Source organism: Tachyglossus aculeatus (assembly GCF_015852505.1).
Source record: "Tachyglossus aculeatus isolate mTacAcu1 chromosome 12 unlocalized genomic scaffold, mTacAcu1.pri SUPER_6_unloc_2, whole genome shotgun sequence".
In the NCBI taxonomy this organism is placed as follows: Eukaryota; Metazoa; Chordata; class Mammalia; order Monotremata; family Tachyglossidae; genus Tachyglossus; species Tachyglossus aculeatus.
In genome coordinates this window covers 8,639,517-8,711,605 of record NW_024044829.1, presented here as the reverse complement: position 1 = coordinate 8,711,605, position 72,089 = coordinate 8,639,517, and the positions used below count along the sequence as shown (strand labels likewise).

The 72,089-nt window shown below is 43.3% G+C and overlaps 1 protein-coding gene, 1 non-coding gene and 1 pseudogene across 2 annotated transcripts; 1 reads left to right on the top strand and 2 right to left on the bottom strand.

Moving 5' to 3' along the window:
* Positions 1–7,930: 7,930 nt before the first annotated feature.
* Positions 7,931–8,067, bottom strand: LOC119921477. The gene has a single exon (XR_005448515.1). It is a non-coding gene; the product is annotated as a small nucleolar RNA SNORA7 (small nucleolar RNA).
* Positions 8,068–35,290: 27,223 nt separating this feature from the next.
* On the top strand, positions 35,291–41,303 carry LOC119921337 (annotated as a pseudogene).
* Positions 41,304–56,550: 15,247 nt separating this feature from the next.
* On the bottom strand, positions 56,551–70,646 carry LOC119921336 (olfactory receptor 10A2-like). Its single transcript, XM_038741613.1, has 2 exons — positions 69,741–70,646; positions 56,551–56,889 (listed from the first exon to the last, which is right to left on the bottom strand). Exons 1-2 carry the CDS (start codon positions 70,644–70,646, stop codon positions 56,551–56,553), a joined length of 1,245 nt encoding a protein of 414 aa, XP_038597541.1.
* Between the last annotated feature and the right edge of the window lie 1,443 nt (positions 70,647–72,089).

Here is a 72,089-nt window from a genome sequence, read left to right as displayed (position 1 = left end):
ACCCAATAAAGAGGCAGAACTGATCACTCTGGCTCGATGTCTGGTCTTTGGCTCATCGTTGCCCAATCTAAAGAACCCAGAGCCTCCCTCTGGTCGGTGACCCCAGTTGACATGGGGGGCATCTTACCACAAGCTCTTTCTATGTGCAGAGCACTACACGGAATTTTTGAACGGACACTAGAGTTAGTAGACATGATCCCTGCCCTCAAGGAGCTTATAATCCAGTGGGAGAGACAGACATTAATATAAATTAAAGATAAGGAGAAAGTAATAAAGTGAAAGATATGCAACATCGCCTGGAACTGACACCTCTAGAGATATATCACTAATTCACATCTTGAAGTTATAATTCTTCAAAAGTTCTGAAAAGAAAATCCATGATGATAAAAATCTCCAGAGCTTTGAGAGGTCACCCCATCTCAATAGCAACTATCATCCCCATGATGATGTACCCTGACTAGGAATGTCTCTTAGAGTCAGAAGTCTGTCCTGTATATATGTGTGTCTGCGTGTATGTGTGTCAGTTGGTTGGAGAGTTCTCTGCAGTACTCTGTGGAATTCTCCTTTATTGGCTATAATCAAGAGCGTGGGTAAGGAGCTACAAAATAATTCATATTTGGGGATTGTGGGATTCATTTTCATACCTTCATTTTCCTGTCATTCTCCCTGCCCACAATGTCATTTATGACTCTTCTGATTTGTACCTCTCACATACAGTTCATCTTTAAATCCTGTTGTTTTTTCCTCTGCAGTTTTCTAGATCCATCCCTTCCTCTCCTTATTATTTTTATTATTCTTCACTCTCTTATGCCCACCATCCTGATCGATATTTCCCCTCTCCTCCCCTCTTCATCTTTCTAAGTTTTTGAAGTTACTCAATAGTATTATTTATTAAGCACCTCCTATTTGCAAAGCCCTGAATTAAGCAATAAGAAAAAATACATGGTGAGGCATTAGATATGGCCCATTAATCTTGCGCTGTCATGCCATCGAGTCGTCTCTGACCCATAGCGACACCATGGACACATCTTTTCCAAACTGCCCCACCTCCATCTGGAATCGTTCTGATAGTGGATCCACAGAGTGTTCTTGGTAAAAATATAGACGTGATTTGCCATTGCGTCCTTCCACACAGTCAACTTGAATCTCTGCTCTCGCCTATCTCCCATGCTGCTGCTGCCCAGAACAATTTAGATTTGACTTGCAGCTGATGGCCTTCCACTTTCTAGCCCCTGCCCAAGCTAGGAATGGAATGGGCATGCTTCTGCTTGACTCTCTCTCTCCTATAGTCGAGACTGGTAGAGTACTGGAAATTCTCTGTGTGCGACCCTGAGTGAGGGGTCCATTAATACAGTAATATAAATAAATAAATTATGGATAATAAGTGCTTTGGGACTGATGGGGTTAGTATAGGATGAAAATCCTAGTGCAAGGGTGATGTAGAAGGGAGTGGAAGAAGAAGAAATGAGGGCCTAGTTCGAATAGTACGCTTGATGTAAGATGATTACCTTCTCTAGTCTTCAGTACGTGGAAAAATGTTTATGATTACATTGCAATAAACACCTTTACCTCCAAGACAAAAAAGAGTAGCTGGTGTTTTCACTACTACAAAGAGCCTTGTGATTTCATTATATTAATTATCCTCAGTTACTGCTGAGACTTAATCTCTTGAGTATCAGAATATACTCAAGAGATTGTCTCAGCAGTAATTGAAAAAAGTTAATGCAAGGGAATATAGCAACAATAACATCAACTGTTGCCAGAATTATGGTCTTATGCAACCAGGTTACTGAATGTTTACTCCAATACCTTTCCCCAAATTGCCTTTCTTTTATTTAAATGTTTCCAACAAGCCAAGATTTATCCATGCCCCATCAAATCTAATAGACAACACCCTTTACTATTGAGATGTCACCCCAAATATAAGGAACATAAACATTCTTTACAGATATCTTCTACTGGAATGTAAGCCCACTTCCATCATCCTCTTTTGCTCATTAGATACAGCAGGAATAATTGAATATATAAAATGTAAGTCAAGGAAGTAAGAATATATGTGTAACTTATTGGTTTTAAATATACTCATTGCAGTTCCATTAAGAGCTGATAATAAATTATGAATAAAGACAAATATTTGATTAGTAGGGATAAATTATGTATGACACAGAAGAGTGGCATTAAAATATCCATCAAGACATCCTGGGCTCAGTTTTATAATAGCTGTTAGGACCTTGCTGAGTTTAGGACATTTTCCAGGCTGCCCAGTGAAAGGTCAGATTTGTTCAGCCAATGGGATGTCAGGAATTTCGTTCTCCTATAACCCACTTAGAGAAATTATTAGCACACTTCACACCATAATCCACATTATCGTAGAATCAATGTAATACTAAATATTTAATCTCTACAGACTAAATCTCACCAGGACATTCTACTTGATACAGCTCAGATTCAACCTATGCTTTCCACCCAAATAACCACCACCCTGGCTCAAGATCTTGTCATCTCTGGTTAGATTACTGTATCAGCCTCTTCAATGACTTCCCTTCTTCCAAATTCTTTCCACTTCAGGTTAAAATTCACTCCGTAGCCCGCATCAACTTCTAAAATGTCGTTCCACTAACAACTCTCTCCACTTCAAAAATCATCAACGGCTATTTCCTTCTGTATAATGCAAATCTCCAGATGACTGGCTCTAAGACTCAGCTTGAAATCTCTCCTTGTACTTACCTGCCCTCGTCACACACTAAGCCTCAGCCTGCAGTCTGTGCTAGTGCAAGTCAGTTAGTCATTAGATTATATTTATTGTGCATTTACTGTGTGCAGAGCATTGTACCATTCATTCATTCATTCATTCAATCATATTTATTGAGCACTTACTGTGTGCAGAGCACTGTACTAAGTACTTGGGAAGTACAAGTCGACAACATATATAGACAGTCCCTACCCAACAACGAGCTTACAGTCTAGAAGGGGGAGACAGACAACAAAACAAAACATATAGAAGGTGTCAAAACAGCCAGAACAAATAAAATTATAGCTATGTGCACATCATTAACAAAATAAATAGAGTAGTAAATATGTCCAAGTAAAATATATAGAATAATAAATCTGTACAAATATATACAAGTGTTGTGGGGAGGGGAAGGAGGTAGGGCAGATGGGGAGGAGGAGAGGAAAAAGGGGGCTCAGTCTGTGAAGGCCTCCTGGAGGAGATGAGCTCTCAGTAGTGTTTTGAAGGGAGGAAGAGAGCTAGCTTGGTGAATGTGTGGAGGGAGGGCATTCCAGGCCAGCGGAAGGATGTGGACTGGGGGTCGATGGTGAGACAGGTGAGAAAGAGGCACAGTGAGGAGGTTAGCGGAAGAGGAGCAGAGGATGAAGGCTGGGCTGTAGACGGAGAGAAGGGAGGTGAGGTAGGAGGGGGTGAGGTGATGGAGAGCCTTGAAGGTGAGAGTGAGGAGTTTTTGCTTGATTCTTAGGTTAACAGACAACCACTGGAGATTTTTGAGGAAGGGAGTGACATGACCAGAGCGTTTATGTACAAAGATAATCTGGGCAGCAGACTGAAGTATAGACTGAAGTGGGGAGAGACAAGAGAATGGTAGATCAGAGAGGAGGCTGATGCAGTAATCCAGTAGGGATAGGATGAGAGATTGAACCAGCAAGGTAGTGGTTTGGATGGAGAGGAAAGGGCAGATCTTGGCGATGTTGTGGAGGTGAGACCGGCAGATTTGGTGCTGGATTGGATGTGTGGGGCGAATGAGAGAGCCAATTCGAGGATGACACCAAGGTTGCGGTCTTGCAAGACAGGAAGGATGGTAGTGCTGTCTACAGTGACTGGAAAATCAGGAAGAGAACAGTGTTTGGGAGGGAAGATAAGGATTTCAGTCTTGGACATGTTGAGTTTCAGATGGCGGGCAGACATCCAAATGGAGATGTCCTAAAGTCAGGATGAGATATGAGCCTGGAGGAAGGGAGAGAGAGCAGGGGTAAAGATGTAGATTTGGGTGTAATCAGCGTAGAGATGATAGTTGAAGCCGTGCGAATGAATGAGTTCACCAAGGGAGTGAGTGTAGTTAGAGAACAGAAGGGGATCAAGAACTGACCCTTGAGGAACCCCTACAGTAAGGGGATAGGAGGGGAGGAGGTGCCCGCAAAGGAGACTGAGAATGAATGGCTGGAGAGTTAAGAGGAGAACCAGGAGAGGACAGAGTATGTGAAGCCAAAGTTGGATAGCATGTTGAGGAGAAGGGGATGATCCATAGCGTCGAAGGCAGCTGAAACATCGAGGAGCCATTGGATTTGATAAGAAAGAGGTCATTGGTGACCTTTGAGAGGGCAGTTTAGGTGGAGTGTAGGGGATAGAAGCCAGAGTGGAGGGGTCAAGGAGAGAGTTGGCATTGAGGAATTCGAGGCAGCGAGTGTAGACAACTCGTTCTAGGAATTTGGAAAGGAAGGGTAGGAGAGAGATAGGGAGATAACTAGAAGAGGAGGTGGGGTCAAGAGGGATTTTTTAGGATGGGGGAGACTTGGGCATGTTTGAAGGCAGAGGGGAAGGAACCAGTGGAGAGTGAGCAGTTGAAGATGGAAGTTAAGGAGGGGAGGAGAGAAGGGGGCGAGTGCTTTCATAAAATGAGAGGGAATGGGGTCCGAAGCACAGGTGGATGGAGTAGCACTTGAGAGGAGGGAGGAGAGCTTATCTGAAGATATTGCTGCAAGCCCAGATACCAAGCCCAGGTACAGCCCAGATACTAAGCACTTGTACAGTCACATTTCCTGCCCACAATGAACTGTCAATCTAAAGAATGAGACAGGCATTAATATGAATAAATAAAATTACAAGTGAACCTTCTCCTTGCCCATGCAGTATGGCATAGTGGAAAGAGCCCGGGCCCAGGAGCCAAAGGTCCTCGGTTCTAATTCTGGTTCTACCAATTTCCAGCCATGTGACGTTGGGCAAGTCACTGAACTTATCTGTGTCTCAATTTCCTCAACTGTAAAATGGAGATTAAAATGGGGATTAAATCTTTGCCCCTCCAATTTAGACCGTGAGCCCTAAGTGTGACAGGAACTGTTTCCAACCTGATTGACTTGAATCTACCCCAGAACTTGGAACCGTGCTAAACAAATATAATAATAATAATAATGACAATTATTATATTAATAAAAATAATTGTGGTATTTATTAAGCAGTTACTATGCATCAGACACTGGAATGGATTAAAGCTAATCGTGTTGGACATAGTCCCTGGTTCCAAGTGGGGCTCACAGTCTCGTTCCCCCTTTTAAAGATGAGGGAACTGAGGCACAGAGAAGTGAAGTGACTTGCCTAAGGTCACCCAGCAGACAAGTGGTGGAGTGGGGATTAGAACGCATGACCTTCTGACTCTCAGGCCTGTGCTCTATCCACTGTGCTATGATAATGACATTAGGAAGGCACTGAGCTTGCATTTCCTGACTTGTGACTAGGTGGTATACTTGCACTGCTTTGGCTCAAATAAAGTAAGTATAATGATTGCACAATAGAATAAAGTGTCATACTCAGTTCTTCCAAAACGTATACTTACACTAAGCATTTTGGATGAACACCGTTAGGAAATTAATGAATGTGTTTTACAACACTCATCTATTTCAATAGAACACAATCTGGTGTTGGAAGAAACTTGTACTGCATTGGCCAAGTGATGCATAAGAGAAGTAGCATGGCCTAGTGAACAGAGCACAAGCCTGGGTATCAGAAGGACCTGGGTTCTAATCCCACTCCTCCACTTATCCATTGTGTGACCTTCAACAAGTCACTTTATCTCCCTGTGCCTCAGTTACCTGATCTGTAAAATTCATTCATTCATTTAATCATATTTATTGAGCACTTACTGTGTGCAGAATACTGTACAAAGCGCTTGGGAAGTACAAGTTGGCAACATATAGAGACAGTCCCTACCCAACAGTGGGCTCACAGTCTAGAAGGAAAATGGGGATTAAGACTGTGAGCCACACTTAGGACAGGGATGTTCAACAAAATTAGCTGGCATTTTTTACCCCATTTCTTAGTACAGTGACTGGCACCTAGTAAGTGTTTAACAAATATCACAATTATTACAATAAAATTACAAGACAGGTTAGTGTACAACTACTGAGAAGCAGTGGTGATTAGTGGGAAAAAATATGGCATTTGTTAAGTGCCTGTCACTGTTCTAAGATCTAGAATAGATTCAAGATAATCGTGTCAAACACAGTCCCTGTCCCGCATAGGGCTCACTGGCTTAATCCTCATGTTACAAATGAGGGAACTGAGGCCTAAAGAAGTTAAGTGACTTGCCCAACGTCACACCGCAGAAATGTGGCAGAGTTGGAATTAGAACCCATGACCTTCTGACTCCCAGGCCAGTGCTCTATCTAGTAAGACCCTAAACCCAGTTCCACTTTTTACCTTCTGTGTGATCTTGAGCAAGTCACTTGAATTCTCTGTGCCTCAATTTCCTCATCTATAGGATCAGTCGATCAACTCATGTTATCTATTGAGCACTTACTGTGTGCAGAGTACTATATTAAGCAGTTGGGATAATATAATGAATGGGGATGAAATACCTGTTCTCTCACCCGCTTTAGACCAGGAGTCACAGCTGGTACAGAGACAGAGTCTGATCTATTTGTATTTTATCTATCCCAGCACTTAGTACAGTGCTTGGAACAAAGGACTTAGCAAATACCACTTTTTACAATAACAATTGTTTTTATTATCATTTTGACATTGTGGCATTAATGTAATATGAGCAGCAATAACATTTACAAATAATTTGGCTGGCACTTTAGTAAAGTTAACAAACCACGGGTATTTACTGAGAATCTACTGTGTGTGCTGATCTAAGCTCTTGGGAGACAACTGTAGTAATATAAAGAAATTGAAGGAGTATCAGAGTGCTATTAGTACAAATGAAGAATTATCTTCATCTTACTTCAGTCAACCAGTGGAATTTTTTTAGCATTTACTGCATTCAGAGTACTGTGCTAAGTGCTTGAATACAACACAACAGAGTTGGTAGGCATGTTTCGTGCCTACACACTGGTCCTCTGCATTCACATTTGTATGAGATTCATCCTCTCCTTCCCTCTTTTTCCCCTACCACCCTATTCATCAAACCCTCACCATCAAGGGAATTCAGATTATCCAATCCCAGCTCGGTAGTAATCTAGTGAAGAAATCAGGTTCATTTTAATGCGAAGAGTCCTTGCACAACAATTCTCTACATTCATTCATTCATCCATTCAATCGTATTTACTGAGCACCTACTGTGTGCAAAGCCCTGTACTAAGTGCTTGGCAGAATACACTATAACAACCAATAGACAAATTCCCTGCCTACAACGAGCTGCAGTCTAGATGGGGACTATACATACCAAGCATACATACATACATCTACTATATATATATATATATATATATATATATACATATATATATATATACATATATTCTATTCAGTCTCACTAAACTATGATTTGGATCAATAAATGAAAATAATCTTTCTAGGTCAAATTTAAAAAACAATTCAACATCCTATATTTGGGGTGAAAAGTTGAATCCCTTGAGAAATCATTACTTGACCAACTATCTCCAGTAGAATAATAAGGATAACGTGGCATAAAATAATTCAATAGGTAAATAGGGGAATTTGTCGAATTCAACTTGATTTTGCTAAGGAGTTGGTGTTGTTGTCTTACGCTGTCGATTCGTCTCCGACCCATAGAGACACCATAGAAACATCTCTCGAAGAATTCCTCACTTCCATCTGCAATTGTTCTGGTAGTGTATCCAGAGAGTTTTCTTGGCAAAAATACGGAAGTGGTTTACCACTGCCTCCTTCCAAGCAGTAAATGAGTCTCTGCCCTAGACCCTCTCCCATGCCTTTGCTGCCCAGCACAGGTGAGTTTTGACTTGTAGCAGATTGCCTTCTACTCACTAGCCACTGCCCAAGCTAGGAATGGAATGGGTATGCCTCTGCTTGACTCTCCTTTCTGTAGTCCAGATTGGAAGAGTACCAGAAACTCTCCATATACGACCCTGAAAGATATGCTAAGGATTGATTGATTTGATTTGAAAGGGTATTAATATTACTAGTATAAATAAATTTTATATGGCATTCATAAAAATGGGGTGAATTAGAGCAATATTACTCATAAGGAATAAAGCCTCTCGAAATGAATTTTCTACATACTATCATAAAACAGACTTGAGAGCATTTGCATGGGCTAAGACTCTTACCATGCCAAAATGAGAGAATATACATACAATTATATCTAGTGCAGTCACCTTCATGCAATGTGAGAGAGTGGATGCAAGGAGTTTGAAGAGTGGCTTGATACAAATCTAAAGGACTTGTTGATTCAAGTATATTTTCTGCCTTTTGTGTGTACTGAGTCAATCATTGGAATACTAATTAATCTGGTAATTATATACAAATAACACCCAGACTAAACCTGTGATTCACTACAAGAAGCTCTCAGGGAATTTTTAAAAATTTATAACTCATTTACATTCTTTGGATTTCTGTCCTAATTTTGTTTCCCAAGAAATATTACTCATTGCTCAGATACAAGTATTACTTTGGATAATGTAGTTAATGAACACAATTAATAATAATGATCATAATAATAATGGTACTTATTAAGCACTTCCTAAGTGGCAAGCAATGTTCAAAGCACAGGGCTAATACAAGGCAGTCAGGATGGACACAGTCCCTGTGCCACATAGGGCTCACACTACTAATCCCCATTTCAAAGATGAGGTAACTGAGGCCCAGAGAAGTGAAATGCCTTGCCCAAGGTCACACAGTTGACATATGGTGGAGCCAGGATTACAATCCATGATTGTCTGACTCTTCAGCCCTTGTTCTATTCACTAAGTCATGCTGCTAGATCATATTAAGAAACAATTCCAAGTATGTGACTAGGCTAAATTGGAAGCATTTCATTCATTCATTCAGTCATATTTATTGAGTGCTTACTGTGTGCAGAGCACTGTACCAAGCGCTTGGGAAGTACAAGTTGGCAACATGTAGAGACGGTCCCTACTCAACAGTGGGCTCACAGTCTAGAAGGGGGAGACAGAGAACAAAACAAAACATATTAACAAACTAAAATAAATAGAATAAATATGTAGAAATAAAATAAATAAAGTAATAAATTCGTACAAACATATACATATATACAGGTGCTGTGAGGAGGGGAAGGAGGTAAGGCAATGGGGAGGGGGAGGAGGGGGAGAGAAAGGAGAGGGCTCAGTCTGGGAAGGCCTCCTGGAGGAGGTGAGCTCTCAGTAGGGCTTTGAACAGAGGAAGAGAGCTAGCTTGGCAGATGTGCCAAGGGAGGGCATTCCAGGCCAGACTTGGGCCGGGGGTCGATGGTGGGACAGGCGAGAACGAGGCACAGTGAGGAGATTAGCGGCAGAGAAGCAGAGGGTGCGGGCTGGGCTGTGGAAGAAGAGAAGGGAGGTGAGGTAGGAGGGTGCGAGGTGATGGAGTGCCTTGAAGCCGGGTGTGAGAAGCAAGGATTACAGGAGCTGAAAAGTCATCTTTTTTAATACTCAGCATTGGTGAAACCTGCAAGTATTTTGTCTTGGTTACTCATCTTTAAATGGGATATGGAGAAGCTGGAGAGGATCCAGGCAAAAAGCAGGTAGGACAGAGCAAATAGAGCCTTTAAGAAGTAGCGTGGCTTACCTGCAAGCACATGAGCCTGGGATTCAGAGGACCTGGGTTCTAAGTGGCTCTGCCACTTTCATTCACTCATTCATTCATTCAATAGTATTTATTGAGTGCTTATTGTGTGCAGAGCACCGCACTAAAGGCTTTAGAAGTACAATTCAGCAACAGATAGAGACAGCCCCTACCCAACAATGGGCTCACAGTCTAGAAGGGGGACAGACACAACAAAACAAGTAGACAGGTGACAAAAAAGTAGACCTTGGGCCAGTCACTTAACTGCTCTGTGCCTCAGTCACCTCATCTGTAAAATGAGAATTAAGACTGTGAGCCCTATGTGGGGCCTGGACTGTGTCCCAATTAATTAGCTTAATAGAGTGACTGGCACATACTAAACACTTAGCAAATACCAATAAAATAAAAAATACATTGGAATTATCTATCTTAAAGGGAAAAATGTTTAAAGGGTGATTTACATATTTATTTATGTATGAAAGGTTTTTATGAGGAACATGCTAATGACTACTTCTCCTTGGTCATAGATTACTGAAGAAATGGAAATAGAGTTCAATTAACCTAAGAGAGTGCTCAGGAAGGCAGAACATATTTCTTGATGGCAAGGACAGTTCTACAATAGACAGGATATTTTGTGAGGTTAAGGGACATCCATCTTGAGATATTTTTAAATGAACATGGGTAACCGTCCTACAAATAACTTAGACCATTTGCACTCTAATCATTTTGTTGATAGTACACTCTACCACAATCCCCACCTTAAAGTGATGATTGAAAAACAGAAGCCGATCAAAACTAATAGATCAAATTGCAAACCCAAATCACTTAGAGGAACAGAGAAAGCTCCATCCAAAAATTAATGACTTTCATTCTCCTTTTGTCCTGCCCTGTGAAGGCATGATGCAATAAGTATTGCTTAGATACTGGTGCCTGGAAGTTTTTCCTCAACCTAATTGTTTGCAATCTTCTTTGATGATGATGGAATCTTTCTTTGGGAATGATGGATGAGCAACACTCCTGAGACTCCAAAGGGATTTATTATAGTGCTGGTGGCTTTGTGCAGTGCTACTCACATTATCTCTTTCCAGCCCTATGTTTTCCCACTGGGACATGGAGTGCAGTGAACACGAAAGTGGTCAGAGGTGCCGCGTATTGTGAAATGCACTTCAAGCCCTGTCTCCCCCTCTACACTGTCAGCTCGTTGTTTGCAGGAAATGTGTCTACCAAACTCTGCTGCATTGTATTCTCCCACGTTCTTAGTAGAATGGCTTAGTGGATAAGAGCACAGGCCTGGGTTTCAGAAAGACTTGGGTTCTAATGCTGGCTGTGCCACTCGTCTGCAGTGTGACCTTGTTATGACTCACATAACTTCTCTCTACCTCAGTTACCTCATCTGTAAAATGGGAATTAAGACTGTGACCCCCATGTGTGACATGAACCGTGTTCCATCTGAATAGCTTGTATCTACCCCAGAGCTTAAAACAGTGCTTAATACATAGTAAGCACTTAAAAAATGCCATCATTATTAGTGAGTGCTAAATAAATGATGGATTGATCACTTGATTGCAGGGCCCATATAGTGTTGAGGAGGGAGTCTAAGTGACTGGTGGACGATGGTAGATTTGGGGTACCTGTATGAATGGGGGCCATTTGGTATGTTTGAGAGACCATTCTGCAATGCCTAGTCTCTAGTAAATTTCAATACTCATTTTTTTTGTTTTATTTCCAATTTCTAGGTCAGAGATGAACAGGTCAGTGAAAATGACATTATGTAAATCAGTTCGGTAAAGAATGGAGAGCACTTAATCCACTAGCTGTGTTTGGGACACTGGATATAAATTAAAACGTCAAAATCACTATAGCCTTCTCATATGGCTATAATTTTACACAAATGCCTCCAGTAGGCAGAAAGCTTGGGAAAACAATGAAGACATATGGTGCTATGAGTATCATAATAAATAGGTCTTTCATTAGGAACATCTCTAAAAAATTCACTCTAATTAAATAACCATAAAAATATTGATTACCTTGCATCCACACAGGCCTTAGTACAAAATAAGCACTAAGTACTGTTAATATTGTTGTCATTATTATTTTTGTTATTATTAAATGATGAATCAGTCATTAGGGTCAGAGATAATTCAAAGTAGTATGATGGTATGATGGTATTTTATTGAGCATTTATTGTGTAAAGAGCACTGTGCTAAGCACATGGGAGAGTTCATTATTATTATCAAGTACCATCGAGTTGTTTCCAATTCATAGCGACTCCATGGATATCCTTTCTCCAGAACTTCCTGTCCTCTGACATAATCCACAAACTTTCTAATGGTTCTTCCATTATCATTGTTATGGCCTCTATCCATTAGCTGCTGATCTGCCTCTTCCACGTTTTCCCTGGACTTTTCCTATCATAATGTCTTCTCCAGAATCAGTCATAATCAGTCCTCCTGATTATGTGTCCAAAATGTGCTAATGTAAGTCCAGTCATTTGGCCTTCCAAAGACCACTTGGTTTAAATTTGCTGTAAAATCCATTTGTTTGTCTTTTGGGCAGTCCATGGTATTTTTAAAAGCCTTCACCAACATCACATTTCAAAAGAATAGATGTTCTTTCTATCTTGTTTTTTCACTGTTCAGCTTTCAGATCCATACGTTGTCACTGGAAATACCATAGGGTCGACAATTTCTATAATAGACATAATACCTGGCCTCAGTTTAGTTGGAAGATATGTCAGTACAACCTTCTGTTGTTCAGTTCATTCATTCATTCATTCAATTGCATTTATTGAGCACTTACTGTGTGCAGAGCACTGTACTAAGCACTTGGGAAGTACAAATCGGCAACATATAGAGACGGTTCTTACCCAACAATGGGCTCACAGTCTAGAAGAGGGAGACAGACAACAAAACAAAGCAAGTAGACAGGTGGTCCAACCAACTAAATTTCCCAAGGTCATAACAGCAGGCAAGAGGTGAAATGGAATTAGAACCCAGGTCTCCTGACTGCCAGTTTGTTGATTTTTTTCTTTTTTAACTCTTTAGAGGAATCAATGTGGCCTAGAGGATAGAGCACAGGCCTGGGAGTCAGAAGGACATGGGTTCCAATCCCAGCCCCTCCACTTGTCTGCTATGTGACCTCGGGCAAGTCACTTCATTTCTCTGGGCCTCTGTTACTGTATCTGTAAAATGGGGCTTAAGGCTGCATGCCCCACCTGGGACAGAGACTGTGTCCATCCAAATTTCCTTTATATCTATCCCAGCGTGTAGCACAGTACTTAGCACATAGTAAACGTTTAACAAATACCACTATTATTATTATTACCCATAATTCTTCCACTCTGGTGCCCCAATGTAGCTCCGTTCTTTCAACACAGGTACCTTTGAATTGCAGTGCTTCCCAATCACACTTTTGGTCTTGCCATGCTTGACCAGTCACCCTAGTTATTTCCTCGGGGTGCAGTTTCTGCTGCTTTCACGTTACTCCAATAAGCACCTTGCCCCTACTGACCACCATTAAATAATAATAATAATAATAATAATAATAATAATAATAACAACAATAATAATAATAATAATAATAATAATAATAATGGTATTTGTTAAGCAATTACCATGTGCCAAGCACTGTTCTAAGCACTAGGGTAGATACAAGGTAATCAGGTTGTCCCACATGCGGCTCAGTGTCTTAATCCCCAATTTACAGGTGAGAGAACTGAAGCACAAAGAAGTTCAGAGGCTTGCCCAAGATCACAAAGCAGATGAGTGGCAGAGCAGGGATTCGAAACCACATCCTCTGACTCCCAAGCCCATGCTCTTTCCACCAGGTCACTCTGCTTCTCGAGGTGTTAAACACCTCGTTGGCATTTTGTCAGCAGTAGAGAAACCAGCAAAATGTAAACTAGATTCTTTCCTTCCAGAAAGAAGGAATTCCTTCTACAATTAGTTGCTCCCACACATGCACAAACATGGAACCCAGTCTTATAAATAAGATGATGATTGTGGAATTTTAAGTGCTTACCGTGTGCCAAGCACTGAAGAAAGCACTGGAAACTAGAGCTAGCTGAGCACCTGTCTCGCAGCAGGGCTGAGCGGCTTGAATCAGTTTCATTTCCAGAATCAGAAGCAATTTCCCCAACACTTGTCCCTTTGGTTCTGCTGGATGTAGTCATTTGTGTGTCCACCTGGGAAAGCAGAGAATTTAGTCTCCTTTACTTCAGGTGGGTCTTTTCCTGGCCTTACTTGCATTTCAGTACCCAAACCAGAGCCTGGAAAGGGAGATAAAGGTATGCTTGGAAGCCATTTCGGTCTCAGAGGAAGAGTAAAGTGTTCTGTTCTGCCCTTACCAATGGGATTCAGGTTAGAATTAGAGGACCCTGGACCTTGAAATGGAAGAATGGGTCCCGAGGGTTTGGACCTTTATTATCATCATTCAGTTCAAGATTCCTTGAGAATCCAGTGTGATTCCATATTCCTAAAGGGGAAAGGTTATTTCCAGAGATACAATGGCCTGGTGGCTCTCCTGGTCCAATCTGAATCCCCAAGCCCACAGAACAACAGCATTAATAGCCCTGCCTGGACCCATTAACAAAGAGGTCTACTGGAGCTGCCCAGGACTCTACAAAGAATCAGTGATCTAGTCTTGTTCCAAAACAAACTCAGAAAACTCAATGTAATTGTATGCAATCATTCAGAAGTGGAATTGTCCCTAAGCATTTTCAAAATTCAGAACAGGAATTGTCCATAAGCATTTTCAATCATAAGATGATATGATGTTGCAAGGGTAAATCAGATGCTCCCTTCAATTAATTCTTACCATCCCAAGAACCATTCAAGACATTCTGTGGAATCCTCCTCGGTACAGTGCTCTGCACATAGTAAGTTGTCCCTGAATACCATTGATGCTAATGGGTTTTTTTCTGTCATAAATATTACAATGGAGCAATTAAAAACCATTTTTGGTAGTCCTTTGAAAATATTTTTATATTTGGCCTTTTTATGTCTGACCTGATTACCTTGTATCTATCCCAATGCTTAGAACAGTGTTTGGCACATAGGAAGTGCTTAACAAATGTAACTGTTACTATTAGTTGTATTATTTGTTAAATGATATTTGAAAATTACTGTATTTCTCAACAAAGCTTAATCACCAATGGCTGTATGATCGTGGATATAATACTCTGTTATCTGCAAGATTATTTTCAATTATATTAACGAATAAATACACCTGAGGGAAGACAAAAAATATTACTTAGTAATAATAATATTGATAGCATTTGTTAAGCACTTACTATGTTCAAAGCACTGTTCCAAGCACTGGGGGGCTACAAGGTGATCAAGTTGTCCCACGTGGGGCTCACAGTTTCAATCCCCATTTTACAGATGAGGTAACTGAGGCACAGAGAAATCAAGTGGCTTGCCCAAGGTCACACAGTGACAAGTGAAGCAGCGTGGCTCAGTGGAAAGAGCATGGACTTTGGAGTCAGAGGTCATGGGTTCGAATCTCGGCTCCACCACATGTCTGCTGTGTGACCTTGGGCAAGTCATTTAACTTCTCGGAGCCTCAGTTTCCTCATCTGTAAAATGGGGATGAAGACTGTGAGCCCCACGTGGGACAACCTGATCACCTTGTATCCACCCCCAGCGCTTAGAACAGTGCCTTGCACATAGTAAGCACTTAACAAATGCCATTATTATTATTATTATTAAGTGGTGGAGCCGTGATTCGAACCCATGACCTCTGACTCCCAAGCCCGTGCTCTTTCGACTGAGCCACAGTGCTGGGTTACTTCACTTATGAAAGGGAGTTTGATTTAAGAATCTTAATGCCATGCATATTTTTAGCGTTCAATCAATATGAAGCTGCTAACCTCAGAATTTCCATTGATGAAGTAGATTCAACATTTAGTCTCTAAGACAAGTCTTCTGGCATAATGTTCTCCCCAAGACCTCTTTCACCTCACTGTTCCGTAGGCTGTAGATCGGGGGTTCAACAGGGGAATCAGGAGAATATACGAGTGTGTCAGCCGTTTCTTGCTTTCTGCTGAATAGCCAGTTTTGGGCCCACAAATAAGTTAGAATAGCTGCACCGTAGAACGGAGTGACCACAATGGGATGGGAGGAGCAAGTAGAAAAGGCTTTCTTCCTTCCTTCAACAGAAGACATCTTCAGGATGGTGGAAATGATGTGGACATAGGAGAGCAGAATGAGAAGGAATGGGACCATAATGACAAAAATGGTACCTGTCAGCTCACAGAGCTCAAACAGATAAATATCTGCACACAGCAGCCCTAACACCGGAGGGGTGTCACAGAAAACATGATCGATACCATTAGGTCCACAGAAGGGAAAATTAAATATCCATACGGTTTGTATTATTGCTACCATCAGTCCCAAGCTCCAGGAATCTCCAGCTAGGTAGCTAAACACATGTCGGTTCATAAGTATTGGGTAGCACTGTGAGTTACAGATAGCTAGATAGTGGTCATAAGACATTACACCCACAGAAAACATTCACTAGCCCAAAGACAAGAAAGAAGAGCAACTGGGCAAAGCAACCAGCAAAGGAAATACTCTTATCTCACTGGAGAGAATAACAAGGATTTTAGGGACTATGACAGTATTTAAGCAAATTTCTAGATAGGACAAATTCCTTAGAAAAAAATACATTGGTGTTTGAAGAACACGGTCCACTGTGGTGACTAGAATAATGAGGACATTTCTCTTTAGGATTATCACGTAAATTATTTAGAATAACATAAATAATAGAAACTGCAGTTTAGGAAATTTAGAAAATCCTAAGAAAAGAAACTCAGTTGCCAAGAAGTGATTGCCTCTTCCCATTTCTGCAGCAGGCTTTGGGTAGAGCAGGAAGAGGAATTTAGTGTCTTCTTTCAAAATATCTTCAGTTAATCTTCTTTATAACTAGTTTTGTTTCTCCTCACAGCTTCTGAAATGCCAAGATGAGTGGTATCCCCTTCCATTTGATTAGTGCATATTACCTGTTGGGTCAGATAATAGAAATACCCAACATTGTAGATTTACTTCTAAGCAATGAGAACTGCCAAAACAATTTCCCTGGGTTTCAAGCCTAGGTTCAGATATAAGGAAACCAATACAACACCTGAAAGGAACACAAGTACATTGAGAATCCTACCTGATCCCAGCTTCAACTTACTCATTTTACTAACCAAAATGGCAAAGCCAGATTCTCCCCACTACCAAAGGAAAACTAACTGCAGCAACTCCTAGAAGAGGTTGCACCGTGCCCCTGATCAACAGCCTCAATTTACCAATATTATTCCATAATCATAAAATCCCCATAAGATTCACTCTGCTGCTTTTGATTGGACAATCTGATTGTACTAACTAAATGATAGTTGTAATACTAGTTGTAATAACTGTAAAAAGCTTTCTTATGGGTCCAGATGAACCTCCACAGGAGACAGAGAAATGCCGTTAAATAAAATTACACTTATTCAGTAAGTTGAAACTACACCAAGGCACCAGTTCGATTCCCAAATAATGAAATTAGGATTCATAAACATACTAGAACAGTGCTCAACACTTAGAACAGTGCTTGACATATTGTAAGCATTTAACAAATACCACCATTATTATTACTACATAATTTTGTAATAATAATAATGATGATGGTATTTGTTAAGCATTTACTATATGTGAAGCACTGTTCTAAGCACTGGGGAGGTGATCAGGTTGTCCCACATGGGACTTACAGTCTTAATCCCCATTTTACAGAAGAGGTAACTGAGGCACAGAGAAGTTAAGTGACTTGCCCAAAGTCACACAGCTGACAGGTGGTGGAGTCGGGATTACAACCCATGACCTTTGACTTCCAAGCCCGTGCTCTTTCCACTGAGGAACGCTGCTTCTAGAACAGCGTTTTCCAGGATTTTGTTTTTTTTTATTTTTGCATTTTCAGTTCTGCATATTTAGGGACAAACAGAAAATCAATAGAGTGACAGGACAAGAGAAACGAAATGAATGACTGAAAAAGTTTCAACTTCTTGTTAATGGCCCACTCCAAGTATATAGCTTAGGCTGTTGGAGGATCCTAGTGCTAAAAAGGACTTACTGCATTATCTAGAAGATCTCTTCGATTTGAGACAAAAATAAAAAGTAAACCTTTCCAGACAGAAAAGGATTTGTCTTCCCTGTAAAGAGGAAATCCCACCATCTCCCTTATTAATGCATTTCAACATACTAAAACCCCCACAATCAGTATATCCTTCATTCTGTCTCACCTACGTCTATCATTTGGCAAGCATTTCCTACCCATCTCTTGTTCCTGATACATTCTTTAAAGGGACATCTCATTCTTAACTTCTCTGACCTAATTCCTGCAGCCTTGACTGTCAGTTTAAGATGATAAAGACTCTCTTAATCCAAACACCCACCTTAGAATGCTGGGATTTTCACCATTAAATGTGTGCTGGGACTCACTATGGTATTGCCCCAGGACCTATGGGGAGAGGGTAAGCTGCGATGACTCTAAATTGGCCAGTGGTTGGCTATCACTTGTGGGAATCAATCAGAACCGAGACAGAGGAAGATCCACTCTTCGATTTCTTCCCCTGCTGCCTAGCGTCTTGGTAGTGCGAGAGGTCCCTGTTATTTCAGCACTCCAGTTCCCTTCCCAATACAAATCTGGCCCCATTTTCAGAAGATGCATGTTATAGTTCAACAGGATTAAATACAGGGCCTTCAGAGAACTCTGGGACCAGGTTTCTAGTAGTGATTTTAATAATAATGAGCTCATTAAGGTGCAAAGAAAGCATTCAGCGATTTCAAATAGTTTCATAGCCCCTTAAGACTTCATTAGTGTGGTGCAGGTTTCTCCTTGATTCCTTTATTCTGTTTCATTCTCTACTTTTTTCCTTACCTAGAAACAGACTCTGCTGGTTACTGGAATGAGATTTCTCCTTTCCTTCAGAAAATATGAATCTGAACAATTTCCCGTTATTGTTCCTGCTTGGATAGAGAGGGGAAGGACTGCCCTCTCCCCTTTAATCCTCCCATCTGCGTTGTCTAAAGAATCATTTCGTCTCCAATACAGCCAAACTCTTAGACATTTGTCCTACAAGAAAACGCCCTTCTCTGGGTTCCAGGGTGAATACACACCTGATCTCCTCCACATATTCAGTGAGAAACCCACCTCCACTTTGAAAACGCCCACTGTCCCTCCATACTTATGCAAACTTCCAGATACACACCCCTGCCTATGAACTCTTAATAAAAAAGAGAAAAAAAGTATTAAATTAAAAATGGAGTGCACAGTGAGAATAGTATTTACTTAGCAACAAGTGCACAGTAAGAATAGTATTTACTTAGCAACAAGATCCAGGGCAAGTCAACATTAAAAGGACAACAGCCTCCTGAAGCACAAGGATGTAGGAACACTGCGACATGGCAAAAGAAATAAAATTGGAAAACTAGAAGCGAGTATGAGGAACTGAAAATGGGCAGGGAGGGAAGTTTGGAAAAGAGAGATTGGGAAATGGAGAGAAAAAGGTTGAAGCAGGAAGGAAAAAATGAAAGGAAAGGGAAAAATGGGGATTTAGGTGAAATATAGTATCTGTAAATTGGTGGCAAGAGTGAAGCCAGATTATCCCTGGACCAGAGCAAACATGATTTTCACAGCACATCAAATTCGGGAGTTCAGGGAGCAGCACCAAGAATTCTATTCCTTTTTCAGCAACTTCAAAAGAGTATTTTACATCAATACATCTAGACTGTGAGCCCGTTGTTGGGTAGGGACCATCTCTATATGTTGCCAACTTGTACTTCCCAAGCGCTTAGTACAGTGCTTTGCACACAGTAAGTGCTCAATAAATACTATTGAATGAATGAATGAACAGTGGGTTTCAGTACTTACTAAGTCAATTTTAAGATGGCTCAGTGATGAAATGGATGGTGCTTTAAGATCTGAAGATGTATTATCTCATTATTGCCTCACTACCATAAGGATAAGTAGTTGATCCACACCTGTTCAATTTATCCTACCCAACCATTTGGGGATGCAACAGACAATCATTCATTAGTGCTTACTTGACATCTCCTGTGTGCACACCACTATAGTAAAGCTCTTGGGAGTGTGACCCAGTCACTGCACCATTTTGAAAGATAATCTGAGAAACTGAGTAAAATATAGTCTGGAAAACAAAGAAACTGGAGGAGGGAGATCAGGAAAGAGGTTGTTGTAATAGTCAAGCCAGGATATGACAGGGGATGGGTGAGCATGGTAGTTGTGTGACTGGAAATAATAATAATAATGTTTGTGGTGTTCAGTGATTACTATGTGCCAAGCATTGTGCTAAGCATTAAGTTTAATACAACTCAGTTTTGTCTATCCCATATGGGACTCATAGTCTAAGAAGAAGGGAGAACAGGTATCTTATCCCCATTTTACAGATGAGGTTATTGAGGTACAGAAAAGGTAAATGATTTGCCCAGGGTCACACAGCAGACAAGTGACAGAGCTGAGAGTAGATCCCAGGACCTCTGACTTTCAGGCCCTTGCTTTTTCCACTGGATCATGCTGCTTTCCAAGGAAAGGAAAGAATGGATTCTGAAGATGTTATGGGGGAAAACTGACAAAATTTGGTAATGAACTGAGCATGGTGGTTGAAAAATAGGGAGAAGAGAAGGGTAAAGTCAAGATTGCCAGTAAAAGTGGGGATCATAAGCAATGTCAACTATTTTGGGAAATTTAAACAGAGGAGAGGATTTGGCAAGGTATACAATAAGGCATCTGGTTCTTGGCTTTAGAATACAGTTTTGATCTTCCAGAAGGAGACCATATTAATGAGTGTCTTTGAAAGAGAATCTTTTGCATGTTATCACTATTCATCAATGAAAATAGTACACTGTATCTGGCCCCTTGTCATTTAGGTGATCCTTACTCAAACACCAATGGCTAATGTATTGATGTCTGTCACCACCACTCTTTATTGTACTTTCTCAAGCGCTTTGTACATTGCTCTGCATACAGTAAGGGCTCAATAAATACGACTGAATGAATGAATAAGAATGGAAATGTATTTCCTGATACCAGCATTATATGTGCTTGAGTTAGGTTTGAAGAAGTTATCCTACCCAACTATTTGGGGATGCAACAGACAATCATTCATTAGTGTTTAATGAATGGCTTGCATTGACCCATCCACAATTTTTTGCCGTGCCACTCTAGGCCCAACAGCATGTATCATAGCATAGTACAATGTCCAGCGCCTAGTGCAGAGTCTGACCTATAGTAAGTGCTTAACAAATACCATAATTATTATTATATTATGAGCCAGTTGCTGGGAGGACTGAACACCATCTGTGGTTACAGAACAGAATAGCTCCATAACTTCAAGCAGTTCCAGGCATCGCTGTGCCCTCACCCATTTAGTAAACTATTATTGAGTATACTATTCAGAGTGACTTAGCAAAGGCCTAGAGTGGATCTTTTCCACCTCCTTACAAAAACCAGAATAGCTTGAAAGTTAGTCAACTGGAAAATAAATGATTGCTGACTTTCAATGTAACTCTAATAGTTATCCAAACACTCTGATAACTACAAATAATTTTCTTCTATTATATAATAGTAATAACAATACTGAGATTTATTAAGCACTTAATATGCTTCAACCACTGGTATACAAACTAACTGGGTGAGACACAATCTGTCTCATGGGGGTTCACAATCTAAGGAGGAGGAAGAACAGGCATTTTAATTCCATTTTACAGATAAGTAAACTGAGGCACAAACAATTTGTGACTTACTCAAGGTCATGCAGTAGACAAGTAGCAGAGCTGGCACTAAAGCCTGGTTCTACTGATTCCCAATCTTGGCCTCTTTCCTCTAAGTTTTGCCGTCTCTCTAAATAGATATGGTTTGTGTTTTTTCACATTTGGTTTGAACCATGGGAATGTGCTTTCCCCTGCTTTGGTTAGCAAGGGAAGAGAAACTAAATAAATTAAATAAACTAATGCTAACTAGGATATACTAGCTCCCGTAAGGTACTTTCCCACTCATGCCATGTCCTCCTAGTCAGGTGAGCTGGTCTTTGGCTATGCCAGCTTCTGCCAGTTGTCACCAAGGGCACTGCCGTTTCAGGGAGATATCTGGTCTATCTATGCCTCTCACTGATGCTTTCTGAACACTCAATCATATTTATTGATTACTGTGTGCAGAACATGTACTAAGTCCTTGGGAGAGTGCAATGAAACAGAGTTGGTAGACAGGTAGGTATGTTCCCTGGCCCCAAGGAGTTTACAGTATAGAGGAGGAGTTTACGCTGAAGATCTTCAGGCACAGGTGGAGCTACTTCCTGAGCTCCAAGCTTGAGCAACTACACCAATTCCTCCATTCCTCCATCAGCTGCCTTTTCCTTTACAGTGCTGACTGATGTATTTGGGCCACAGCACAAGGGCAGTGTCAGATGAGCAGGAGAGTGGGAGGTGGAGAAGATTCACAGAGCAGGAACTGGAACTTAACTTCTGCAACTTCTCTCCCCATCTCCAACATTGTTCCTGTCAGAGAACCATTTTAGGAAAGTTTATAGCTCAATGCCTACTCTCTCATCACTGGGGAGCTCCTCTCCCCTTCCACCCCACTGTCCTCACACAGAGAGGGACAAAGACAGACAGATGTGGAGACAGAGGCAGACCCAGAAACAGAGATAGATGGACACGGAGTCATAGAGATATAGTTGGACACAGAGACAGACAGAGGGATAGTTGGACAAAGAGACAGATGGACACACAGGCAGATAGACACAGACAAACAAATGTATGGCAGGGGCAATACTAAGTGTGTCCCACGGACAGCCATTCACAAGGTCATTGCCCCTCTTAAGAGTCAACGCACAAACCTGTAACTTTCTTTTTGGTGAATGTTAGGTTTATAATGGAACATGAAGAAATGAAAACTCAGCCCCCTGGGCACCAATTAATTTTCCCTCAAAACTTTGTTTAGATCTGGCCTAAATAAGGGGAATGAAATTAATTACTCTATTGACTCTAAAATAGTAACAATAACAATAATAATAATGATGATAAACATTTGTAAATCACTTACTTTGTACAAAGCATTGTACCAAGCCCTGGGGAAGATACAAGATAATCAGGCAGATACAATCAATCAATCAATCATATTTATTGAGCACTTACTGTGTGCAGAGCACTGTACTAAGCGCTTTGGAAGTACAAGTTGGCAACGTATAGAGACAGTCCCTACCCAACAGTGGGCTCACAGTCTAAAAGGGGGAGACAGAGAACAAAAGCAAACATACTAACAAAATAAAATAAATAGAATAGAATAGAATAGAATACATAGAATAGATACAGTCCTTGGCCCACAAGTACAAACAATTCAATTGGACATATAGCACTACGTCCTCTCAAACTCAGAATTAGCACTGACAGAGAATAACCAAAAGCAATATTTAGTCTCTACGAACACGTTTTCTTGCAGTATTCTTCTCAAGGTCCTTTTCACCTCACTGTTGCGTAGGCTGTAGATGGGGGTTCAATAAGGGAGTCAAGGGATTGTACGAGAGCGTCAGCAGTTTCTTGCTTTCTGCCGAGAAGCTAGCTTTGGGCCATAAGTAGGTCAGAATGGCAGCACCACTGAAGGGAGTGACAACAATAAGGTGGCAGGAGCAGGTAGAAAAGGCCTTTTTTCTCCACTCAGTGGATGACATCTTCATGATGGTAGAGAAGATGTTATATGTAGGAGAGCAGAATGAGAAGGAATGGGACAATATTCAGCGAAATGGTGCCCATCAGTGTATAGAGTTCAATCAATCAATCAATCGTATTTATTGAGCACTTACTGTGTGCAGAGGACTGTATTAAGCGCTTGGGAAGTACAAGTTGGCAACATATAGAGACAGTCCCTACTCAACAGTGGGCTCACAGTTTAGAAGGGGGAGACAGAGAACAAAACCAAACATATTAACAAAATAAAATAAATAGAATAGATATGTACAAGTAAAATAAATAAATGGAGTAATAACTGTGTGCAAACATATATACATATATACAGGTGCTGTGGGGAAGGGAAGGAGGTAAGACGGTGGAGATGGAGAGGGGGACGAGGGGGAGAGGAAGGAGGGGGCTCAGTCTGGGAAGGTCTCCTGGAGGAGGTGAGCTCTCAGTAGGGCCTTGAAGGGAGGAAGAGAGCTAGCTTGGTGGATGTTGGGAGGGAGGGCATTCCAGGCCCGGGGGAGGACGTGGGTCGGGGGTCGACGGCGGGACAGGCGAGAACGAGGCACGGTGAGGAGATTAGCGGCAAAGGAGTGGAGGGTGCAGTCTGGGCTGTAGAAGGAGAGAAGGGAGGTGAGGTAGGAGGGGCGGGGTGATGGAGAGCCTTGAAGCCGAGGGTGAGGAGTTTCTGCCTGATGCGCAGATTGATTGGTAGCCAGTGGAGATTTTTGAGGAGGGGAGTAACATGCCCAGAGAGTTTCTGGACAAAGACAATCCGGGCAGCGGCATGAAGTATGGATTGAAGTGGGGAGAGACACGAGGATGGGAGATCAGAGAGGAGGCTGATACAGTAGTCCAGAAGGGATAGGATGAGAGCTTGAACGAGCAGGGTAGCGGTTTGGACGGCGAGGAAAGGGCAGATCTTGGCAATGTTGTGGAGCTGAGACCGGCAGGTTTTGGTGATGGCTTGGATGTGAGGGGTGAACGAGAGAGCGGAATCGAGAATGACACCAAGGTTGCGGGCCTGTGAGACGGGAAGGATGGTAGTGCCATCAACAAAGAGTGATGGGAAAGTCAAGGAGAGGGCAGGGTTTGGGAGGGAAGACAAGGAGTTCAAGCACAGAGGTGTCTGCACACACGAGCTCTAACACTGGAGGGGTGTCACAGAAGAAATTATCGATGCTATTGGGCCCACAGAAGAGTAAACTAAATATCCACAAGGTCTGAACAATTGCCAGAAGCAGCACCAGAAGGCACGAACCTCCTATCAGTCGGATTAACACCCTTAGGTTCATTAGTACTAGATAGCACAGAGGATTACAGATAGCTAGGTAACAGAAAATCCCAACAGAAAGAACTCAGTCACTGAGGACTGAGATCTGATTTCTACTTGTAATTTCTGTGGCACTCGTGCTGATAATTTTTTTTCTTTCAGTGTAAGATCCACAAATCACCACTTTTAAACAGAACTTAGGTTCTTTAAATTCCCTTGATGGCATCCATTTTTGGTCTAATTTTCACCTTCATCTTTATCATTTGACTAGTGGACAAGCTGTATATCAGATCTAGGATAAGTGAATGCATAAAATATAAGTATTTGGTGAATGAAGAAAAAACAAATCAGTACAGGCTTGAAAAGCACAAATATATCTATATTAGATCCAGTTAAAATCTCCATTGGATTCTGAGAATCCCATAGAGTGGTTCCTGTCCTGTTTCCATTTTGCCAGGATTATTTGCTCCTGTAGCTCTATGAACGCCATCACAGCAGCAGCTGTGGAAGGAGGTAGAAGGTGGTGTTGGCAGAGGTGGGGAATATATCTGAGGACTATTGCAAATTGGATTTAAGGGTATTCCCTCAGTGGCATCAAAAGGTCCTGGTGCTACGACCTTGGGAAATGCTCAGTTAAGCTAATTGTTAAAACTGTCCTGGTGCTGTACATCAGATTCCCAACTTACTCTGGTCTCCTGTTAGGTTTTATGACAAAAAAATTCACGAGCCAATTTATCTTGTTGTGTTGATCATTCTATTAGCAAAGCATTTTGGGAATATCCATTTCTTTTTCCTTATTTATTTTAAAGATCTGGCTAATCTCAGAATGTTAGTACTACCGGGTGGGGTAAATGTATAGTACCTGGTTTATCCTGGCAGGAAATCCAGAATAGATAGAAATAGAATAGGTAGACAGTGGGGCTTTCCTTTCTGTAGCTCAAGTGAATGCACACTGGAATAATAGAGAAACTCGAGTGAATATCATAGTATCATCCTGAAAAGAGATCATACCAAAATCTATGGTCATATTCCTCAACAATGACATTTGTGGTATTTGGTGAGTTTGGTATTTAATTTGCACTTACTATTGTCAAGCACTGTTCTAAGTGCTAGAGTAGATACAAATAATCACATCAGGCCTAGTCCTTGTCCCACGTAGGGCTCAACAATATACATATAATTTAAAAAAATATATAATTATCTGAATTCTGAACAACACAGTGGAATTTATTTTCATCAGAAATCCACTATAATTCTGTCATCTTCAAGAACAAAACCATATCTGCTATACCAATGAAGAAATGAAATAATTATGGATGGTCATTTCCAATTTCAAGCACTTTGAGGGATTAATATTTTCCTAAAATTTCAAATAATACCAAGCAAGCAAATCATTATCTTACTGCCTGGGGGAATCAGGCACCCATTGACCTCAATTAGTGTCTCATACAAACAGTCCTGTTCTAGTAGGGAATGTATTCATACACAAAAATTTCTAGAAAAATAGAGCTTTCCTAGTACTCGGGTTCAAAACGCATAATCAGCACTGATATTCTAAGACTGAATTACACTGATTTCATTTGGATAAGCAAAGTAATAGTAATAATATCTAATTTCAATTTTATATAGACATTCCCTTTAGAAGGATGAAGGAGGCAATTCTTCTAAACTGAAAACATTTCAGGATCCCAGACAGTTAAACACTAGCACAGTCAATCAATCAACCAATCATATCTACATTTTGAACACTTCCTGTGTGCACAGCACTGTACTAAACACTTAGGAGAGTATATACAACAGAGTTGGTAGACACATTCCCTGGCCACAGTGAATTTACAGTGTGTGGGGGGTAGCTAGAAAATAATATAAATAAATAAATTTCAGTTATGTACAAAAGTACTACGGGGCTGGGGGAAGGGTGAATAAAGCATTCAAATCCAAGTACAAATGAGAGAGCCATTTTGGAATTCATAATGTCTTGCAATAGAAATTGTTGAAATACAAGAGAGATTCAGTGTTAAACCATAAGGGCTTCCAAAAGTGGGGCATAAGCAGTGGGAAAAACTCATTTCAACGTGAACTCCTGCTACTGGGAGGGATACTGAGTAATCATTCATTTGCTTTCGCTATCTTCAGATGGGATCAGACTAAAGCCATCTTAGACAAATGGTGATTTGTCCTGTTTGTTGACCTACTAAAGGTCCCTCCACCCCCTCCCTCAACAATCTTTTCCTTGCTCCTGCTCTCAGGAAACTCCTTTCCATCTTACCTAAATCCCTCCTTCAGCAGGTAAGCCTATTTGAAAAATTGAGGTGTTTTCCTTTATTTTCAGTTTATCATTTTTTCCAGTTTCATATATAAGTGTAGCATTTGTTAAGCACTTACTATGTGTTGAGCACTGTTACTTTAGATCCTTTTTTCTATCTTAACCAACTGCCCTGGCCTCCCCACTCTCCAAGTTGATAATCAGTTACTCCGAAATCATTTTGGCAATGATGTTATGAAGCTGGGTTTCCAGACACCAAAGCAGGTAGATAACTTGCCCTGAACTTCCCTTCTCCCACGTTATGCTCCATCCTTCCCCTCGTTTGCAGTCACCATCAAGACTCAAAAACAAAAACAGTGAGCAAATAGCTCTGACTTTCTGGCATCATTTGGTAAAGGGAAATGTTTGGGTCCTTTCTCTGATTTCTGCTGCATTTGAAACAAGGAAGTTAAATACCCTGTTTTTCTAACACTATTTCTTCCATCATCTGACTTACTATAAGAAAAAGAAGGCAGAACAGTGCACCTACCTCTGCTCATTCATCTCGTTCTGTGGTCCACGAGGTGACGAGGCAGAATTATATTTAGGATGATTGACTTCTGGGACCAGGTTTCCAAGATGTTTTCTAACAGTATGCTAGGCACCATAGCTCATTAAACTACGTTCCCTGTAAAGAAATAATACAGATGTTTCATATGTTTGTATGTCCCATAGGACTTGTTGCAAAAACTATCCTAAAAGTATAAAATAATGATGGTATTTGTTAAGTGCTTACTATGGTGAGAAGCAGTATGGCATAGTAGATAGAGCATGGGCATGGGAGTCAGAAGATCATGGGTTCATAATCCCAGCTATGAGTTTTGTCCACTGTGTGACCTTGGGTAAGTCACTTTACTTCTCTGTGCCTCAATCACCTCATCTGTAAAATGGGAATAAAGACTGTGAGCCCCATGAGGGAAAGGGACTATGTCTAACCTGATTACCTTGTCTTTACCCCAGTGCTTAGAACAGTGCTTGGCACATAGTAAGGGCTTAAGAAATACCATAGTTATTATTATGTGTCAAGCATTGTTGTAAGCACTGGAATAGGTTATCACGTGCTTAACAATGTGCTTGGCATGCAGTAGGCACTCAATAAATATTAATTGATTGATTAGCTGCCTGAATGGAGAAAGTTTCGTCTGCTGCAACCTCTCCCACATCCTCTGAAAAAATCATTTAGCCCCAACCACTGCCAAGATCCTGAATTCATGCTCTGATTTTTGGCACGTGAAAGTCATTTACTGAACTGTCGTTGGCAGGCAAGACAATTCCACAGTGGATTCCTCTTTTGGTGGAATCACATTGGTCTCACACTCTCAAACCTGAATATGCAACCTGGGAAATTTAGAGTGCAACAGAAGCAGTGAGAGAAGCAGTGCCTAATGGAAAATGCAAGGTCTTGGGAGTCAGAGTTCCTGGGTATTAATTCTGGCTCTGCAACTTCTCTGCTGTGCTATGTTGGACAAGTCACTTCACTTCTCTGTGCTTCAGTTATCTCATCTGTAAAATGGGGATTAAGACTATGGGTCATGGGCTGTGTCTAGTCTGATTTGTGCATCTATCCCGGCATTTAGTACAGTCCTGGCACATAAGCGCTTAACAAATATCATTAAAAAAAGTCGTCTGTCTTCCCTGATAGACTGTAGGCTCACTGTGGATAGGTAATGAGTCTGCCAACTCTATTATAATACGTGGCTTAGTGGAAAGAACATGGACTTGGGAGTCAGAGGTCGTGGGTTTTAATACTGGCTCCACCGCTTGTCAGATATGTGACTTTGGGCAAGTCACTTAACTTCTCTGGGCCTCAGTTTTCTCATCTTTAAAATGGGGATTAAGACTGTGAGATCCACATGGGACAATCTGATTACCTTGTATCCACCCCAGCGCTTAAAACAGTGCTTGGCACATAGTAAGTGCTTAACAAATACCATCATCACTATTATTATCATTAATATTAATCTCCAAATCACCTAATACAGTACTCTGCAAAGAGTAAGCATTCGATAAATACCATTGATGTTGATGATGATGATCCAATCTGCTCATCCTATTCACCAGCCCTATATTCCATCTGCTATACAATCCCTCGTTTCCAGCTGTTTCCACGTCTTCTCAAGGGCAATCTATCAGCAGTTCAAACTCAGTAATGCTGAAAGTGAGCTTCTAGGCATCCATCCTTAGATCTATTTCTCCCCTTCATGACTTTCTGATTGCAGTATAAAACACCACCACCACCCTTTCTATCCCCAAATCTGATGATCTTGTTGGCCCTATTACTCCAGCTCCATGGGGCAGCCCACCCAATGTCAATCAGACTCCTCATCCTCCCTGGCACCCCAGTAGAGCCCACCCTTCTTATCCCTGCAGGATACCCTTGAGATGACAAGATGACAATCATCTTGCTCATGCAACCCACATAATCAATTTATATCACTAAATCCTGTTGGTTCAAGATTCACAACATCGCTAAAATCCACCTCTCCATTCAATGTTACCATGTTAATACAAGCACTTATCCTACCCCACCTTGTTTACTGTATCAGCCTGTTTGCTGACCTCCCTCCATACTTCTCTATGCTGCCCGGATCATTTTCGACAAAAAAGTTCAGCTCAATCATCTCCTCATCAAACAGAAACTTTTTAAAAGCATTCAATCACCTTGCTCCCTCCTATCTCACATTGCTGCTCTCCTACTGCAACTAGCCCATATATTTGGTTCCTCTAGTGCCACTCCTCTAATACTCACTGTACCTTGATTTTGTCTATCTCACCGTTGACCTCTCACCCTCATCCTGCCTCTGGCCTGGAACATCCTCCCTCTTAAATGACAGACAATTAGTCTCTCTACATTCAAAGCTCTATTGAAGGCACATCGCCTCCATGAGGCATTCCCTTACTAAGCCCTCATTTCTTCTTTTCTCACTCCCTTCTGTGTCACCTGGTTTGCTCCCTTTATTCATCCCTTCCTTAGCCCCATAGCATTTATGCATTCATTCATTCATTCAATTATATTTATTGAACGCTTACTGGTGCAACGCACAGTACTAAGCGCTTGGGAAAGTGCATTACAGAAACAACAATCATACATAGTCCCTGCCCACAATGAGCCCACAGTCTAGGTAGAGTAAATAGATTGGCAATTAGAGAACCAGGATGGTGTAGTGGTTTAGTGGTTCTAATCCCAGTTCCACCACCTGTCTGCTGCATGACCTTGGCAAATCACCTCAATTCTCTGGGCCTTAGTTAACCTCATCTGTAAAATGGGGATTGAGACTGTAAGCCCCACGTGAGATAGGGACTGTGTCCAACTTAATTTGCTTGTATCCACCCCACCACGTAGTACAGTGGCTGGCACATAGTAAGCATGCAATAAATACCGTCATTATTAGAGGGAGAGATGGACATTAATATAAATACATAAGTATACAAATTACAAATTTATACATATATGCTGTGGGGATGAGAGGGAGGATGAATAAAGTGTGCAAGTCAGGGTGATGCAGAAGGGAGTGGGAGTAGAGGAGAGGCGGGCTTAATCAGGGAAGGCTTCTTGGAAGAGATGTGCTTTCAATAAGGCTTTGAAGTGGGGGGAGAGCAATTATCTGCCTTCCCAGAGGCCTTCCCAGACTAAGCCCCACTATTCCTCACCTCTGACTCCCTTCTGCATCGCCCCGATTTGTTCCCTTTGCTCTCTCCCTCTCCCAGTCCCACAGCACTTATGTATATATCTCTAAATTTTCTTCATTTATATTGATGTCTATTTGCATTGATGTCTGTCTTACCCCCCTCTAAACTATGAGCTCGTTGTGGGCAGGGATTGTCACTCTTTATTTCAGTTTTGTACTATCCCAAGCACTTAGTACAGTGCTCTGCACACAGTAAGTGCTCAATAAATATGATTAAATGAATGAATGAATGAATGAATCTGCCTGATATGAGGAGGAAGGACGTTCCATGCCAGAGGTAAGTTGTGGGCAAGAGGTTGGCGGTGGGACAGATGAGATTGAGAGACAGTGAGATGGTTATTTAAATATCTGTAATTTATTTATTCACATTAATAAGTATAAATCTGCCTCCCTTACTCCCCTGGATTGTGCGCTCACTGTGGTCTGGGAATGCATCTACCAACTCTGTTGTATTGTACACTCCTAAGCACTACAATGATCTGCATTTGGTAGGCACTCAATAAGTATGATTGATAGCTTGAGCACAGCCTGTCCAGAAACTGCCTTTAGAATGTCCAGAATATTGGAGAAGCCAAACCATTCATAATCCAGGATTATGACCGGGAGCAGTAAAATAACCAAACACTGCTCATTCCAAACACTGTTAAGTTATGTAATGCTTTTATTGTGTCAGTTTTCATTTTTTTAATGATCCCATTGTTTATAACTTATTCTTCCCTTCTATATGTCTGTCATTCCCCACTTAGATTGAAAACCAATGTGGGATGGGACTTGTACCTGGAACTGTTAATTTTATTCACAACTCAACATTTAGTATGGTGCCTAACATGAAGTACTTAATAAATATCACTATCAATTTTTGACTCATCTCCTTCACCTCCCAACTTCAACCTGCCTCAAAATCCTAGTGGTTTTTAAGCACAATATGTCCAGGATCCATTTCTTCATCTCTGACTTTATGGTCATCCTCTAATACAAACCCTGGTCGCCTCCTGGCTGGTATAGTTCATCAGTCTCCTTAATGGTCTCTTTGCTTTGGCTTCTGTCATCTTTAGTCTATTCTACATCTTGGGAGGGATCAGACCACCTTCCTAAAATGTCATTCAGAACGCACTACTGGACTCCTCAAAATCTCTAATGGTCACCCATTTCTCTCCAAACTATTCGATATAAGCAGTGCGCCCTAGAGCTTGAGAGTCTGAAGGACCTGGGTTCCAATCTCAGTTTCACTACTTGTCTCCTGTGTGACCTTGGGTAGGTCATGTAAGTTCTCTGTTACCCCGTTACCTCATCTGTAAAATGAACACTATACGGGACATGGACTGTGTCCAACCTAAGGAGTGAGTGCCTGGTTCATAGTACGTGCTTCACAAGTATCATACAAAATGTATATAAAGCTCTCCACATCTCTCTCTTGACCTCTCTGCTTGTTTCCACTATACTGCAACCCACACATAACTTCAGGCTGTAAGGGTGGGGAAATGCCCATTCCATTCTGAGGTTGTCTTTGCACTGTGATTGGAACTGATAAAGGCTGAAGTCACCAAGGGAACAGTAAGGAGCAAACTCTGGGATGGGATAAGTGAGGCTCAAAAGAGTGGGAGACTGTGCTGATTGGGTTGAAGGAGAAAGGAAGCTATGGGGAGTGTATTCCCAACATCCCTTTCCTGCCTTATGTTTTAAAGAGAAGCCTTTGGTGTCTTTGGAGGGAAGCTGGGTTGAAGGGAAGGTATAGAAGTCTTGAAATTTGGATCACGAGAGGGAAAATGGGAATGGTTTCAGATCATCTGGTCAGGCTTGGCTTCATGCCTAGACACGGTGGCCCTGACTAAGCCCAGTCTTTACAATGGTGGTAAGCTTCATCTCCAGGGGCCAGAAGGTGCAAAAATAAGGTTGCTTTTTACCATCGCTGTCTTCCTTTGACTTTTGTATTTCTTAGCCTGTTTCCTTTAGTGAGTGTCTCTGCATCATGAGCATTTCTTGAGTAGTGGGAAACTATGCCAGGTGTGCTTGATGGGTGGAAGAAGTCATGGAATCACTATGGATAAGCACACCTAACCTAAGAGAAATCACCCCTCCGAGTTCCTGGAGGAGGGAAACTTCGAAATGATACAGTACAGTCCACGGAGAAAAAGGCTCCAGAGGAAAAAAAAAAGCATTTGTTAAGCACTTACTATGTGCCAAGCACTGTCCTACGCTCTGGAGTAGATATAAGGTAATTATGTTGTCCCATGTGGGACTCACACGTTTTAATTCCCATTTTACAGATGAGGTAACTGAGGCATGGAGAAGTTAAGTTGCTTGCCCAAGGTCACCCAGCAGACAAGTGGCAGAGGTAGAATTAGAACCCATGTCCTCTGACTCCCAAGCCTGTGCTCTTTCCACTAAGCCATACTGCTGTGTGTAAGAGAAGAAAGAAGGGATTTGGCCATGGAGTCTAGATTGCCTTTTTGAGGGAGTTCATTAAACAAATAACAAGGGAGAATAGCAGTCCCCACAGAGCAGAAAAGAAAGGCCCTTTTCTATTTTAAGGCCAGTGAACCTCTTTGGAGTCCAAATGCATCTTGGTTATCTCAAAGACGCAAAAACTACGATCGCCATCAGAGACCCACAGTATTTAAGTGGAGTTTCGTCATTGGAAGAAATGAAGTAAATTAATGGGAAGCAATAGTAAAGTAAGAAACAAATACAAATTATATCATTTTAAAAATGAAAATGATGTAGGAAGATTTATGCCTTCTGAAGACGGGACTTCAATATACATTCAGAAAAGTAATTGTTGCAACTAACCAGTATGAAATCATAGAATTCTAATCTGTACTTTGACTATTTAGTGCTCAAAAATCAAAAAGCATCCTATTTACCTAAGTGGGTAAGTTAACCAGGTCCTATGGTAATTTATAAAACTGGATTTGCATTTCCTTTAACATTTATTTTTCTTCATTTTTTTATAGGATGTTTACGCTTACATTCTCTATCTGCTAAGTAAATTTTTAGTGAAAATCACTTGCAATCCTTCTAGATGTCATTAAACTCAAATCATGAAGGTGGCTACACTGTTTTCCTTTACATGAGGGCCAGCAAGAAAGAATGTTGGACTGTGTACCTCGACTCCTCCCTTTCCCTCCTACCCCCTCCCGCCTCCTTCCCACCCATAAACACACCATGAGGGGATTGATATTTTTAGTCTTTCTTTAAAATAAATAAAACAAAAACTAAGAAAAAAACACAATTAAGACCACCCATGATATAAATATAGCTGATTATTAGAAGTTCTGAATATCAAGGGGCACATTGTATGCTTTTTCTTTCTTAATTATCCAGATTTTATCTAGGGAACATTTTAAAATTAATGTGAATTTAGTACCACTGTAGCACCACTGCCTTTCTTTGTTCCCTAATAATTATCATAATTCACAGACTTCCCCTGTCCTGGGCTGGGTCTACTCCAAACTGCGGACATCACTTAAAATATGCAGATTTGTCACAGACAAATCAATCAATGGTATGTATTAAGCACCTACTATGTACAATAGAATTAGCAAACGTTTTCCCTGCCCGTAATGATCTTACAGTCTAGAGGAATTAAGGGTAGATTGTCCCAATCCCCACCACCCCAAATCTTCATTTTCCATTGTCACCCATTACTAGTAGTAAGCAGTCCAGGCGAAATGGAAAAACTCAAGCCTGTAGCATTAAAAATCTTTGCCTCCTGGTTAGAGCATGGATCTGGGAGTCATAAAGACCTGGGTTCTAATCCTGGTTCTTCCACTTGTCTGTAGTGTGTCCTTGGGCAAGTCACTTCTTTCTTCTGGGCCTCAGTTACTTCATCTGTAAAATGTGGATTAAGACTGCAAGTCCTATATAGGGCAGGGACTGTGCCCAACCCGATTACCTTGTATCTACTCCAGCACTGAGTACAGTGCCTGGCACATAGTAAGCACTTAGCAAATACCATAATTATTAAATCCCCTGTAGGTCTCATCAGTAATCAGACAGTCTTAAGATAACAAAAGATGAAATGGTATATTCTAAAATCTATGAATGTTTCCCAAGTTTCCGCTGTTTATGAGTTTGGAGCCCAGTGATTTCCTGCACATGCAAGGAGAACAGGTTGGCGTCATCTGTGTGGTAGAGTGGGTTTTCTGTTCTGAATTGTGTAGGAAGTGGAGGGGCAGAGGTGTGACCTTCTCCCACAGTGTAGAGCCAAAAAACTTTATGTGACACCCTTGTGCTTAGAGTACAACTAAGAATGCAGGGCATCATTCGATATGTTTGCTTGAGAGAATAACAGGGAATGGCAGCCACCTGCACCCTGAGGTTTTCAATCAGTCTGACCACTGCTACTCAGCTGCCCCCTCATTCACATTAGTTCCTTCTACATATATTATTTAGGGGCAACCATGAGTTTGGAGGTTGTTCAGAAGAGATAAAATATATAGGAATGCCCATTGTAAATGATAGTGATCTCTATTAGAACAGAACTAACTGATTTTTTTTCTGGGCTTTGAGAGTACGGGATGCTCTGTGTGCTTTGGCTACATGTTTTATTCAAACGTTCTGATTTTGTCCTTTTCACAGCTGAGTAATTTAGAAGAAATGGAGCAGGGAAATCAGACTGTAGAAGAATTTGTTCTCCTGGGATTTCTGGATCTTCCCAAACTGAGAGAATTCCTCTTTGGGATTTTCTTATTCAGCTACATGATCATCCTGGCAGGAAATGGACTCATAATTATAATAACTACTATGGAACAAACTCTCCACACACCCATGTACATTTTCCTTAGGAACCTCTCCTTCTTGGAAATCTGTTATACATCTGTAACTCTGCCCAGAATGCTGATGAGTCTCCAGACACAGGATGGAACTTTTTCTTTCCTTTTGTGTGCTGCACAGATGTGTTTCCTCCTAATTCTTGGAGCCACAGGGTGCTTTCTCTTGTCTGTGATGGCGTATGATCGTTACGTGGCCATTTGTAACCCACTGTGGTATCCAATCATCATGAGCCACAAGGTGTGTGTCCTGCTGGCAGCTGGTTCCTGGATCAGTGGCATCCTGGTCCTGATAGGTCAGACGGGTCAGATATTCTCCCTGCCCTCCTGTGATTCCAACAAGCTGAACCATTTTTTCTGTGATATCCCACCAGTACTCAAGCTGGTCTGTGGGGACACATCTATGAATTAACTCTCTGTCTATGTTGTGGCCCTGCTCTTTGTAACAGCCCCATTTCTTTTGATACTCGTGTCCTATGTCAAAATCATCTTCACCATCCTGAAGTTACCCTCGGCCACGGGGAGGTGCAAAGCCTTCTCCACCTGTTGTTCCCACCTCATTGTTCTCACCTCGTTCTTTGGATCTAGTATCATCACATATCTACGGCCCAAATCAAGCCACTCAGTAGATGTGGACAAATTTCTGTCTTTCTTCTACACCACTGTAACACCAGTATTTAACCCCATGATATACAGTCTGAGAAACAGGGAGGTAATTGTTGCCCTGAAAAAATTTCTATCACAAAGATTTATTAGGTAGGTGATCACATGAACTAAGGAAACTGTTTTCCCAACAATCAATCAATCAATCAATCAATCGTATTTATTGAGCACTTACTATGTGCAGAGCACTGTACTAAGCGCTTGGGAAGTACAAATTGGCATCACATAGAGACAGTCCCTACCCAACAGTGGGCTCACAGTCTAAAAGGGGGAGACAGAGAACAGAACCAAACATACCAACAAAATAAAATAAGTAGGATAGAAATGTACAAGTAAAATAAATAAATAAATAAATAAATAGAGTAATAAATATGTACAACCATATATACATATATACAGGTGCTGTGGGGAAGGGAAGGAGGTAAGACGGGGGGATGGAGAGGGGGATGAGGGGGAGAGGAAAGAACGGGCTCAGTCTGGGAAGGCCTCCTGGAGGAGGTGAGCTCTCAGCAGGGCCTTGAAGGGAGGAAGAGAGCTAGCTTGGCGGATGGGCAGAGGGAGGGCATTCCAGGCCCGGGGGATGACGTGGGCCGGGGGTCGATGGCGGGACAGGCGAGAAGCGAGGTACAGTGAGGAGATTAGTGGTGGAGGAGCGGAGGGTGCGGGCTGGGCAGTAGAAGGAGAGAAGGGAGGTGAGGTAGGAGGGGGCGAGGTGATGGACAGCCTTGAAGCCCAGGGTGAGGAGTTTCTGCCTGATGCGCAGATTGATTGGTAGCCATTGGAGGTTTTTGAGGAGGGGAGTAATATGTCCAGAGCGTTTCTGGACAAAGATAATCCGGGCAGCAGCATGAAGTATGGATTGAAGTGGAGAGAGACACGAGGATGGGAGATCAGAGAGAAGGCTAGTGCAGTAGTCCAGACGGGATAGGATGAGAGCTTGAATTAGCAGGGTAGCAGTTTGGATGGAGAGGAAAGGGCGGATCTTGGCAATGTTGCGGAGCTGAGACCGGCAGGTTTTGGTGACGGCTTGGATGTGAGGGGTGAATGAGAGAGCGGGGTCGAGGATGACACCAAGGTTGCGGGCTTGTGAGACGGGAAGGATGGTAGTGCCGTCAACAGAGATGGGAAAGTCAGGGAGAGGACAAGGTTTGGGAGGGAAGACAAGGAGCTCAGTCTTCGACATGTTGAGCTTTAGGTGGCGGGCGGACATCCAGATGGAGATGTCCTGAAGGCAGGAGGAGATGCGAGCCTGGAGGGAGGGGGAGAGAGCAGGGGCAGAGATGTAGATCTGGGTGTCATCAGTGTAGAGATGATAGTTGAAGCCGTGGGAGCGAATGAGGTCACCAAGGGAGTGAGTGTAGATTGAGAACAGAAGGGGACCAAGCACTGAACCTTGGGGAACCCCCACAGTAAGAGGATGGGAGGGGGAGGAGGAGCCTGCAAAAGAGACTGAGAAAGAACGACCGGAGAGATAAGAGGAGAACCAGGAGAGAACGGAGTCTGTGAAGCCAAGGTCAGATAACGTGTTGAGGAGAAGGGGGTGGTCCACAGTGTCAAAGGCAGCTGAGAGGTCGAGGAGGATTAGGACAGAGTATGAGCCGTTGGATTTGGCAAGCAGGAGGTCATTGGTGACCTTTGAGAGCGCAGTTTCCGTGGAATGTAGGGGACGGAAGCCAGACTGGAGGGGGTCGAGGAGAGAGTTGTTGTTGAGGAATTCTAGGCAGCGCGTGTAGACAACTCGTTCAAGGAGTTTGGAAAGGAATGGTAGGAGGGATATGGGACGATAACTAGAAGGTGAGGTGGGGTCAAGAGAGGGTTTTTTTAGGATGGGAGAGACATGGGCATGTTTGAAGGCAGAGGGGAAGGAACCAGTGGAGAGTGAGCGGTTGAAGATGGAAGTTAAGGAGGGGAGAAGGGATGGAGCGAGAGATTTCATAAGATGAGAGGGAATGGGGTCAGAAGCACAGGTGGCCTGAGTAGCACTTGAGAGGAGGGAGGAGAGTTCCTCTGAGGATACTGCTGGGAAGGATGGGAGAGTAGCAGAGAGTGTTGAGAGCCGGGGGGTTGGAGAAAAGGGGGAAGAGACTTTGGGGAGGTCGGACCTGATGGATTTAATTTTGTTAATGAAGTAGGAGGCCAGATAGTTGGGGGTGAGGGAAGGAGGAAGGGGAGGAACCGGGGGCCTGAGAAGGGAGTTGAATGTACGGAAGAGCTGGTGGGGGTGATGGGCATGGGTGTCAATAAGGGAGGAGAAATAGTTTTGTCTGGCAGAAGAGAGGGCTGAGTTAAGGCAGGAAAGGATAAACTTGAAGTGAACGAGGTTGGCATGGTGTTTAGACTTTCGCCAGCAGCGTTCGGCAGCTCGAGCATAAGAGCGAAGGAGGCGGACAGTGGCAGTGATCCAGGGCTGTGGGTTAGTGGTGCGAGAGCGGCGAAGGGAAAGGGGAGCGAGCGAGTCTAGCTGAGTAGAAAGGGTAGAGTTGAGAGCAGTAATCTGATCATCAAGACTGGGTAGAGAGGAGAGGGCGGCGAGGTGGGGTGTGAGGCGCTCCGAAAGATGGGTGGGGTCCAGAGAGCGGAGATCTCTGTGAGGGAGATGAGAGAGAGATGACCCAACAGGTCATCATGTACTGATACCAAGAAACTCTTATTCCCAGATACCTCAATCACCCCAGGTCTGTATAGATATGCCTTCAGTACTCACTCTCTCGTGTCCAGGGTAAACCTATGTCAAAAAATGAAATCTCTGCACTGTCTGCAGTCCATTTCTCATGCAAAAGAAGTCAGATATCCAGTATGTTGGGACCTTCTTTAACTTCTATTTGTTCAGCAGTTAAATTTACTTGTTCATTAACTAAGGAGAGAAAGAGTAAATAGGTAATAAGATACATTGAGCCTGACTCAAACTGACTCCTCAGTGTATTTTGCATAAATTTCCTTTTATATTCTTGATTCTTATCCAATGATCCAAATAGAATTATTTTATTGACAAGTCTGTTTAGGCAGACAGAATTTATTAAAGGGTTTTTTTTTTTCAGAAGAAAACCATCTGGGATCGAATCCACACAAATACTTTAAGAACCAAGTGATTAATTGCAGGAGTTGAACCTCTCAGGTAGAACTAATACTTCTAGAGTCTTGTAACAGTAATGTATATCTGCCATGAGAGTTTCAGTCCCATATCTCAGGCCAGTGATCCAAAGTTAGGGAATGGAGAGAAAAAGGTAAGAAACGGAATCAGAGTCAAAGAGAAGGAGATAATGGAAATGGTTTTGATGACTATTGAAATCTCTGTTTGAAATCTCTGACCAGAAAACACTAACTCTTCACTCAGAGCTTAGTGTTTTTCATAGTCTTTTCTAAGTAACCAAGACTCAGATTCAGGTACGAGAAAGCAGGGTAAGTGATCTGTGTTTCCATGGTGGTTGGAAAAAAAAAAGAAATCACATATCCTTCCACTGTGTTGCCCCAGAAAAGAGGTACTGCTGGGGAAAATAGTAATTTAGGTATCCTTAGAGAATTAGTTTAAGGCAAAAGGTGTAATCAGAAGCATACAGTGCGAGAGGCAAGGAAATTCAGTTTTGAAGAGCCATCAATCTGGGCCAATAGTAGAAACATCTGCCCAAGTCTAATGTTAACCTACAAATCATACAGTGGCATATAATGAGTGCTTATTGTTTTGCAGAACACTGAACTAAGCACTTGAGAGAGTAAATATAACAGCTTTTGTAGACATGCTCCCTGCCCATAAGGAGCTTAAGGTCTAAATGATTTGGCCAATATAATAATAATAGTTGTATTGATTTAGCACTGTGGGCTAGCTACTGTACTATGTGTTAGGGTGAACACAAGCAAATCAGGTTAGACACAGTCCCTGTCCCACATGGGGCTCTCAGTCTTAATCCTGATTTTACAGATGAGATAACTGAGTCCCAGATAAATGAATCCATTTGCCCAAGGTCACACAGTAGACAAGTGGTGGAGCCAGGATTAGAACCCATGAACTTCTGACTCCCAGGCCTGTACTCTATCCACTTCACCATGCTTCTCCCAGTGAATACTGTCATTTCAGATCATCATCATCATCATCCTCAACATCAACACTTAACAACTACACTGATTTAGGTATGGCTTCACTAGGGAAGATTTCAGTGAGTTGTATCAGGCAACCTCTGAGGATACTAACTCTGGGATTCATTTACTATACAGTAAAGCATAAGCCAGCACTTAAGGTAGACCAAATTATCATTGTCATTATAATCATCATCAATGGCAATTATTGAGCACTGACTATGTGCAGAACACTGCAATAAACAAATAGGCAAGTACAATACTACACAGTTGAAAGAGGCATTGCCTACCCACAGAGAGCATACAGCCTGTTGATGTCTGTCTCCCTCCATCTAGATTGTGAGCCCGTTGTGGTCAGGGATTGTGTCTCTTTATTGTTGTATTGTACTTTCCAAGTGCTTAATGCAGTGCTCTGCACACTTTAAGTGCTCAATAAATACGACTGAATGAATAAATACAGGCTAGAGGGAGAAATAATAATAATAATTCTGGTATTTGTTAAGTGCTTCAAACCGCTGTTTTAAGTACTGGGGTAGATACAAGGTAATTAGGTTGTCCCACGTGGGGCTCACAGTCTTTACCCTCATTTTACAGATGAGGTAACTGAGGCACAGAGAAGTTAAGTGACTTGCCCAAAGTCACAGCGTAACCAAGTGGTGATGCTGGGTTTAGAACCCATGACCTCTGACTCCCAAGCCCGGACTCTTTCCACTGAGCCACACTGCTTCTCTAAAGCTAGACATTTACATGAATCTTACACTAATCCACTGCTTCTCTAAAGCTAGACATTTACATGAATCATACACTAATCCCAGACTTGGTATCTACTGAGTCACATTTAACACCAATCAATGGTATTTATTGAGCACCTACTGTGTGCAGAGCACTGTGATAAGTGCTGGGGGAAAACAATAAAACAAAATTAGCAGACAACGTCCCTGTCCATGTTCCTTGGTATATGCAGGTGAATACTGATATAGATTTTGAGTATAAATATCAAATATTCCAGAGTGGCTTGCATAAATCCTGGGGAAGATGGAGTGAATGGGTGGTCCAGGGGTATGGAAACAGTTCCAATGAACGAAGATGCTTTACAGCATATGTAAATTACGTGACATTTATTAATGAACTTAATGACAACAGAAATCTTCACTCACAATTAGAAGTATATGAAATACAGTAAGTGGTAATAATAAAGTATTAAGAATATTTCTGTTTTCATTGACCCTCCATTCAATTATTCTTATCCTGAGTACCAGTTATGGGGTGCTTGTTTTTACAGACAAAGTACTCTGAAGATATCTTGATGGGAAATAGCATTCCAAAGTGATGGGATCAATTATCATGGGATTTTCCAACATGTGCAAACTTCAGGGGCTTCTCATTGGGTTATTCCTGGTCATTTACATGATCATTACTATGGGAAATGCCTTTACAGTTATAATAACTAAAGCCGATGAAACACTCCCTCCCCAAACCCAACTCGTTTTTCCGTGGGAATCTGTCCTTCCTGGAAATCAGTTATCGACAATTACTCTTCCCAGAATGCTGCTGAACCTCTAGACAGAGGACAGAACAATTTCTTTCCCTGTTTGAGCTACTCTGCTGTTTACATTTATTTTTCTTGGTGTTACAGAATATGTCCTCCTGGGAATGATGTTAAATGATTTTTAATGGTGTTTGTTAAGCACCTACTATGTTTCAGGCACTCTACTAAGCTTAGTCGTAGATACGAGTGAATCAGTTTAGACACAAAATCAGGTTAGACACAATCCAAGTCCAAAACAGGGCTATCAGTCCTAATCTCCATTTTACAGATGAGGAAACTGAAGCACAGATAAATGAAGTGACCTTCCCTAGGTCACACAGCACACAAATGGCAGAGCTGGGATTAGAACCCAGGTCCTTCATACTCCCAAGTCTACACTCTGTCCTCTCGGCCATGGAGCTGCTCTTGTTATGTGGCCATATGTAACCCATTGAGTTATACCCTTATCATGAGCTACAAACTGTTTGTTAAGCTCGTAGCTGTTATGTGGACGTTACCTTCCAGTCTATATAGGGCAAATATATTGAGTCTTCACACAACCCTTTGTGATTTGAATAAAATTAACCATTTTTTCTGTGACTTGTGTCCGGTTCAGAAACTGGTATTGGTATTTGGTAAGTGCTTACTAAGTGCCAGGCACTTTATGAAGCGCTGGGATGGATGCGAACATATCAATGAATCAATCAATCGTATTTATTGAGCACTTACTATGTGCAGAGCACTGTACTAAGCGCTTGGGAAGTACAAATTGGCATCACATAGAGACAGTCCCTACCCAACAGTGGGCTCACAGTCTAAAAGGGGGAGACAGAGAACAGAACCAAACATACCAACAAAATAAAATAAGTAGGATAGAAATGTACAAGTAAAATAAATAAATAAATAAATAAATAGAGTAATAAATATGTACAACCATATATACATATATACAGGTGCTGTGGGGAAGGGAAGGAGGTAAGACGGGGGGATGGAGAGGGGGACGAGGGGGAGAGGAAAGAAGGGGCTCAGTCTGGGAAGGCCTCCTGGAGGAGGTGAGCTCTCAGCAGGGCCTTGGAGGGAGGAAGAGAGCTAGCTTGGCGGATGGGCAGAGGGAGGGCATTCCAGGCCCGGGGGATGACGTGGGCCGGGGGTCGATGGCGGGACAGGCGAGAACGAGGTACAGTGAGGAGATTAGTGGTGGAGGAGCGGAGGGTGCGGGCTGGGCAGTAGAAGGAGAGAAGGGAGGTGAGGTAGGAGGGGGCGAGGTGATGGACAGCCTTGAAGCCCAGGGTGAGGAGTTTCTGCCTGATGCGCAGATTGATTGGTAGCCATTGGAGGTTTTTGAGAAGGGGAGTAATATGCCCAGAGCGTTTCTGGACAAAGATAATCCGGGCAGCAGCATGAAGTATGGATTGAAGTGGAGAGAGACACGAGGATGGGAGATCAGAGAGAAGGCTAGTGCAGTAGTCCAGACGGGATAGGATGAGAGCTTGAATTAGCAGGGTAGCGGTTTGGATGGAGAGAAAAGGGCGGATCTTGGCAATGTTGCGGAGCTGAGACCGGCAGGTTTTGGTGACGGCTTGGATGTGAGGGGTGAATGAGAGAGCGGAGTCGAGGATGACACCAAGGTTGCGGGCTTGTGAGACGGGAAGGATGGTAGTGCCGTCAACAGAGATGGGAAAGTCAGGGAGAGGACAAGGTTTGGGAGGGAAAACAAGGAGCTCAGTCTTCGACATGTTGAGCTTTAGGTGGCGGGCGGACATCCAGATGGAGATGTCCTGAAGGCAGGAGGAGATGCGAGCCTGGAGGGAGGGGGAGAGAGCAGGGGCAGAGATGTAGATCTGGGTGTCATCAGCGTAGAGATGATAGTTGAAGCCGTGGGAGCGAATGAGGTCACCAAGGGAGTGAGTGTATATTGAGAACAGAAGGGGACCAAGCACTGAACCTTCGGGGAACCCCCACAGTAAGAGGATGGGAGGGGGAGGAGGAGCCTGCAAAAGAGACTGAGAAAGAACGACCGGAGAGATAAGAGGAGAACCAGGAGAGGACGGAGTCTGTGAAGCCAAGGTCAGATAACGTGTTGAGGAGAAGGGGGTGGTCCACAGTGTCAAAGGCAGCTGAGAGGTCGAGGAGGATTAGGACAGAGTATGAGCCGTTGGATTTGGCAAGCAGGAGGTCATTGGTGACCTTTGAGAGCGCAGTTTCCGTGGAATGAAGGGGACGGAAGCCAGACTGGAGGGGGTCGAGGAGAGAGTTGTTGTTGAGGAATTCTAGGCAGCGCGTGTAGACAACTCGTTCAAGGAGTTTGGAAAGGAATGGTAGGAGGGATATGGGACGATAACTAGAAGGTGAGGTGGGGTCAAGAGAGGGTTTTTTTAGGATGGGAGAGACATGGGCATGTTTGAAGGCAGAGGGGAAGGAACCAGTGAAGAGTGAGCGGTTGAAGATGGAAGTTAAGGAGGGGAGAAGGGATGGAGCGAGAGATTTCATAAGATGAGAGGGAATGGGGTCAGAAGCACAGGTGGCCGGAGTAGCACTTGAGAGGAAGGAGGAGAGTTCCTCTGAGGATACCGCTGGGAAGGATGGGAGAGTAGCAGAGAGTGTTGAGAGCCGGGGGGTTGGAGAAAGGGGGGAAGAGACTTTGGGGAGGTCGGACCTGATGGATTTAATTTTGTTAATGAAGTAGGAGGCCAGATCGTTGGGGGTGAGGGAAGGAGGAAGGGGAGGAACCGGGGGCCTGAGAAGGGAGTTGAATGTACGGAAGAGCTGGCGGGGGTGATGGGCATGGGTGTCAATAAGGGAGGAGAAATAGTTTTGTCTGGCAGAAGAGAGGGCTGAGTTAAGGCAGGAAAGGATAAACTTGAAGTGAACGAGGTTGGCATGGTGTTTAGACTTTCTCCAGCAGCGTTCGGCAGCTCGAGCATAAGAGCGAAGGAGGCGGACAGTGGCAGTGATCCAGGGCTGTGGGTTAGTGGTGCGAGAGCGGCGAAGGGAAAGGGGAGCGAGCGAGTCTAGCTGAGTAGAAAGGGTAGAGTTGAGAGCAGTAATCTGATCATCAAGACTGGGTAGAGAGGAGAGGGCGGCGAGGTGGGGTGTGAGGCGCTCCGAAAGATGGGTGGGGCCCAGAGAGCGGAGATCTCTGTGAGGGAGTAATACGGATTTACAGGGGAAAGGAGTGTGAGTGAGGAGGCAGGTGAGAAGATTATGATCAGAGAGAGGGATCACAGAATTGGTGAGGGTGGACACAGTGCAGCGGTAGGAGATGATGAGGTCGAGGGTATGACCAAGTTGGTGAGTGCGTGAGGTGGGGTGGAGGAAGAGGTTGGCAGCATCAAGGAGAGATAGAAGGCGGGCGGCAGAGGAGTCGTTAGGGATATCCATGTGGATATTGAAGTCTCCGAGGATCAGAGTGGGCATGGAGAAGGAGAGAAGGAATGTGAGGAAGGGGTCAAAGTCGTTAAAGAAGTTGGAAGTGGGGCCCGGAGGGCGGTAGATGACGGCTACAAGAATCTGGAGGGGGTGGTAGAGGCGAATAATGTGGGCTTCAAAGGAAGGGAAGGAAAGGGAAGGGGGAGGAGGGATAGTGCGAAAGCGACATTGGGGGGCGAGAAGGAAACCGACACCTCCTCCTTTTCCGGTGAGTCTGGGGGAGTGGGAGAAGAAGAGGCCTGCACTGCAGAGAGCAGCAGAAGAGACCGTGTCGTCCGGAGACAGCCATGTTTCAGTTAGGGCGAGGAGGAGTAGAGAACTGGAAAGGAAAAGGTCCAGGATGAAAGGGATCTTACTTAAAACGGAGCGGGGGTTCCAGAGGCCACACTTGGCATCAGCTGTCGAGGGTGGGGAGGGAGGGGGAAGGGTGCGAGGGGTGGGGAGGGTTTGGATTGGGATGAGTTGGCGGGGGCCTGGGCGGGGAGAGTGGGAAGGGGGGTGGCGATGGGAAAGGAGAACTGGGATAGGGTGGGGGCGGGGAGAAGGGGAGGAGGGGGGCCGGGAGGGAGAAGCGGAAGACCTGCGCTGGTACAGAGGAATCCTTAGTAGGGGTTGAGGGGGAGCGGTCTTGGTGGGTGAGAGGGAGGGAAACAGCTGGGTGGGAGAGGGGAAGGGGAAGGTGAGGAATCGGAATGGCAGTTGGGAGCAAGGGAACTGAAAGTTCATAGTGAGGTCAGCTGGGCGAGTGACAGTACCGCGGGGGGTTAACAATTGAGGTGCAGAAGCAATAAAACAGTAGCAATGATAAAAGTAGGCGATGGCATCACAGGGTGTAGTTGAGCAATCAATATGCTATGGCAATAATAGAATTGGCAGACAATGATGCCACAGAGAGCAGATACAAACTATTAAGAGCTGGAGTAGGGTGGGCCAGTTAAGGGGAGGTCAGGGAGCAGAGATACCTGGGGAGGGGAGCGAACAGTCAACTAGCATGGGAGGGCTGAGGAGGTGTGAATGAAGTTGTCGTTAATGTAACATGTAACATGGTGCTAACATGGTGCTAACAAGGTGCTAACAAGGGCTTTTTACCTGGGGGCGGGGGGAGAGTCAGTCAGGACCGGACCGGGAAGGGCGGGGGATGAGGGGCACTTTACGGAAGGCCTCCTAAGTGGGGGGGGGGTGGAAGCAGGGGGGGGCGTCCGTGGGGGCGCTGAGATGGCGGGAGGGTGGGCGGCCGGGCCTCTCGGGAACGGAGTCCCGGGCGTCAATGGCAGCGCTCTGAGGAGAGGAGCCTTCCGGGAGCAGCAAGGCCTCGAGGTGTGATGGCGGGCGGGCCTCTCGGGAACGGAGTCCCGGGCGTCTATGGCGAACATATGGGGTTGGACACAGTCCTTGTCCTATGTGGGTCTCACAATCTCAATTCCCATTTTACAGATGAGGTAACTGAGGCCTAGAGAAGTGAAGTGACTTACCCAAGGTCACACAGCAGGCAAGTGGTGGAGCCGGGCTTAATAATAATGATAATAATAAGTAATTGTTAAGCACTTACTATGTGTCAAGCACTGGGGTAGAGACAAGGTAATCAGGTTGTCCCACGTGGGGCTCACAGTCTTAATCCTCATTTTACAGATGAGTTAACTGAGGCACAGAGAAGTTAAGCGACTTGCCCAAAGTCACACAGCTGATAAGTGATAGAGCCCGGTTTAGAAACCAACAACGTCTGACTCCCGAGCCCATGTTCTTATCTCTAAGCCAAACTGCTCCTCTAGAAATCTTCCCCAATAAGCTTCTGACATATAATGTGACCATGCTGATCGTAACGGTTCCTTTCCTGTTGATACTCATGTTCTCTGTCAAAATCATCTCCCTTTCCAGAACCTGTCCTTAGGCTATGGGAAAGCACAAAGCCTCCTCTATCTGCTCTTCCCATCTCATTGTCATCACCTTGTTCTTTGGATCTGCTATACTCATGTATTCTCTGCCCAAGTCAAACCACTCAGGAGATGTGGACAAATTGCTTTCCCTCTACTCCTATGTTCAACCCACTGAAACCCAGCCTGAAAAAAACAGGAGGTGACCACAGCACTTAAGAAATCATGTGAGACTTTATTAGCTGTCCAGGCTCTGTCCTTACATGTGTTACTTTCCCCTGATCCCTCTTGAATTTCATTCTCTTTTTCATGGGAAACTTTCTAAAGTGTCAAGTTTACCTTCAATTCTATTTTAATCTATCATTCATTCATTCATTCATTCAATCGTATTTATTGAGCACTTACTGTGTGCAGAACACTGTACTAGGCGCTTGGGAAGTACAAGTTGGCAACATATAGAGACGGTCCCTACCCAACAGTGGGCTCACAGTCTAGAAGTCTATCAAATGATAGCCCCACCTAAAAGAAGATAGGCACAACCAAGACCAACAAATTTAATTGAGAACCACAGTGCTTAGTGGATAGACATTGGCATTGGGAGTCGGAAGGACCTGGGTTCTAATTGCAGCTCCACCACTTGTCTGCTGTGTGACCTTGAGAAAGTCACTTCACTTCTCTGTGTCCCAGTTACCTCACCTGTAAAGTGGGGTTTAAGACTCTGAGCTCCATGTGGGAAATGGATTGAGTCCAACCTGATTAACTTGTATCTCCCCACTGCTTAGTACAGTGTCCAGCTCATAATAAGTGCTTGACAAATACCACTGAAAAAGAAAAATGTCTGATGAAAGGAATTGAATAAGCAGTAGATCTCTAGGTGTTACTGTTCAAGGAGCTTGATTTTTTTTTCTTGTGGAACGAGAGTAATTTGAGCTATGTTGGGTGCACACAACTATTTGATGTCACCATTTAGGGCACTGTTTCGAAAATTAGTCCTTTTGTGTGTTTGTGTGTATATATATATACATATATAAAACCCGGCCCTCAAACCTCATCCATCTAACGCTAACCTTCATACTGTTCCTCGATTTCATCTATCTTGCCTTCGGCCTCTCGACCATGTCCTGCCTTTGGCCTGGAAGGCCTTCCCTCCTCATATCCAACAGACAACTTCTCTCCCCACTTCCAAGGCCTTGTTGAAGGCATGTCTACTCCAAGAGGCCTTCCCTGCCTAAGCCCTCCTTTACCCTTCTCCCACTCCCTTCTGCGTCGCTCTAATTTGCTCCCTTTATTCACCCATCAATTCAGTCCCAGAGAACTTATGCACATATCTGTAATTCATTTATTTATATTAATGTCTGTCTCCCCCTCTAGACAGTAAGTTTGTTAGGGGCAGAAAATATGTCTGTTTATTGATATACTGTATTCTCCCAAGTGTTTATTGCAGTGCTCTGCCCTCGGTAAGTGCTCAATAAATGTAATTGCCTGACTGATTGGATTTTAAGACATGTCCAACATCTGTTTAAGTACAAATGAGGGAATATTCCTCACAAAACCAGAGTAGTGGTCCTGGAAGTAGAAGCCAATTAGGCGCAGAGGGATTTGTCTGTAGGATGAAAAATCAACCCAACCTTCAACTCCCAGGAATGCCTCTAGCATTCCTTTACGATCCCCTCTCCCTAATTTTTAAATAAAACAATAGAACATTAATAATGATAATAATAATAATGGCATTTATTAAGCGGTTACTACATGCAAAGCACTGTTCTAAGCGCTGGGGAGGTTACAAGGTTTTCAGGTTGTCCCACGGGGGGCTCACAGTCTTAATTCCCATTTTACAGATGAGGTAACTGAGGCACAGAGAAGTTAAATGACTTGCCCAAAGTCACACAGCTGACAATTGGCAGAGCCGGGACTTGAACGCATGACCTCTGACTCCAAAGCCCGTGCTCTCTCCACTGAGGCATGCTGCTATGATTCTGTGATGCCTCAAAACTTTGGCCTCAAGTTATACACACAATAAGCCCTCAGTGAATACCATTAATTGATTGAGAAAATGCCAAATTTTATGTACTGATGCCTTGGCATCTCATCTCTTGCTAGCCTTCTACCTTCTGAGTTTGGGCTGCTGTTGTCCATTTTAATTCTCAAAATGAGGAATGGGCTTATAACACTCTAGCGTGGTCTTTCCAAGAGCCCAGGATATCCTGTGCACACATTGAGCCCTCAGCAAATAATAAAGATGAGAATGTGTCAGGTAAAGGTGACTAAGCTTTGACTTATATTTCAATAAAAAAGTCACATTCACAAATCAGAGCCTCTGAGATCCTGGGAAACTATTATTTTACCTAGAATCTCTTCAGGGCACATTTCACCTCTTGATTCCTCAGACTATAGATCAGAGGATTTAGCGTGGGAGTGAAGACTGAATAGGAGAGAGAAAGCAGCTTCTTGGTCTTGGGAGTGTAGGAAGATTTGACTCGGAAATAGGTTGAACTCGTAGCCCCGAAGAACAGCGAGACTACAATGAGGTTGGATGAGCAGGTGGAGAAGGCTTTGTGAAAGCCCTCGGCGGAGGACATCTTCAGGATGTTAATGAGGATGCGGACGTAAGATGCAGTTATCACTACAAAGGGGAGCATCAGGACGATAACAGTTGCTGTTACACCATAACACCTCAAACGCGAAGGTGTCTGTACGTACACACCAGCTCTAAGACAGGAGGGCCATCACAGAAGAAATGGTTAATTATATTAGGCCCACAGAAGTGCAATGTAAACATCATTGTAATCTGTACTGTTGCTATAGGAATCCCAGTTAGCCAGGAAGCCAGGGCCAGCTGCAGGCAGAACCTCTGGTTCATAGTGAGTAAATAATGGAGTGGATCGCAGATGGTGACCTGTATGTCATAAGCCATTGTTGTCAGGATCCAACACTCCAAAGGCCCGAAAAAAAAGGAAATACATCTGGGCTGCACAGCCACCAAAGGAAATACAGTTATAATTGGACAGGAAATTGGTGAGCATTTTGGGGATGACAATAGTGGTATAGCCAATATCTATAACAGGGACAGACTCCTGAGGAAAAAGCACAAGGGGATGTGAAGGGCAGGGTCCACAGTGGAGACCAGCACTAAGAGGGAGTTTTCAGTCACGTCTATTAGGTATATCGCAAGGAAAATCATAAACAGGATGACCTGAAATTCATGGAGACTGGAGAAACCCAAATGAATTAATTAAGAATGTAACTGATTGCCTTCTTTTATTTGCATGGTGTTTTTAAGGGAGATGTAAGTACAGAAATATCTGGGCCCAAAATGGGTCTTCTCTGTTCAGGAAAAAAAATCAGTAGCAACATTTTCAGACTCCAGGTCTTCCCTACAAACATTTTTCAGCATGAACGTGGGTAGCTTGTTTAGCCCTGGATCAAGGAGGTGATGGTGAATATATGGTGTCTAGGTTCTCCTTTGGTAGAAGCAAGATCAGGAAACTGGGGAAGTTGTGAAGATAGCCATTAATACACATTCTGCAAAGGAATGAGAAAATATTGTTTCATTTTCTCTTCACTTGCTACTAATGTTTCTCATTATCAAACCCACCTTTTTCTCACCGCACTATATCCTATCGTTTTCATTATGAAATAATAAAATTTAATTTAATTAAATAATTAAATGATCACAGCTTCTCTGCAGGGAACAAAGCACCCCAATGCATGACTCTCACCTAGAAATCTCCTCAACTCTCCATCATAAACACACACACACATACACACACACATGCACACACACCCCTACATCTCACACACAGAAATCCACCTATACATACAAACTTATACATATACACAAACACATGCACATAAGCTGGGTGCTCATGTGCCTAACAATGACAGGGTTAAGGATTTTCACACACACACAAACACACAAATAAATGTGCTTCTTAGCAACATGAAAGATCCCGAAATAGATTCGTTGTTTCTCTGCTCCTTCTCTTCCCCCATCTTTCCTGTCACTACACTGTTACAAATCCATTCCCTCATCCTTATCACTTTTCCTCTAAGTCCTATCCTTAGGAAAGTAGAACTATGATTTTAGCTCCGTGAAACAGGTTCCCGAAAAGAAAAATATTGGTCTAACCCTTCTCAGAAGCCTTAAAATCCTTCCATACTCTTCCTTTCTCCTTTTGAAAATGACAAGAAGGACAGATGATATCAAATTAATCTCGGGGCAGGGAGAGGCGGAATAGTTCAAAAAACAGGGTACCAAGAAAACCATCTGAACTTCCTAAAGTCTTACTCTTTCCCTAACAAAGGTTTATTGTTGTCTCTTACATTTTGTTTTATTATATCAGTGTAGGATTTCATTTTTAATAACGTTAGTAAAATGAAAGGTAAGAAGACAAAGCAAATCCCAAATCTATCTTGAGATTCCATTCCAAAACTGTGTAGCATTTGACAATCATTTCGGTTTCTAGGAGAAATTTAGCGTAATTTTATACATTACACCCAACAGCAAGTCACTTCTCTTCAACACATTGGGTGGTGGCACTCCATTCCTTGGAAATCTGCAGGGTCACTTACCACCACTAATATCAAATGAAAACTTTTGAGTGTGGATTTCACAGCTCTCTGACAGATGACATCATCCTCCACCCAAATCAAGAAAACCTGTTCACTGGTCCAACACTTTCCATTTTACTTGCTCATCAAGTAACATTTTTTCCCCAAACGAGATATCTGTCACTTCTTCAAGCTTAACAAATCCAGCCATTACATGAACTCTTCCCTCAATACCCCTTCCCATAATAGCCCTCCCCACATTGCTTCACTCAGCTACCTTCAGATTTGGTTGTACTCTTTTAGATTTCTTTTAGTTGATTATGGTTATTTTTAATGCCTAGCTCACCTTATCTACTGTTATAAGAGGTTCATGCTTTTCTACTGGACCTATATCCCTCACTAGTTTGAAAGCTCCTGGAAAGCAAGAATCACATTTTATCCTTCCTTTATAGTTCCACATTCAGTGCCTACAACAGTGTATTGCGTGACAATGGCATTCACCGAGCACTACTACTGATCCATCAATTGTATTTACTGAGTGCTTACTGTGTGCAGAGAACTGTACTAAGCACTTGGGAGAGTACAGTATAACAGATTTGGCAGACATTTCTCCTGCCCACAAAGTGCTTACAGTCTAGAGGACCTTACTAGTATGGTTTTTTCCATCCTCCCAACATCCCTGTGAGAGTAAAAAGAGGTAAAAAAAAATAGTGGTAATCTCCTTTTATAAGTGGTTTATAAGGACAAGGGAGAAGGAGAGGTATATAAGGGGAAGGGAGAGATGCAGGATTAGAAACCAAATCTGACATTTTCGAGCCAGGTATCCTTTCTACACTATTTGATAAGTTGGTGAATGCTTTACTGAGAAATTTACCTGCCTCTTGAAGGAGGATTGCTTTTTCCTGGTTGATTTGAAAGGCTGATGTTTTGGGTAGTAAGGCCTCTTTGACGTTTTCGGGTGACCCCTGAGAGGTTGTCCCTAGGCAATTGCTTAGAGCAAAGGAAGCAATGGAATAGCTCGTTATCCTTTTGCTTAATCTTTCTTTATAGAAATATGGAAAGCTTTGAAGGATGTCATGCCCATGAGATGCTTGTATTTTTTGCACTTAAAATATACTGTGAAATCATTTAATTTTAAATTGTGCACACTGGGGATAAGGTGTAAAATGGGTTTGCCTGAGTTTGTAGGGATTTTGATATTTCCAAAGCCTTGCCTCCAAAGTCTGCTTATGTAAAAGGAAAATATCATCTCAATTTTGTCTGAATTTAGGCTAGGTAAAATTCTTGGAATTCTTCATTGTATTCACATTAGACATATCATATAGATTATGAAACTGAATCCTTGGTGGTTTTTTTATATTATATTCATCTCTGTCTTCAAAGGTTTGGAGACTGGGTAAAAAAAAACTGCTAAATTTGTTTCTCATTAAGGAAGATTTATTTCTGATCATTATATTAAATATTAGCTATTCTTTCAGTACTGAACTTTTCTTCAGTTGATTAAGGATGTAGAATTTCCTGTAGATTGTACAATCCTTGTGGGCAGGATTTTGTCTTCCAATTTTGTTGAGTTGTACTTTCTTTAGTGTTTAGTACAGTGTTCTGCACACAGTACTTGATCAGTTAAAACAACTGATTAATTTTAATATTCAGTTTTTCAAAGAAAAGCAGATATAGAAATCAACAGTAACAGAAATCTACGGAAATCAGATTACAATGGCTGTAGGAGTGAGCTCTGTATCTAAACATTAATCATCACAAAAGTTTCAGTGTGCTCTCCTAATAAACAGTGTTGGTTCTCAAGGCAAAAGAGCAAGCAAGCATGAGAAGCAGTATGGTGTAGTGGATAGAGAATCGGCCTGGGAGTCAGAAGGTCATGGGTTCCAATTCTGACTCCACCACTTATCTGCTGTGTGACCTTGGGCAAGTCATTCCACTTCTCTGGGCCTTAGTTACCTCATCTGTAAAAAATTCGAATTAAGAGTGTAAGCCCAATGTGGGACAGGGACTGTGCCCAAACCTGCATCTACCCCAATGCTTAGAACAGTGCTTGGCACGTAGTAAGTGCTTAGCAAGTACCATTATCATTATCATTATGATTATTGTTATTATTATTATTATTATTAAATTATACCTATCAGTGGAAAAAACTTAAACAATGCCCCACAACCAGCCATGAAATCGGTGGTTTTTGTTCAAACCGAACCAAAGAAAATTCACCCCTTTAGACCAGGGAAAATAATTCCTTCTTTATTCTCTTTTAGAGTCTCACAAATCCCAACCATAAGATTGACTTCTGAGAAATGAAGATGTTTGTATATCTAAAAATGGATTGCTGTGATCACAATTATACTATTTGTAATCTTTAATGTCAACATCAATCAGTAGTGTCAATCAAAATTGAATAAACTCAAACACAGAAGGCGCTTCTCCCATAATACTTTGAGGTTTAATCAAAGAAGTGAAAAATTGTCCACGCTAAATTGATTAGTGGTGTAGGTAATTCAAAGTAATTGACAATACAAAACTGAGGGGATTCCACCCAGAAATAGAGAATGGGGAGTTTACTGCTTCAGATTTGTGAGGTTGCAACATGGGGTTGAAGTTGAAGGGAATGTACATGTTGCAGTTGATGATAATTTAAAAACCTGCAACAACCAATCCATCTGGAATAATTGAGCATTCACTTTATATTGTTCCCTCTGTTAAAATTATTTGGCTATAGAGTTATTTTCTGATTTTTAAAATGGTATTTATTAAGCACTTCCTGTTTACCAGGTACTGTACTAAGTGCTGGGGAAAAACAACACAGGTTGGACGAAATCTAAGCTTTATGCCCTGGCAGTATATCACTCATTTTCCACGCAGTTATTTACCTGGTCACAAGCAAAATCTTTTTTCAGTCTCCGGAACAAGTAGCTTGTGGCTTCTTTCTTAAATTCATAATCTCTCTGAATCTTTGGTCTCTATTCTCACTTTGGTGCGCTTCCCTTTAGGCCTACTTTTTAATATTTTGCTAACTGACCAATTGTCAGTGTTAGGTTCCATTATGCATAACTTGCTTTTGGATATTTCACTTTTTAGTAATTAGTTTTAATTTGAGTGGATGTTAAATATCAATTAAATCTTTTCAGCCTGGAATACCAGGTTTCAGGGTTCCCTTGTGACTCATGGATATTTTAAAATAAATCCTTAGTAATTCCACCTCCGAGAAGCCTCAAACCGGTATGATCACCTAATATCTCCCACCACAGAGAACCGTCCAATGATGATTAGTTCTCTCCAATGAGAGGCCAAAAACTGGTGCAGTCCAACAACCATCACCAAGGACAGAGACCAGCTTGAGGACACTGAAATCTTTCCACCGAGCAGCCACATTTCACTCTACTATTTCATAACCTCACCCAAAGCATGATAGGCACAAGCGGGTCTAATAAACCGATTTGAAAAACAATGTGGCCTAGTGGATAGCCCATGGGCCTGGAAGTCAGAAGGATCTGGGTTCTAAAACCAGTTCAAATTTTCTGCAGTGTGGCCTGTGGGCAAGTCACTTTCACTTCTCTGTGCCTCAGTTACCACATCTGCAAAATAACATTTAAGAGTGTTAGTCCCATTTGGAAGATGAACTGTGGCCAATTTGAAAAGTTTGTATGTACCTCAGTGCTAATTATGGTGTCTATCCCCTGATAGATACTTAACAAATACCACTTAAAAAGGACTGATAAAAGGAATTGAATAGGTGTTGCTATTCAAAGGAATTGATTTTTTTCTTTTGGAATGAAACAAGTACTTGCTTTGAGCTTTGCTGCGTGCTGAAAATGATTAGATTTCATTTCACTTATGGTTTTGCTTCAAAAATCAGGCCCAGTAATTGGATTTTAAGACATGCCAGCATGTGTTTAAATGCAAACGAGGGAGTATTCCCTAAAAGAGCAGTGTAGTTATCCTAGTAGCAGGAGTGGATCAACACCAGAGGAACTTTTCTGATGGATGAATAATCAACCCAACCTTCAACGCCCAGGAAATCCTAAAGCATACTTTTCTGATCCTTTCTCCATACTTTAAAAATAAATGAATATAATAGTAAGACATATCATTAACTCTTTAATGATATAAAACTTTGGCCTCAAGTTCTGCACAACTTAAACCCCAATAAATACCATTAATTGGTAGAGAAAATATCCAATTTTATGAGTGTCCTGTTCTCAACATCTCATCTCTTGCTAGCCTTCTATGTTATGAGTTTGCACTGATGTTGTCCATTTTAACTCTGAGAACAGATGTATTCTACTATGGTCCTTTCAAAGAGCCTAGAATATTCCCTACACACGGTGAGCCCTCAGCAAATTATAAAGATTAGAATGTTAGGTAATGGTGACTAAGCAAAGCCACTCACTTTTTGATATCTCAATAAAGAAACTCACCTTCATAAATCAGAAACTCCCAGATCATGACAAAATATATTTTTTATCCAGAATTCCCTTCGGGGCACCTTTAACCTCTTGGTTCCTCAGATTGTACATCAGGGGATTTAGCATGGGAGTGAAGATGGTATAGGAGAGAGAAAGCAGATTCTTGCTCTCAGGAGAGTAGGAGGATTTGTCTCGGGAAATAGATCAAACTCACAGCCCAGAAGAAAAGTGAGATCACAATGAGGTGGGACAAGCAAGTGGAGAAGGCTTTGCGACGGCCCTCTGCAGAGGATACCTTCAGTATGGTGATGAGGATGTGGACGTAAGATACAATGATCACTCTAAAGGGGAGAAACAGGAAAGTCACGATCGCTGTGACACCATACACCTCAAACGCGAAGGTGTCTTTGCATGCCAGCTCTAAGAGAGTAGGGCCATCGCAGAAGAAATGATTAATTGCATTAGGTCCACAGAAGGACAGTGTAAACATCACTGTAGTCTGTACTGTACCCATGGGAATTCCTGACAGCCAGGAAGCCAAGGCCAGCTTAAGACAGTGACCTTAGTTCATAATGAGCAAATGGCAGAGCAGGTCACAGATGGTGGCCTGTGTGTCATAAGCCATCGATGTCAGGATCCAGTACTCTGAGGGTTTGAAAAAGAAGAAATGCATTTGGGCTGCGCAGCCACAGAAGGAAATACTTTGATTCTCGGACAGGAAATTAGTGAGCATTTTGTAGATGATGACAGTGGTGCAGCCGATATTTATAAGGGAGAGGTTTCTGAGGAAAAGGTAGATGGGGGTTTGAAGGGTGGGGTCCACAGTAGAGACCAACACTAAGAGAGTGTTTCCTATCAAGGCTATTAGGTTTATCACAAGGAAAACCATAAACAGGATGATCTGAAATTCATGGATATTTGAGAAACCCAAAAGAATGAATTCAGTCACATGTGACTGTATGCTTTCCTTCATTTGTATTGCTTTATTTTAGCAATGTAATTACAGAAAGGTCTGGGCATAAAATGTGTCTTCTCTGCTCAGGAAAAAAATCACGATGCTTTCAGAGTCCAGGTCTTACCTCCTAACATTCGTCAGCATGAAATTGGCTAGCTTGTTTGGTCAAGGATGAAGGAGGTGATCACAGTGTGAACTATATGGTATCTAGGTTTCCTATGGCAGAAGCAAATTCAGGAAAATAGAAAAGTGGTGAAGTTAGCCAATAATACTAATTCTGCAAAGGAATGATAAGAAAGTGTTTCATTTTATCCTCACTTGCTACTAGTGGTTATCATTATTGAGCCCTCATTTTTTCCACCACACTACATCCTGTCACCTTCATAGGACTGGACAGAGTCTGCAAAGACTGTGAGCCAGCTGTTGGGTAGGGACCGTCTCTATAGGTTACCAACTTGTACTTCCCATGTGCTTAGTACAGTACTCTGCACAGAGGCCCGCCCGCCCGCCCGCCATCACACCGCGCGGCCTTGCTGCTCCTGGAAGGATCCTCTACTCAGAGTGCCGCCATTGACCTCCGGGACTCCGTTCCCGAGAGGCCCGCCCGCCATCACACCGCTAGGCCTTGCTGCTCCCGGAAGGATCCTCCCCTCAGAGCACGCCGCCATAGACTACCGGGACTCCGTTCCCGAGAGGCCCGCCCACCTGCCTGCCATCACACCGCGCGGTCTTGCTGCTCCCGGAAGGCTCCTCTCCTCAGAGCGCCACCATCGACGCCCGGGACTCCGTTCCCGAGAGGCCCGCCCGCCCGCCCGCCATCACACCGCGTGGCCCCCGCTGCTCGAAGGAAGGATCCTCTCCTCAGAGCGCTGCCATAGACGCCCGGGACTCCGTTCCCGAGAGGCCAGCCCGCCCGCCCGCCATCACACTGCGCGGCCTTGCTGCTCCCGGAAGGATCCTCTCCTCAGAGCGCCGCCATAGTCGCCCGGGACTCCATTCCCGAGAGGACCGCCCGCCCGCCATCACAGCACCCCCACGGACGCCCCCTGCTTCCACCTCCCCCCCACTTAGGCGACCTTCCTTAAAGTGCCCCTCATCCCCCCCTTCCCGGTCCGGTCCTGAATGACTCTCCCCCCGCCCCCAGGTAAAAAGCCCTCGTTAGCACCATGTTACATTAACGACAACCTCATTCACACCTGCTCAGCCCTCCCATGCTAGTTGACTGTTCGCTCCTCTCCCCAGGTATCTCTGCTCCCTGACCCCGCTTAACAGGCCCACCCTACTCCAGCACTTAATAGTTTGTAATTGCTCTCTTTGACATCATTATATGCCAATTTTATTATTGCCATAGCATATTGATTGCTTAAGTACACCCTGTGATGCCATCGCCTACTTATATCATTGCTACTGTTTCATTGCTTCTGCATCTCAATTGTTAACCTCCCGCTGTACTGTCACTCGCCCTGCTGACTTCACCATGAACTTTCAATTCCCTTGCTCCCAACTGCCATTCCCATTCCTCAACTTCCCCTTCCCCTCTCCCACCCAGCTTTTTCCCTCCCTCTCACCCACCAAGACCACTCCTCCTCACCCCCTACCAAGGATCCCTCTGTACCAGCGCCAGTCCTCCGCTCCTCCCTCCCGGCCCCACCCCATTCCAGTTCTCCTTTCCCATGGCCACCCCCCTTCCCACTCTCCCCGCCCAGGCCCCCGGCAACTCATCCCAATCCAAACCCTCCCCACCGCTCGCACCCTTCCCCCTCCCTCCCCTCCCTCGACAGCAGCTGCCAAGTGTGGCCTCTGGAACCCCCGCTCCGTTTTAAGTAAGATCCCTTTCATCCTGGACCTATTCCTTTCCAGCTCTCTACTCCTCCTCGCCCTAACTGAAACATGGCTGTCTCCGGACGACACGGTCTCTTCTGCTGCTCTCTCTCATTGGGGGGCCTCTTCTTCTCCCACTCCCCCAGACTCACCGGAAAAGGAGGAGGTGTCGGTTTCCTTCTCGCCCCCCCCATGTCGCTTTTGCACCATCCCTCCTCCCCCTTCCCTTTCCTTCCCTTCCTTTGAAGCCCACATTATTCGCCTCTACCACCCCCTCCAGATTCTTGTAGCCGTCATCTACCGCCCTCCCGGCCCCACTTCCAACTTTTTTAACGACTTTGACCCCTTCCTCACCTTCCTTCTCTCCTTCTCCATGCCCACTCTGATCCTCAGAGACTTCAATATCCACATGGATATCCCTGACGACTCCTCTGCCGCCTGCCTTCTATCTCTCCTTGACGCTGCCAACCTCTTCCTCCACCCCACCTCACCCACTCACCAACTTGGTCATACCCTCGACCTCATCATCTCCTACCGCTGCACTGTGTCCACCCTCGCCAACTCTGCAATCCCTCTCTCTGATCATAATCTTCTCACCTGCCTCCTCACTCACACTCCTTTCCCCTGTAAATCCGTATTACTCCATCACAGAGATCTCCGCTCTCTGGACCCCACCCATCTTTTGGAGCGCCACACACCCCACCTCGCCGCCCTCTCCTCTCTACCCAGTCTTGATGATCAGATTACTGCTCTCAACTCTACCCTTTCTACTCAGCTAGACTCACTCGCTCCCCTTTCCCTTCGCCGCTCTCGTACCACTAACCCACAGCCCTGGATCACTGCCACTGTCCGCCTCCTTCGCTCTTATCCTCGAGCTGCCAAACGCTGCTGGCGAAAGTCTAAACACCATGCCAACCTCGTTCGCTTCAAGTTTTCCTTTCCTGCCTTAACTCAGCCCTCTCTTCTGCCAGACAAAACTATTTCTCCTCCCTTATTGACACCCATGCCCATCACCCCCGCCAGCTCTTCCGCACATTCAACTCCCTTCTCAGGCCCCCGGTTCCTCCCCCTCCTCCTTCTCTCACTCCCAACGATCTGGCCTCCTACTTCATTAACAAAATTAAATCCATCAGGTCCGACCTCCCCAAAGTCTCTTCCCCCACTTCTCCAACCCCCCGGCTCTCAACACTCTCTGCTACTCTCCCATCCTTCCCAGCAGTATCCTCAGAGGAGCTCTCCTCCCTCCTCTCAAGTGCTACTCCAGCCACCTGTGATTCTGACCCCATTCCCTCTCATCTCATGAAATATCTCGCTCCATCCCTTCTCCCCTCCTTAACTTCCATCTTCAACCACTCACTCTTCACTGGTTCCTTCCCCTCTGCCTTCAAACATGCCCATGTCTCTCCCATCCTAAAAAAAACCCTCTCTTGACCCCACCTCACCTTCTAATTATCGCCCCATATCCCTCCTACCAATCCTTTCCAAACTCCTTGAACGAGTTGTCTACACGCGCTGCCTAGAATTCCTCAACAACAACTCTCTCCTCGACCCCCTCCAGTCTGGCTTCCATCCCCTACATTCCACGGAAACTGCCCTCTCAAAGGTCACCAATGACCTCCTGCTTGCCAAATCCAACGGCTCATACTCTATCCTAATCCTCCTCGACCTCTCAGCTGCCTTTGACACTGTGGACCACCCCCTTCTCCTCAACATGCTATCTGACCTTGGTTTCACAGACTCCGTCCTCTCCTGGTTCTCCTCTTATCTCTCCGGTCGTTCTTTCTCAGTCTCTTTTGCAGGCTCCTCCTCCCCATCCCATCCTTTTACTGTGGGTGTTCCCCAAGGTTCAGTGCTTGCTCCCCTTCTGTTCTCAATCTACACGCACTCCCTTGGTGACCTCATTCGCTCCCACGGCTTCAGCTATCATCTCTACACTGATGACACCCAGATCTACATCTCTGCCCCTGCTCTCTCTCCCTCTCTCCAGGCTCGCATCTCCTCCTGCCTTCAGGACATCTCCATCTGGATGTCTGCCCGCCACCTAAAGCTCAACGTGTCGAAGACTGAACTCCTTGTCTTCCCTCCCAAACCCTGCCCTCTCCCTGACTTTCCCATCTCTGTTGACGGCACTACCATCCTTCCCGTCTCTCAAGCCCGCAACCTTGGTGTCATCCTCGACCCCGCTCTCTCATTCACCCCTCACATCCAAGCCGTCACCAAAACCTGCCGGTCTCAACTCCGCAACATTGCCAAGATCCACCCTTTCCTCTCCATCCATACCGCTACCCTACTCATTCAAGCTCTCATCCTATCCCGTCTGGACTACTGCTTCAGCCTTCTCTCTGATCTCCCATCCTCGTGTCTCTCTCCACTTCAATCCATACTTCATGCTGCTGCCCGGATTATCTTTGTCCAGAAACGCTCTGGGCATATTACTCCCCTCCTCAAAAATCTCCAGTGGCTACCAATCAATCTGTGCATCAGGCAGAAACTCCTCACCCTGGGCTTCAAGGCTGTCCATCACCTCGCGCCCTCCTACCTCACCTCCCTTCTCTCCTTCTACAGCCCAGCCTGCACCCTCTGCTCCTCCCCTGCTAATCTCCTCACCGTGCCTCGTTCTCGCCTGTCTCGCCATTGACCCCCGGCCCACGTCATCCCCCGGTCCTGGAATGCCCTCCCTCTCCCCATCCGCCAAGCTAGCTCTCTTCCTCCCTTCAAGGCCCTGCTGAGAGCTCACCTCCTCCAGGAGGCCTTCCCAGACTGAGCCCCTTCCTTCCTCTCTCTCTTGTTCCCCTCTTCATTCCCCCATCTTACCTCCTTCCCTTCCCCACAGCACCTGTATATAAGTATATATGTTTGTACATATTTATTACTCTATTTAGTTATTTATTTTACTTGTACATATCTATTCTATTTATTTTATTTTGTTAGTATGTTTGGTTTTGTTCTCTGTCTCCCCCTTTTAGGCTGTGAGCCCACTGTTGGGTAGGGACTGTCTCTATATGTTGCCAATTTGTACTTCCCAAGCGCTTAGTACAGTGCTCTGCACATAGTAAGCGCTCAATAAATACGATTGATGATGATGATGATGATGATGAATAAATACGATTGAATGAATGAATGAATGAAAGAGGATCACAAGGGTTGGAGAATAGGAATAATTTGAGAACCAGAGAACCAAGAAAAGCTTCTAAGTTCCCTAGAGTGTTTTTCTTTTCTTTTTCTGACAAGGTTTTATTGTCTCTGATGTTTTGTTTTTATTCTTAATGGAGGATTTCATTTTTGAAAAGCTTAAGTGAAAGGAAAGGGAAGAAGAAAACAAAACCCCAAATCTATCTCTAGATTCTACACCATGATAACTATGTGGCGTTTGAGGACCAGTTCTGTTTACTACGAACAGTTGACTTGATTTTATATTTTTGAAATACTAGAACAATTTGAGCTAGTCAAATGGCCAATTCGATGGTAGTCTGGGTAAACTAAAAGACTTGCGAAGTTTTATCTGACCCCTCCTAAAATGGAAAGATTCCAAAAGTACTATAATGCTGTCTGTTCACTGAGCACGAGGAGTGATTTCTTTTACTGTCCATGACATAGATTTGGGAATAACATTTCCACATATTTACCCCTTTCTCATCATTCCTTTGCCCCAGAAAGAACCCTTTATCACTCAGAAATTGGATCATTTTAACAACTTTATTCTTAATTCCCTATTGTCTCTCTGTCCCTAGTCCAATTATACATTACACATAACAACAAGACACTGATCTTGCCCTATCCTGCTCAATCCTAATCTGCCTCGACCTCTCAGCTGCCTTCGACACTGTGGACCACCTCCTTCTCCTCAACACGCTATCCAACCTTGACTTCACAGACTCTGTCCTCTCCTGGTTCTCCTCTTATCTCTCCGGTCGTTCATTCTCAGTCTCTTTTGCGGGCTCCTCCTCCCCCTTCCATCCCCTTGCTGTAGAGGTTCCTCAAGGGTCAGTTCTTGGTCAGTTCTTCTGTTCTCTATCTACACTTACTCCCTTGGTGAACTCATTCGCTCCCACGGCTTCAGCTATCATCTCTACGCTGATGACACCAAAATCTACATCTCTGCCCCTTCTCTCTCTCTCTTCCTCCAGGCTCGCATCTCCTCCTGCCTTCAGGACACCTCCATCTGGATGTCTGCCTGCCATCTAAAACTTAACATGTCCAAGACAGAACTCCTTATCTTCCCTCCCAAACCCTGCCCTCTCCCTGACTTTCCCATCACTGTGGACGGCACTACCATCCTTCCCGTCTCACAAGCCTGCAACCTTGGTGTCATCCCGACTCTGCTCTCTAGTTCACCCCTCACATCCAAGCCATCACCAAAACCTGCCGGTATCAGCTCCGCAACATTGCCAAGATCCGCCCTTTCCTGTCCATCCAAACCACTACCCTGCTGGTTCAATCTCTCATCCTATCCCAACTGGATTACTGCAGCAGCCTCCTCTCCGATCTCCCATCCTCCTGTCTCTCCCCACTTCAATCCATACTTCACACCTCTGCCCGGATCCTCTCTGTGTAGAAACACTCTGGGCATGTTACTCCCCTACTCTAAAATCTCCAGTGGCTACCAATCAACCTACACATCAGGCAAAACCTTCTCACCCTCGGCTTCAAGGCTCTCCATCACCTCGCCCCCACCTACCTCACCTCCCTTCTCTCCTTCTACAGCCCAGCCTGCACCTTCCGCTCCTCTGCTGCTAACCTCCTCACTGTGCCTCGTTCTCGCCTGTACCACCGTCGACCCCCGGCCCACGTCCTCCCCCTGGCCTGGAATGCCCTACCTCTGCCCATCCGCCAAGCTAGCTCTCTTCCTCCCTTCAAGGCTCTACTGAGAGCTCACCTCCTCCAGGAGGCCTTCCCAGACTGAGCCCCTTCCTTCCTCTCTCTCTTGTTCCCCTCTCCATCCCCCCCATCTTACCTCCTTCCCTTCCCCACAGCACCTATATATATGTATATATATTTGTACATATTTATTACTCTATTTATGTATTTATTTATTTATTTTACTTGTACATATCTATTCTATTTTATTTTGTTAGTATGTTCGGTTTTGTTCTCTGTCTCCCCCTTTTAGACTGTGAGCCCACTGTTGGGTAGGGACTGTCTTTATATATTGCCAACTTGTACTTCCCAAGCGCTTAGTACAGAACTCTACACACAGTGAGCGCTCAATAAATATGATTGATGATGATAAAAAGGAAGGGGGAGGAGGGATAGTGCGAAAGCGAATTGGGGGGCGAAAAGGAAACCGACACCTCCTCCTTTTCCGCTGAGTCTGGGGGAGGGGGAGAAGAAGATGTCTCCACTGGAGAGAGCAGCAGAAGAGACTGTGTCGTCCGGAGGCAACCATGTTTCAGTTAGAGCGAGGAGGAGTAGAGAGCTGGAAAGGAATAGGTCTAGGATGAAAGGGATCTTACTTAAAACGCAGCGGGGATTCCAAAGGCCACACTTGGCAGCAGCTGTCGAGGGAGGGGAGGGAGGGGTAAGGGTGCGAGGGGTGGGGAGGATTTGGATTGGGATGAGTTGCCTGGGGCCAAGGCGGGGAGAGTGGGAAGAGGGGTGACCAGGGGAAAGGAGAACTGGGATGGGGTGTGGCCGAGGAGAAGGGGAGGGAGGGGGCTGGGAGGGAGCTGTGGCGGACTGGCGCTGGTACAAAGGGATCCTTGGTAGGGGGTGAGGGGGAGTGGTCTTGGTGGGGGAGAGGGAGGGAAAAAGCTGGGTGGGAGAGGGGAAGGGGAAGGTGAGGAATGGGAATGGCAGTTGGGAGCAAGGGAATTGAAAGTTCATGGTGAGGTCAGCAGGGCAAGTGACAGTACAGCGGGAGGTTAACAATTGAGATGCAGAAGCGATAAAACAGTAGCAATGATATAAGTAGGCGATTGCATCACAGGGGGTAGTTAAACAATTAACATGCTATGGCAATAATAAAATTGGCAGATAACGATGTCACAAAGAGCAGATACAAACTATTATGTCCTGGAGTAGGGTGGACCTCTTAAGGGGGTCAGGGAGCAGAGATACCTGGGGACAGGAGTGAACAGCCAACTAGCATGGGAGGGCTGAGTAGGTGCGAATGAGGTTGTCGTTGGCTTGGCGTTTAGGCTTTAGCCAGCAGCCTTCAGCAACTCGAGCATACGATCGAAGGAACCAGACAGTGGCAGTGATCCAAGGCTGTGGGTTAGTGGTAGGAGAGCAGCCAAGGGAAAGGGGAGTGAGCCAGTTGAGTTGAGTAGAGAGGGTGGAGTTGAGAGCAGTAATCTGGTCATCAAGATTGGGTAGAGAGGATAGGGAGGCGAGGTGGGGTATGATGCTCTGAGAAAGATGGATGTGGTCGAAGGGGTCTCTGTGGGGTAGTAATATAGATTTACAGGGGGCAGGAGTGCAAGTGAGGTGGCAGGTCAGAAGGTTATGATCAGAGAGCAGGATTTCAGAGTTGGTGAGGGTGGAGATGGTGCAGCGTTAGGAGATGATGAGGTCGAGGGTGTGACGAAGTTGGTGAGTGGGAGAGGTGGGGTGGAGCAGCAGGTTGGCAGCATCAAGGAGAGATAGAAGGCAGTTAACAATACACCTTCCTACACTGTCCACTCAACTACCTTTGGATTTGGTTATATTCTCATGTATTTCTGTAGGTTGTATATGGCTATTTAAAATACCTGGCTCCTCTTATCTAGTGTTTGCAAGAGGTTCGTGCTTTTCTAATGGACCTATCTCCCTCAGTTTGAAAGCTCCTGGCAAGCAAGAACCACATTTTTTCCTTCCTAGATAATTCCACATACAGTGTATACAACAATAGTATTTTCTTGTATTTATGAATTGTACTTTCCAAGAGCTTAGTACAGAGTTCTGCACACAGTAAGCACTCAATAAATACGATTGAATGAATGAATGAATAAAACAGTGCATTGGGCAAAGATGGTGTTCAACAAACACTGCTGCTAGTCAATCAATCATATTTATTGAGTGCTTACTGTGTGCAGACAACTATACTATGCACTTGGAAGAGCACAGTATAATAGATTTGGCAAGCTTTTCCCCTGCACACAAAGTGCTTAAAATCTAGAAGAATGTACTAATATTGTCTCATCCATCCTCCCAACATCCCTGTGAGATTCAAAAGAGATAAAGAAGCAGTTATTCTCCTTTTATAGATAGCAAAGGGGAAAAATGGGAAGTGAGAGATCCAGGATTAGAAGCCAAATCTGCCATTACCTAGCTGGTTTTCCTTTCTGCATTATTTAATAATAAATGGTTAATGCTCTATTGAGATATTTACCTGCCTCTATAAGGAGGCTCAGTCACTTTCCTGGGTGATTTGAAAGGCTCAGAGTCTGGATGATAATGTCTCTTTGACATTCTGGTGTGACCCCTGAGAGGTGATCCCCAGGCCATTGCTTGCAACAAAGGAAGCAATGGGATAGCTCATCATTATTTGATCTTTCTTTATAGAAATATGGAAAGCTTCAGTAGAATGTCATGCCCATGCGATGCTTCTATATTTTACACTTTAAAGATATTGTGAAATCATTGATTTTTGAATTGTGCACACTGAGGATAAGATGTAAAATGTGTTTGCCTGAGCTTGTAGGGATTTTGATTTTTCAAATGCCTTGACTCCAGAGTCTGCTTATCTAAAAGGAAAATGTCATCTAAAGTTAGCCTGAATTTAAGCTAGGTTGATAACTGTCGGAATTCTTCATTGTATTCACATTAGAAGCAACATATAGATTATAAAACAAAATCCTTGGTGGGGGTTCTTATTTTCATCCTTCTCTTCAAATATTTGGTGACTGGGTGAAAAAAACTGCTGAAAATTTTTTTGGGATAGTGGAAGATTTACGTCTGATTATTATATTTAATATTAGCCATTCATTCAGTACTGAACCTTATGTACATTGTAACATACTTGTGGGCAGAGATTATCTACCAATTCTATTGAATTGTACTTTCCTGAAATGTTTAATACACTGCTCTGCACACAGGACTTGCTAAAATAAACCCACTGATTGATTTTGTTATTCAAATTTTTACAGGAAAAAAAATACAGAAATCAACAGTAGTACTCAAATTACAATGTGAGCTCTGTAGCTAAACTTTTATAATCACAAAGGTTTCATTGTGCCCTTCTAATGAACAGGTTTGGTTCTCACGTCAAAACAGCAAGCAAGCATGAGAAGCAGCATGGTGTAGTGGATAGAGCATGGGCCTGGAAGTCAGAAGGTCATGTGTTCTAATCCTGACCTCACCACGTGTCTGTTGTGTGACCTTGGGCAAGTTACTTATGGCCAAGTTACTTAACTTCTTTTGGCCTCTGTTACTTCATCTGTAAAAAGTTGGGATTAAGAGTGTGAGTACAATATGGGACAGGAACTTTGTCCACCTTGTATCTACCCCAGCCCTTAGAACAGTGCTTGGCACATAGTAAAAGCTTAACAAGTACTATTACTATTGTTAATAATAATAAATTATACCTATGAAGGGATAAAAGTTAAACAATGTCCCACACCCAACCCTGAAATCTGTGTTTTCTGTGCACCTGAATCAAAGAAAATTCTCCCTTCTAAGCCAGTGAAGGTAATTCCTTCTTTATTCTCTGTTAGGGTCTTATGAATCCCACCCATCAGATTGAATTCTTAGAAATGACGATGCTTGTATATATATATAGCCATGGAATACTGCAATCAGGACTTGTTTTGATGTGTATAGATCTATAATTCTATTAATTTATATTGATGCCTGTTTACTTGTTTGATGTCTGTCTCCCCTTTTCAAGACTGTAAACCCACTGTGGGCAGGGAATGCCTGTATTGCTGAATTGTACTTTCCAAGTGCTTTGTACAGTGCTCTGAACACAGTAAGTGCTCAATTAATATGAATGAATGAATGATTACATTGACTAGTCATAATCCTTAATGTCATCATCATTCAATAATGGCAACCAAAATGGAACAGATTCAAATGTGGATCGTGCTTTTCCTCAAATACTTTCAGGTTTAATCAAAGAAGTGAAAATTAGTCTACTCTAGATTGAGCAGTGGAACAGGTAGTTCAAAATAATTGACAATACCAAACTGAGGTTAGGCAGCCCAGCAATGGAGTATGGGGAGTTATTGCTTCAGATTTCTCAGGTTGCAACAAGGGGCTAAAGTTGACAGGAATGTATATGTGGCAGTTGATGATACACCTTGAATAATTGGTCATTCACTAGATATTTTGTCCCCTATTAAGATTATTTGGTTAAAAGTGTTCTTTTTTATTTTTTAAAAAATATTTGTTAAGCACTTTCTGTTTGCCAAGTACTGTACTAAGTGCTGGGGAAGATTCAAAACAATCAGGTTGGACAAAGTCTAAGCTTGATTTCCAGGCAATGTCATTCATTTTCCAAATAATTTTGTACCTGGTCCCCAGAGAAGTCTGAACAACTAACCTGTGGCTTCTTTCCTACATTCATGCTTTCTCTAGGGTCTCTTTGGTGCTTTCCCCTTTTAGGCCTACTTTTTAATATTTTATTAATTGACCATATGCCAGGATTAGGTTCCTTTATACATAAGTGGCTTTTGCTTGCTTTACTTTTTTAGTAATTAGTTTTAATTATAGTGGATAGTAATATCCATTAAAATCTTGTCAGCCTGGAACACCAGGCTTCAGACCTATTTTGTAACTCATGGATTTTTTTTAGTTAATCCTTAGTAACGCTCTCCGAGAAGCCTCAAACTGGCACAGATCACCTGATATCTTTCAGGACAGAGAACAGCCCAATGATGCCGGTTTCTCTCCACTGAGAGGCTACAAATGGGTACGGGCAATCAACCATTGCCCAGGAGAGAGACCTGCCTGAGGACGCTGAGATCTATCTGCCAAGCAGCCACATTTCAATATACAATTTGATAACCTCATCCAAAAGATGATAGACACAATCTGGTCTAATAAAGTGATTTGAAAAGCAGTGTGACCTAGTTGATAGCCAACAGTCCTGGAAGTCAGAAGGATCTGGGTTCTAATCCCAGCTCTGCCAATTGTCTGCAGTGTGACTTGGGCAAGTCACTTTCACTTCTCTGTGCTTCAGTGACCACATCTGTGAAATGAATTTGAAGACTTTTATCCTCACGTGGAGCATGGACTGTGGCCAATTTGAATAGCTTGTATGTGCCTCAGTGCTTAGTACAGTGACAAGCTCATAATAAACTCTAACAAATGCCATTTAAAAACTGTCTGATAGAAGGAACTGAATAAACAGTTGATATCTAGTAGTTTCTATTCAAAGGGATTGAGTTCTTTTTTCCCTTTTGGAACGAGACAAGTACCTGCTGTGAGCTTTGTTGAGTCCTGAAAATTATTAGATATCACTTCACTAGTGGCTTTGCTTCAAAACTCAGGCCTGGTAATTGGATTTTAAGACATGCTATCATCTGTTTAAATGTAAATGAGGTTAGGGGTGCTAGTGGCAGCAGTGGATCAAGAGCAGAGGAACTTGTCTGATGGATGAATAGTCAACCCAATCTTCAGATCCCAGGAACTCCTAAAGCATACTTTTCTGATCCTTTCTCTATACTTTTTTAAATGAATCAATAGAGTATTGAGATATTTCATTAATTTTTAAATGCTTCAAAGTTTTGGCCACATGTTCTGTATCTTAAGCCCTCAATAAATGCCATTAATTGATTTAGAAAATGCCCAATTTTACAGGTGTCCTGGTCTCAGCATTTCATCTCTTGCTAACCTTCTACCTTCTGAGCTTATACAGGTGTTGGCTATCTTAACTCTGAGAACTGATTTACTCGTCCATGGTCTTTCAAGCAATTAGAAAATAATAGAGATGGTAATACACTAGATCACGGTGAATAAGCAAAGCCACTGACTTTTTCATATCTTAGCAAAAATGTCATCTTCCAAAATCAGAGCTTCCCAGATCCTGGGAAAATATCTTTTTTTAACAGAATTCTCTTCAGGGCACCTTTCACCTCTTGATTTTTCAGACTGTAGATCAGGGGATTTAGCATGGGAGTGAAGAGTGTATAGGAGAGAGAAAGCAGCTTCTTACTCTCAGGAGTGTAGGAGGATTTGACACGGAAATAGGTCAAACTTGCAGCCCCAAAGAACAGTGAGACCACAATGAGGTGGGTTGAGCAGGTGGAGAAGGCTTTGCAACGGCCCTTGGCAGAGTACATCTTCAGGATGGTGACGAGGATGTGGACGTAAGATACAATGATCAATCCAAAGGGGAGCATCAGAACGATAACAGTTCCAATTAAACCATACACCTCAAACGCGAAGGTGTCTGTGCACACCAGCTCTAAGAGAGCAGGGCTATCACAGAAAAAGTGGTTAATTACATTAGGCCCACAGAAGGGCAATGTAAACATCATTGTAGTCAGTACTGTTGCCACGGGAATCCCTGATAGCCAGGAAGCCAGGGTCAGCTGTAGACAGAGCTCCCGGTTCATAATGAGAGAATAACGGAGTGGGTCACAGATGGCTGCATGTCTATCGTAAGCCATCGTTGTCAGAATCCAACATTCCGAGGCTCCAAAAAAGCAGGAGAAATACATCTGGGCTGCACAGCCACCAAAGGAAATATTTTGATTCTTGGACAGGAAATTGTTTAGCATTTTGGGGATGGTGGCAGTAGTGCAGCCTATATCCATTAGGGACAGACTCCTGAGCAAATAGTACATGGGAGTTTGAAGGGCAGGATCAACCGAGGAGACCAGCACTAAGAGGGAGTTTCCCATCAAGGCTATTAGGTATATCACAAGTGAAATCATAAACAGGTAGACCTGAAATTCATTAAGATTGGAGAAACTCAAAAGAATGAATTCAGTCACATGTGACTGATTGTCTTCCTTCATTCGTGTGGGTTTTCTTTTAACAGTGCAAGTACAGAAATATCTGGGGCCAAAATTCGTCTTCTCTTTCAGGAAAAAAATCAGTAGCAACGTTTTCAGAGTCCAGGTCTTGCGTACAAGCATTTGTCAGCACGATATTGGGTAACTTGCTTGGTCCTGGATCAAAGAAGTGACTGTGGAATGTATGGTGTCTAAGTTCTCCTTGGGTAGAAGTAAGTTCAGGAGAGTGGGAAAGTGGTGAATTTAGCCAATAATATAAGTTCTGCAAAGGAATGATGAGAAAGTGTTTCATTTTTATTGTCACTTGCTAATAATGTTTATCATTATTTAACCCTCATTTTCCCCACCACACTTTGTCCTATCAACTTCATACAACAGGGCAAAGCCCACTAGGGGATTAAATAATCACAGCTTGCCTGCATGGAACAGAGCACCTCAGTACATGATTCATACATAGTAATCTCTTCAAATCCCCATCACACAACAGCACACATAAACCCACTTACACACAAACGCACTTATACACATGCACACCGGCTGGGTACTCATGTACCTAACAATGACAAGGTGAACATTTCAGAAGAAAATCAAACAAAATAAAACAATGGGCTTCTTAGTAACATAGAAGATTCCCAAATTGGTTCCCTGTTCCCTGGCCCCTGATCTTCCCCCAGTCTTCCTGTGACCATACAGTAGACCATAAAGTAGATTTACAGACCATAAAATGGAGTTGGAAGGCATATTTACACATATTTACCCCATTCTTATCATTCCTTTGCCCCAGAAAGAGCCCTTATCACCCAGTGACTATATCTTTTTAATAACTTTATTCCTGGTTCCCTATGTCTCTCTGTCCCCAATCCAATGATACATTTTAAGAGCAGCAAGACATTTACCTTCAACACATTGGAAGATGGCACTCCATTTTTTGGAAGTCTGCAGGAAAACTTATTACCATTAATATCAGATGAAATCTTTTGAGTGCGGACTTCACAGCTCTCTGCCAACTGCCTTCCTTCTAAGTCATTCTCTCCACTCAACTCAAGAAAACCAGTTCACTGTCCCAAGGCTTTCCACTTCATTTGCCCATGAGCAACGTTTTTCCCCCAGACCAGATTTCTGCCACTTCTTCAAGCTCTACAGATTCCAATCCCTGCATGAGCTCTTCCCACAGTACCCCTTCCCACACTGTTCACTCAACTACCTACATATTTGGTTGTATTCGTCTTGTGCAATTGTTAGTTTAAAATGTTATTTTGAACACCTGGCTCACGTTATCTAGCATTATAAGATGTTCATGCTTTTGTTCTGTACCTATCCTCCTCACTAGTTTGAAAGCTCCTGGAAGGCAAGAGCCACATTTTATCCTCCTCTCATTATTCCACATACTGTACCTACAACAGTGCATTGAACAAAGATGGTATTCACCAAGCACTGCTGCTAACC

Excerpts from the sequence above, each read along its gene's own strand:
- LOC119921336 (XM_038741613.1), bottom strand. The coding sequence starts at position 70,646 with ATGAAGGAAGACAATCAGTCACATGTGACTGAATTCATTCTTTTGAGT. Across the intron at positions 56,890-69,740 it reads AGGTGAAAGGTGCCCTGAAG|ATCATCCTGTTTATGGTTTT; the intron begins AGAATTCTGTTA and ends CATGAATTTCAG.